The sequence below is a fragment of the Mesoplodon bidens genome, assembly GCF_964165515.1.
Source record: "Mesoplodon bidens genome assembly, chromosome: 3".
Lineage (NCBI taxonomy): Eukaryota > Metazoa > Chordata > Mammalia > Artiodactyla > Ziphiidae > Mesoplodon > Mesoplodon bidens.
Window position 1 is genome coordinate 152,778,034 of NC_138178.1, and position 71,233 is coordinate 152,849,266.

A 71,233-nucleotide genomic window follows, 5' to 3' on the forward strand; every position below is an offset into this window, starting at 1 on the left:
AGATACTTAGTTCTTGCCCATAACAGACCAGTCACTGCGCTAGATGCTGTGACCTGAGTTTCAGCTGGAAGCCAGATGGGCTCCGCAGATGCACTCATGGGCCGGAAGGCCCCACCACATGCTTTCTGTGTCACTTCAGGCAAGTCCCTTTCTTTTTCTGAGCTTGTCTGCAAAATAGGGTCCATTGTGCAAAACGGGGTTGTGCGGATGAGACGATATATTTGAAGCATTTACCAGCACATAGTAGGACTAAATATGCAGTTATGACATAAAGGCCAGCAGGCCATTCCCCTTTCCCTCCAGCCTCAGGAGGAGCCAGGTGGTGATAAGATTCACCAGTGAGGAGCCCCAGGCTCTGGACCCTGAGGGTCACCATGAGGCAAAATCTCCACACTGACCCAGTTAGAAAGCCAGGTTCTTCCCTCACTGGGCGTGTGACCTTGGCTTCAGCTTGCCCATGTGTGATGCAGAAAGGATCCTCCAACACTTCCAGGAGGGAATATACCTGAGCTGATGGGCAGCATCACAGTGGGCGCCTGACCATTCCGTTCTACCATCTGAGCCATACCCAGGTCAGAGGAGCCCAAGGCTGCTACCCCCAGGCAGGATAAGACCCCACTCCTATAAGCGATATCATGAGATATTTATCTTTCTCTGTCTGACTTACTTCACTCAGTATGACAATCTCTAGGTCCATCCATGTTGCTGCAAATGCATTATTTCATTCTTTTTTAGTGGCTGAGTAATATTCCATTGTATGTACATACCACATCTTCTTTATCCATTCCTCTGTTGATGGACATTTAGGTTGCTTCCATGTCCTGGCTATTGTAAATAGTGCTGCAGTGAACACTGGGGTGTATGATATGTGGATTCTAAAAAAAAAAGCTACATACAAATGAACTTATCTACAAAACAGAAATAGAGTTATAAATGTAGGAAATAAACTTATGGTTACCAGGGGGTAAGGGGGGGAGGAATAAATTGGAAGATTGGGATTGACATATACACCCTACTATATATAAAATAGATAACTAATAAGGACCTGCTGTATAGCACAGGGAACTCTCCTCAATACTCTGTAATGGCCTATGTAGGAAAGGAATCTTAAAAAGAGTGGATATATGTGTATGTATAACAGATTCACTTTGCTGTACACCTGAAACTAACACAACATGGTAAATCACTATACCCCAATAAAAAAAAAAAAAAAAAGACCCTACTCCTGGTCTCACACTCCAGCCTGGATCTTTGCCTACAATGGACCTCAGCAGCTATCTGTTGATTTGATTCAAGCTTGATTTTCTAAGCCGAACTACCCTAGCCAAGGAGAAACACCCCTCCCAATGCCAGTCCAAGACTCTTCCCTCCCTGTTCCCTACTTAATTTGTTCCCCGTCAGCCCTGAGGTTGACTACATGACCTCCCCACCCCACCCCAGGCCTGTTTTCATGGAAGGACCCCTGAAGTCCTCAGATCAACCCTGGAGCCACCCTCCACAGCCTCAGCAAGAGCAGGCCTGGTGGGGGACAGGAAGCTCAGCTGGGCTGATTACAGATAAGCCCAAAACCAAACCCATACTTAGGGAATCAGCAAAGAAGAAAAACATTTAAGAATTTTGCATTTTATATTTCAAAAAATACAAAACTTCAAAATAGTCATCATGGGAGAATTGAAAACGTTAAAAGATTTCCTCACACTTATTTTGTGGCTTAGTATTGATTTATTCTGTACTGCTCAGGGAGGTGGAGATGGCCTAATCTTCTCGGAGCTTGGTGCCTCTGGAAGCTTTAACCACGGCCTGGGAAATGGAAATGCAGCACACAGTCTGTGGACTCCCCTCAAGTCCATCCCTGGAGACAGAGAGGGAAGACATCTTTCTGTTGCTTCACTCTGACACCAAAGGAGGTGAGACTAAGCTTGGTAGGAGGTGCTGCTAATGAGACATCCAGGATTTTCTTCTCTCTCCACTCTTGAATTTTCTTCTCTTTGGTTGGGTGTCAGGGGACATATTTACAACAGGACAGGGCTTACAGAGTGGATCATAGCTGTCATTTGTTGGTGAATTCTTTCTAGAAGTTCGATGGGTTGGGAGGAAGCTGGAATGGGGGCCTGCAAGGTTGGCAGGGGAACTGCAGAGATGAAAAATCTCCAGGTCAGCCTGGCCCCTGAGCGGGAAAATCTTTAACAAAGGCTCAAGCCAAAACGTAAAAGAGAAGGGCAGACAGACAGACATGCCTAGCAAACATGTCCTCCTGTGAGGAAGTCAGAAAACACTTGCACCGCAGAAGGAAAGGATGAGGGTGGGGAGAGAGGAGAAGGGAGCCCAGGGGAAAAGTCTGAGGATTTTTTTTTTCTTTCCTTCTTCCTTTCTTTTATAACAGACTTTTTTTAAAGAGCATTTTTAGGTTCACAGCAAAATTGAGCAGAAAGTACACAGGGTTCTTATATGCTCCTGTGCCCACTCACACACAGCCTCCTCCCAACCACCAACATCCCACCAGAATGGTACACTTGTTACAATCAATGAACCTACACTGACACATCATTATCACCCAAAGTCCATAGTTCACACTAGGGTTCACTCTTATGTTGTACATTCTATGTATTTGGACAAATATGCACCACTGTAGTATCACACAGAAGAGATTCACTGCTCTGAAAATCCTCTGTGCTCCATAGTCCTCTCTCCCTCCCAACTAACCCTTGGCAACCATTGATCTTTTTACCATCTCCATAGTTTTGCCTTTTCCAGAATGTCATAGAGCTAAAATCATACAGTAGCCTTTTCAGATTGGCTTCTTTCACTTAGTAATATGCATTTAAGATTCCTCCAGGGCTTCCCTGGTGGCGCAGTGGTTGAGAATCCGCCTGCCAATGCAGGAGACACGGGTTCGAGCCCTGGTCCAGGAAGATCCCACATGCCACGGAGCCACTAAGCCTGTGTGCCACAACTACTGAGTCTGCACTCTACAGCCCACGAGCCACAACTACTGAGCCCACCTGCCACAATTAACGAAGCCCATGAGCTTAGAGCCCGTGCTCTGCAGCAAGAAGCCACTGCAATAAGAAGCCCGCACACTGCAACGAAGAGTAGCCCCCACTCGCCACAACTAGAGAAAAGCCTGCGCGCAGCAACAACGACCCAACGCAGCCAAAAGTTAAATAAATAAATCTATTTTTTTTTTAAAAAGATGAATTCAAGAAATCTTACCTTTAAAAAAAAAATAGATTCCTCTGGGTCTTTTCAGGGCTTGAAAGCTCATTTCTTTTTTTAGTGCTGAATGATATTCCATTGTCTGGATGTACGACAGTTTATTTATCCACTCACCTATTGAAAGACATCTTGGTTGCTTCCAAGTTTTGGCAGTTATGAATAAAGCTGCTATAAGCATCTGTGTGCAGGTTTTTGGGTAGACATAAGTTTCAACTCCTTTGGGTAAATACTAAGGAGTGTGATGGCTGAATCGTGTGGGAAGAGTATGTTTAGTTTTATTAAAAAAAACACCAAAGTGGCTGTACCATTTTGATTCCCAACAGCAATGAATGAGAGTTCCTGTTGCTCCACATTCTCACCAGCATTTGGTGGTGTCAGCGTTCTGGATTTGGGCCATTCCATTGTTGTTTGAACTTGCAGTACCCTAATGACATATGATGTGAAGCATCTCTTCATATGCTTATTTGCCAACTGTATGTTTTCTTTAGCGAGGTGTCTGTTTAGGTCTTTGACCCATTTTTTATAAATCAACTTATTATTGAGTTTTAAGAGTTCTTTGTATATTTTGGATGCCAGTCCTTCCTGAGATCTGTCTTTTGCAAGTGTTTTCTCATCTGTGGTTTGTCTTCTCATTCTCTTGAACCTTGGCTTTTGAGTTGATGGTTCAGGCCCTTGACTGAGCCAGCTATGGTGTAAGGTTAGCCATTTCCACCTAAGTCAGGACTCCTCTAGCGGGCAGTCTTTGCTCCGCGCACCTAGGAGGCTGGCGGAGGCCTTATCAGATCTGTACTGTGGTCTGCTGGCCTCTCCCTGAGCTGCCCCATCTGGAGTTCTCTCTACTCCTTCCCAGGGGCTGCTCCACACGAACTCCTGTGCACAACTAACTCTGTCTCCGCACCTGCTTCAGACCTAACTGACCTAGCCCTGGGGAGGAAAGAAGTCGGAGTGATGGGACAGATGAGGACTGAGGGGAGTCAGGGAAGGCCCCACTGACAATGTCAGGCTGAAATCTGGAGCCAAGACAGTGCCCGGCAGCCAACGGGTCCAGAGAAGGGAGCAGCAGGTATAAAGGCTCTTGCCTAAGCGACTGAGGCAGGGGTGCCTGCCTGAGGAGTGGGAGGAGATGAGGACAAAGGTTCAAATATTGGGACGGGGGCACATCCTCCAGGCCACAGTCAAGGTTGGATTTATTCCAGATGCAGTGAGTACATCAGAGGGTTTTCAGCCTAGAAGTGACACGATCTGATGTGCATTTTTAAAATCTCACACTGGCTGTTGGGTGGAGAATGGATTACAAGAGGAGAAGCAGGGAGACCAGTTGGGCATTTTATTGCTTTGGTTCATGTAAGTATCCCAGCGCAACAACTTCTCCCCTGCAAAGACCATCATGCCGGTCATTTGCACAGAATCCCATGCACACTCACTGCAAACACTCACACACCTCACAGTCACTCACACTCATAAAGACCCACTGACTCTCCTGGACACATGTGAACATGCATGCATCCGTGTTCCCCCATGTGCACAGAGGCATACAAGTCTCATGCACACAGGCTCTCGCATACGTGGCACTAGCAGATATTTTCATGCAGATGCAAGCACATGCACTCCCATTTATACACACACTTCCTCACACATATATGAGATACTTTCATGCACACACACACACATAGAGCTACACAGATACACAGACACACCATTCCTCATTATCCAAAGAGAAGCAGGTCTGAGCAGGGGAGGTAGCTGGGGAAAGGTGTTAGGGTTTTTACAAGAGAAGGTGATAACCGCGAATAGTCACTGGAGAAACAAAATGCCCAAACGAATGCTTGCTTCACCCTAAATTGCACCTGATGGTTGGGTCAGCCAGTTACTAGCCAGACTGCATTAAAGCCTTCATTCATCAGGCTGCCTCAGTCCCCAGTTCTGTAGTTCCTCCTCATTCAGGCACTGCCACCTCCCCGCCCCCCCCCAGCATCCATCAGCCCTCACTACACTCTTAAGAACTCACAGTGAGACAGGCCTGGGACCTGAGACCCTTTGCTGCACTGCTGCAAAGCTTGTACCTGGACACACCTCCCCTCAGAGCTACAAAATACAAAGAACCTATATGGGACTAAAAATAACTGCGTGCCTGCAAAGCTTGCACCTGGACACACCTCCCCTCAGAGCTACAAAATACAAAGAACCTATATGGGACTAAAAATAACTGCGGGCCTGCGCAGTTGGGGCAAATTCTGGGCCCAAAAGATACAAAAAGACAAAAAAAACCCAACTGCCATTTCTGAAGAGCCAGGAGCAAAAACAGGGTGTCAGGAGCAAAAGCAGGGTACTGAGCATGCCCCCTGCACTCAACACCACCTAAGGGGTGAGAAAAACACCTAAGCCACCCCTCCGGCCTGACCCCTGGATACACCCCTACCCCTACCGCATATAAGGAAAAAGCTTGCCCCCCTCAGCGAGCGAGCAAGCAAGGGAACCTGTTGTTTGTTCTCATTCCTGCCTGCTGCAGCAGGAGTCCCAGGAAAGCCTTGCCTGAATTTCTAGTCTGGCCTCTAGTCAATCTCTATTGGCTGGGGAAGGCCAAGACCCCTGGTCGGTATCAACAGGGCATGGGGGGAGGGCGTCTGCCCCTAAATCCCTGGGAAGTGCTACAGCTAGTGGGAGGAGGAGGAATGGGAGATTTCCTTTAGAGCCTCGCCTGCTAAGGCGGGTGGAGGGCAGAGGACAGGCTAGGAGGTGGGAAGGTAGCAGGGGTAGGGACTACTTTGGGAAAACCTGGACTCCTCAGAAAGGCCTTTTCAAGGCCCTGGAGGACCTGCCCCACCCCTCCCTTGCTGGCTCTTCGCATCACTTCTTCCCTTCTGGCTTGGGGCCCCAGCTCCAGTGACCTGCCAGCAACCAGGAGCTCCTCAAACACACACCTTCAGATCTTTGCACATGCCGCCCCTGCTGCCGCCTGGACCAGCTTCCTTATCCCTCCAGACTTGACTTAGGAGCCACTCTCTCAGGAAAGTCATCTCTGATTGTCCCACCGTGTCGCTCCGATCAGAGGTTCCCCCCTGCCCCCGTGCCTAGCTCCATCTCAGGGCTCCCTGTGCTGCCCAGCACCCACTGGGTTCTACTTGTCCATCTCCCCTTCAGGGCAGAGAGCATATATGTGCCCAGGACATAAGAGGTGCTCAATAAATTTTTTTTTTTTTTTTTTTTTTTGCGGTACGCGGGCCTCTCGCTGTTGTGGCCTCTCCCGTTGCGGAGCACAGGCTCCGGATGCGCAGGCTCAGCGGCCATGGCTCACGGGCCCAGCCACTCCGCGGCATGTGGGATCTTCCCAGACCGGGGCACGAACCTGTGTCCCCTGCATCGGCAGGCGGACTCTCAACCACTGAGCCACCAGGGAAGCCCTCAAAAAATATTTCTTAGCTAAATGAGTACATGAAGGTTACTCCCAGGTGCCAGTGAAACTAGAAAGAAAATGATTTCTGAAAAGGATTCCTTGTTCCCTTTTCTTTCTTTGTTACTCCAGGGGCCACTTGGCAATCACTAAGTCTCCAGCTTGCCCCATAGGGTGCCTGCGGCCGTGATTTCTCTTCTACTTATTCTGTCTTCAACCAACTCTGGTATGTGTTGCTGGAATAATGTCAGGTCCCCTGAGTTGGGGCAGGAGATAATGGGGGAGAATTGGAAAGGGCGGTGACACGGGGTGGAGAAATTCAAGTTAATAATTCCCTATAACTTACTATGGGGAGGAGGTGGTGCACATGTGTGTGTGAGAGAGAGAGAGAGAGAGTGTGTGTGTGTGTGTGTGTGTGGCATCTGTTGGCAGGAGGATAAGGTTGGCATTTGAGGATTGAAAAGAGCAAGAGAAGGTCCCAGGAGGAAGAAGACCTTAAACAATCTAGATAGGGCTGAAGCAGTCTGCTGATAAAGGAAAGGGCTGGCTGGGCCATCTTCGCTGCCTTGAAGTCTGTGCTGAGCCAGGACAGCTGGCTCAGTGACTCAGGACCTTGGCAGTGCTGGCGGGAATGGACACTGGTCAAGCAGGATCCTGGTCTTTCTGACCCCAGCAGAATCCTACTTCTCTTCCCAAAGAGCAGAGGAATAGCAAAACTGATAGCTCTCATTTAGTGAGCGTCTACTACAGAGAAGGCAAGCCCATTCTACTGCTACTTCCTGGTCCACAACGTGACAGCCATCATGAATCAGTCATGAGTGCACCCATCTCCTCCGGGCCAGGACGGGGAGTCAGAATTCTTCTCCACACAGTGCTCCAAGGAGCCATTTCTGACCAGTTGGAGCTGGCACGTAAGGTGGACCCTTTTGCCATCACCGGTCTCCTAAGTGCCAAGTGCTTAATAAATCTCTCATGCAGTTCTCCCGACAGATCCAGGAGATGAAAATTAACTTTTATTTCCCAGACGAAGAACAAAGAAGGGTCAGCCTGGTTAAGGAACTTGACCAAGTTCACACAGTAAAAGTTGGGCTGAAAATTCAGACCCTAGTAGGTCTGTCTCCCAAGTTCACGCCCTTGCCACTTTACCAGGCTGCCTGCCTCCCCTGGGCATCTGTGCCACCATGTTGTGGGCATTGGTGGGGGCTCTGTTGCCTCCCAATCTCCAAAGTTCCTGTATCATTTGAGATTCCAACAGGAAAGAGGTGTTAGCCTCAAACAGGGCAGTCGAGGAGTCTTTCACCCTTTTACCAAGGGTGGGCAGTGCCAAGGGAAACCACAAAGAACAGTGAAGACCTTGATGGGACAGGGAGGGAGATGACTGGAAGCTGGAGAGAGCCATGGCTGCAAAGGAAAGTAGAAAGGGGAACAAATACCCCAGCCTCTGTCCTCTCACCCTCCAAACAGTCCCATTGGACAATCCAACCAGAAGCAGAAGGCATGAGACTTCAGCTGATGTGGCCCATACGGGTCAGCCTCCTGGACTTCAGAATTGGAGCGGGGGTCCGGGAGGAGGATAGAAGGATGGAGCTCTAGATGAGCAAACTGAGAAAATCACCCATGTTCTTTCGCCGTTTGGGGGCCAAGGGTGGGAATTTCCCTTCCTGGGAAGTGTTTATGGGCTAATAGTGTTAAGTCCCAGTCCAAGGGCAGGAGAAGACAGATGTCTCCACTCAGGTGGTCAGGCAGAGAGAGAAAATTCTCCCTTCCTCCACCTTTTTGTTCTATTTGGGCCCTCAACTGATTGGATGAAGCCCACCCACATTGGGAAGGACAGTCTGCTTTATTCAGTCTACAGATTCGAATGCTAAGCTTATCCAGAAACAGCCTCACAGAAATACCCAGAAATACAAATATCGGGGCATCGTGTGGCTCAGTCAGGTTGACACATAAAATTAACTATCATCGGGCTTCCCTGGTGGTGCAGTGGTTGAGAGTCTGCCTGCCGATGCAGGGGACACGGGTTCGTGCCCCGGTCCAGGAAGATCCCACATGCCGCAGAGCGGCTGGGCCCGTGAGCCATAGCCGCCGAGCCTGCGCGTCCGGAGCCTGTGCTCCGCAATGGGAGAGGCCACAACAGGGAGAGGCCCGCGTACCGCAAAAATAAATAAATAAATAAATAAATAACCATCATCACACCATGGATGGCAGAGGGGTGGTGCCAGCAAAGGCATCCTAAGCAGGCTGCCCTGTGGTGTGACCCTGGCAATGATGCTGGCTACGTAGCATCCCTTAGATCTGCCTGAGCTGGATCTCCAGCCTTCCTGCTGATGCTGTGAGCATCCCCAAATCCTTCCAACAAATCTTTCCTCTGCTTAAAAGTGTCAGAGTCCATTTCAGTTGTTCCCAATAAGAACCCTGATTGGCACAACGGCCAGGGCAGAGTGATGATGCATATAGTGGTGAGTGGTCCCCTGACAGGTGCACCAGGAGTGCATCTGAGGAAGATGCATCTAAGCCACACGTCAGGGAGGCCCTCAGAGGCTCCCAGGTCCCCTTGTGAACCTGGTGGCTCTGCCATTCATAAAATTAGGCAAGCTTGCTCTGAGGTCATTCCTGTTTTCAGCTGAGCTGCCTGCGGGACACCCCAGGGGAGTGAATACTACTGTGTGTGTCTCATTCCCAGACATGGTTTGCTTCTGGAGGCTGAAGACGGACAGACTGCCCCGGTCCCAAGACAAGACCCTGCCACAACCCACGTGTGGCTGCCCTGAAGTTGGCGGTCCTGCGACAGACACCTCTCCCCGGAGAAATCCTCGAAGGGAAGGGCCCCACCTGCCCGCTGGGCAGGCACCCCAGTCCCTCAGCAGCCACCCTCTGCCAGAGGCCTGCAGGTGAGGTGTGTTTATCTTGACTGAACTGCCCTGGGAAGTAGTCAGCTGCATGACTGCCTCCATCCCCACCCAGGATCCGAGTGTCTCTCCGGATGTTCCATATTTGCTCAGGGAATTAGAAGAAAAGCAAAGTGGAAACCACACCTGAGGTAACTGGGCCACAGAGTGGGCAGGAGGGCCAGGGGCAGGGCAGCCTGAGGACTGGCCAGAGGGACCAAGTGGGGTCCGGAGACCCAGGGGGCTCTGGCCTTTCCCACTGCACCCGGGGCTCCGGCCCGCGGGGCTTGCGCACACGTCAGCACCAGGGTCTGACCGGTCAGCCGGACTGATGCCCTGCGCTCAGGGCCCAGGGTCCGTGCGGGCATATTCCCTGCCCTCAGGAGGCCTCGCCTCGGGCTTGTGGGGGACACATCGGGCTAAGTGCTCTGGTGGGAAACTGCAGGGAGGCACCAGCATGTCGCAGGGGCGCCTTGAACCACATCCTCCCCGAGACCCCAACCCTCCTCCTCTTCCTCCAGCCCCGTGGGTCCTGAGGACAAGCTGGGCCCCCCAAGGTCTCCCCTCACCTTCTCCATCTGCCCTCACCACTGGAGGCAGATCCCAGGAGGTGGTCTGGGGAGACCGGGATGCCTCCTCCCTGCCCTCTCACTGCCCCAGACACACTGTTTGCCTCTGCCCGGCGGTGTCACCGTCCGACCCAGCAGCCCCCAAGTTCGTGGGGAATGGCCCCTTCCCAGGTCAGCAGGGAAGCCCCCTCTCCCGGGACAGAGAGAAGCCCAGCCCCCATGGAGTCCTGCACCAAGCACAGTCTTTGCTGAAGAAGCAGAGAACAAGGGCCCCGCCCACAGAGGAGAACAAGGATTGGGGGCCATCGCCCCAGGGACCTCATCAGGCCTGAGCCCATCTGTGTCTGGGCCACCTGTCGGCACCACCAGCCTGTGCCTTGTCTGAGGCAGCTGACAAAGTGGAAGCCTAGGGCAGGGCACGCACCTCTGCCCACCCTGCTCCCCTCACTCTCTCCCCAACCTCTGCAAGCTGCCCACTCGGAACTCGGCTCCTGCCATGTCCCAGGCTGCCCAGGACAAGGGGGGTCTAAGCATTTATGAGCTTCTCTCTCCCCTGGCTCCATAGGTCAGGAGGGAGGGATTGAGTGGGTGGGGGCAGGATCGGGTTGGGGGGGACCGAGTGCTGGAAAATCAGCCTTTCATCTTGGCTTCGTAAAGCAAACCCCCCTCAGCCCAAAGCTGGCTGGCATTGGCATGCGCCATAAATCTCCTGGATGCTGCAGCTGTGACTGGATTATTTATAGCTCCAGTGTTACATTTCTAACACGAAAATATCACACAAAGGGAAAGGTAATGAAATCTCACCTCTCCTGCACGTCCCTCTCTCCAAACTGCAGGGCTTTCCAGAAGCCCCTGTGGCTGAAGGAGGGGTGAGAGAGGCCCGCTGTCCCCCACCCTGCCTGCCTCCCTCCCTCCTCCTGTCAGTCACACACACATCTCTTCTCACCCCTGCGCTCCCTCTCACACACACTCTCTCCCGTTTCTTTCCCTCTCACGCATGCATTTCCTCACAGATGCACGGACAATCCTGTTCTCTCTCCCTCTCAGCTTCCCCTGCGCGAACCCTTCCTACCCCCCAGACACACACACACACATCCTTGCCCTTTTCCTTCCACCACTGCCGTCTCCCCGCGTGACTCACTCCTTCGCTCGCGTGTTTGCTGTTTTGCTTTGTCAATGAAGACACCGGCGCATTAATTACCAGGCCTGTCCTCTGCAAGGCACCTCAGCTCCTTGTCAGCTTACATTCATCTCGCTCTGCCTTTAAAACTCCTGTGGGCCTTGCCTCCCCAGGGGGATCCGTGCTGTGGCACATGGCAGTGAGGACACGCACCCCTGGGCTTGACACACACAAACACATTGAAAACAGGGGCCACAGAACATTCCTCTCACCCTGCGGGAGGGAATATCAAAGGATGTGCTCTGGGAATCGGAGGCCGGCCCAGGTGCAGAGGACGAGGAGATCCTCCTGCTGCTTCCTGTGTGACTGTCTTGGTGGTGTTATGCAGCATCAGCCTTACACGACCCCACAGGCACAAATTGGAAACTCTGAGCCCTGTGCAAGCTCCCGTGCAGAGCCAAGGCCCAGCCTCCTCCCCGCCTGGCCCCCTCAGCCTCAGTGGCCCGGGCCCACAGAAGAATAATCAGAAAGAGGCACCGCGGCCCAGCCTGACATGGCCCATGATCCCTCCCATCCAGACAGCCACAGTGGCTGGGGATTCTGTGTGCGTGTGTGTGTGTGTGTGTGTGTGTGTGGTGTGTACTCGCATACTTCTTGTGCTGGGATGAGGGGAAATCACAGACAAGGACAGTTCATCCTGGGCTAGGGGCCAAGGGAAGGGTCTGGGGACAGAAACCCTGCGACTCACCATCAGGGTGGCATTTCCTGGAAAGCTCTGTCCTTTTTTATATTAAAAATACTCCTGGCTTTTGCTATTATATCTGTCATCATCACAGTATAAAAATGTATTAAATTAATTATAATTAAATGCTTAATTCTTTTCTGAAATCTTTGCTTAAATATTACCTTCTTGGAAGTTGAGTCTCAAAAACCCTCTGACTCATCCCAGAGACTCTGAGGGCACAAACAGCCCAGTTAAAGATCTAGGGAACCAGTCTACGGGATAAGGATATGGGGTATGAAACTATAGTGTAAGCATAAGAACGGGGACTCTTGGACTTACTTACATTCTGGCTCTGCCAATTATTAGCTGTGTGACCTCAGCTAAATCACTTAACCCCTCTGTGCTTTAGAACCTTGACCTGTAAAACAGGGATGATAATAGCACTTGTCACACAGGGCTTTTATAAGGATTAAATGCATTAATGTATATAAAGTGCTCAGAACAGTGGCTAGCACAATACAGATGTTTGCAGTTGTTCTTCTGTAGAAGACCAACATGAAGCCACTGGATCAACCGCAGGGACTGAAATTAGAGACCACTCCTGCCTCTCTCCTAGGATGTGCTTCTGGCCCCAGGCCCATGCCTCACCTCCAGCTGCAGGCTTCTAATCGTGCATTCTATCTGCAACGCAGTCAGTCAGAAACATTCTTCTCTATTCCAGGCACTGTTCCTGGACTGGGCATTCAGTATCACACGAGCTCTTCTGGAGGGGGAGGTGGAAACATGCCAGTAGCATCTGAACCTCAGTCAGAACCGAAGACCCAAAGATGAGTAGTTGTCATCCTTTTTTTCAAAGAGTCCCTGCCTCGCTGCAGGGAGCCAGTGGTAGAGAGAGAAAAGATTGAGGGCACTCAGTGTGGTTATGACATTGTCGCATGGCCTGGAACACCCTAGCCTCACGTATATATCAGATCTCTTCTTTGACGTCACCTCCTCTGCAGGGCCTTCCAGAACCAACTGAGTGAAACAACAACACTCTCCCCATCCTGTCAATCACTCTCCCCCTCCCTACTTTATCCATCTGAATAGCATATGACATATGCTGACATATTTTGACGTATTTATTTGTTGTTGGTGTTCCCCACCAGAATGCAAGCTTCCTGGAGACAGGCCCTTCGTTTTGCTTTCTCCTGAACACCCTGTGCTTGCAGAGACAGCGGCAGAGAGTAGGTGCTCCATGCGTGTCTGCTAAATAAAGGAACTGTGGGCAAATCACTCTTTAATGTCTTGACTTTCCCTTCGGTGAAATAGGTGAGGAAGCCCCATTCTCATTTGCCACGTGGGGAAACTCTAACTTGAAGAGAGATAATACAGGGCTTCCCTGGTGGTGCAGTGGTTGAGAGTCCGCCTGCCGATGCAGGGGACACAGGTTCATGTCCCGGTCCAGGAGGATCCCACATGCCACGGAGCGGCTGGGCCCGTGAGCCATGGCTGCTGAGCCTGCGCCTCTGGAGCCTGTGCTCTGCAACGGGAGAGGCCACAACAGTGAGAGGCCCGCGTACAGCAAAAAAAGAAAAAAAAAAAGAAAGAAAGAAAATGGCAGGTCAAGGACTCAGCCAGGCTATTTCAGGGCCAAGCAAGAACAGGTTAAGAGAGGTGAGGGTGCCTGGTGGTTGTGGCCAGGGCAGGCAGGGAAGAGGGCAGGGGGCAGGGAGATGGGGAAGGGCTCCCATCCGTGTATTTTGAGTCTCGGCAGCACCAATAAAATGTCCTCCCTTGCCCTCTGTGCTCCCAGTTATCGAGGCACTGGATGGCACACTCAGAGAGAGAAATTTGCTTTGGGCCAAGGTTTCTTCCAACAGAGCCCAGAGAAGGGCTGGAGGCCTGACCAGTGGGGCAGAGGCCAAAACCACAGTATCAGGGAACTCTACCGTCAGACCCAGAATGGTCTCATTCCTGAGTCATGCTTTCCTGCCACCTTAGAGCACCTCCTAGCACACATGTATTCTGCACAGGGTTGTTTTTTCATCTTAAACCAGTGGACAAATAAGACCTGGGATTTTCCCTTCCCTGATCAGTGAACTCCTATTCACTCATCAAAACCCAAGCCAAATTGTCCAAGCTAAAGCAGTTGCCCCTCTATTACCAAGTTTTGTGTTTCTGGAACCCTTCCCCGATAGCTTGTAAGCACACCAACAAGGACTTTGGCTTATTTATGACCACATTCTGAGCGCTGAATAAGTGATAATTGACCAGATGACCCAACAAAGCAAGGACAATCCATGCTTCCTGGCTCTGAGAGCCTGATTACATCTCTCATTCCTCCCCCCATAAGCCAGGCATCTGCTCAGCTGAGGGGACAGGACGTTCCTGTTTGGCAGGGACCGTTCCAGGTTTTGATGACCTGCCTCAACCAGACTGGTGTCTATTCCAAGTTATTGTTTGTGCATACTCGGTGGGGGGGGGGGTGCTGAGGGAAATGGTTACATAAGCCAGAGAGACCGCATCCGCCTGCAGCAGCCCTTCCTCCTGGTGCCACGGACCCCTGGCTCGCTTTAGGCGAAGGTTCCTCATGTTTTCCCCCAGCCTCCAATCTCCCCGCAGCCACCTGGACACATTGGAAATGCGAACTCCTGGAAATGGCCAGGAGCTCCTCCCCTTTGGGGGACCCTGGGGTGGAATCAACTGGGAGAATGTCACTGCTCTTGTCTGACGGTGTGAGCCCAGGGGCCCTGCACTCTGGAAGGGCAATGGGTGTGTTCCACCCTGGGCGATGCAAGCTTCTGATGCTCCCTCAGCAGCCCAGGCAAAGCCAGTTTCTTGATCACTGCCCCCCCGCAAGGCACCAGTAAAGCAAATCTTGACCCATCTGCAGCCTCTCCCCTGTAGCTTAGAGGTCTCAGGGCTCTGGGACAAAATTCACTTTACCAACATCCTAACTGCCCAGCTGGTCACTCCCACAGCCACCTTCACTACTCCTCAAGCTGACTTCTTCCTTTAGGAAGGTAATAGCATCAGTGCGTCAGAATTGACAACTATAGCCGACTTCACAGTTTACAATAATCAATCGTCTCATTTGACCCCCTTTATAACTCTTCAAAGGAGGCACTATTCTTACTTAACAGAAAGAAATTCAAGGCTCAGAGTGACTTTTCCAAGATCACTAGTACAGAAGAAACATGAAACCCTTCTGTCTAATCCCAAAGCCTGAATGAACTCTTTCCAAATACCCCCCCATCAGTGTATTTCATGGGCTTTTCTGCGGGAAGCCCCTGCTGAGGAAAGAAACATACTACCTTAATCCCCTAGAGCCACAGGGACAAAGCTAAAACTCTAAAAAAGGGCAAGACACAAATCTCAAACTCCACTCTCAGCCGGTATCTTTCCTTCCTCCTTCCCTGAGCCTTTAACCAGAGTGGCTGCAGAATGAGAACCCACAGCCCCTGACCTCCCAAGGAGACTCCTGGAGGCTGGCCTGAAACCCACATCCCCAAGGCCAAGGTGACAAGGGGCTGGAAGTATGGGGGAGGACTCAGATTGTGCCTGATTAAGAGCACGGGCCTGCAGCAGAGTCCCTGCATTCAAGTTTCACCTCCACTTCTGTCTAGTGGGGGGGGTCATAGTCCCTTAACCTCCCGGTGCCTCAATTTCCTCCACTGTAAAAAGAGGGGACAATAGTAGCTCTTTCGTGGGTGCTGTGAGGATAAAGTGAGATCATGCCCAGAGGGCACTCGCTGCAGGCCAGCCGTGTCCCTAGCGCTGCAGATGCGGGGCCCAGAGATGCAAGGAGTGGATGGGAGACGGGTTTCCGCTGAGCACTGCTGCTCCGCGACCTTAAGCCAGCGCCTTAAAGCTCTCTGGCTCAAAGGCTCATCTCTGGGATGGAAGATGCTTTGCAGCACTGCCTTAAGGCTTGGAAGTCAAGTAAGGAAAATGCCTCGCCCATGTAAAGTGCTCAGAATCCACCAATCCTTTCTCTCTCTCTCCTGGAATGTGAAATTTCCTCCAGAAAACATCTAACCTCAGGCTTTGGTTTATCATCGAGAGGGATATATAGCTTCGTATGTGCCACACCAGACACAGAAATAAATGTCCCTTTCCTTGAGGAGGTGAAAGGGGGATATACTGGATGGGTGCTGGGTAGTGTGGGGAGAAAAAGAGCTGAGCAGGAAAGTGGGCAGTGGCGGGCAGGCAGGGGATGCAGAGGTGCCTTCCGGCTTGATCAGGGGGTGCTCAGAGGAGGCACACCCAGGAGGTTGGGGGCCAGTCCTCATGCCTCACTCAGGGAAAAGGGAGGAGCCAGAGCAAGGCCCACAGGGCTCTCATCCACTGGCCTCTTGTTTGCTGCTGACATTAGGGAAATGACCTGCCCGCTTTCTGGGCCTGTTATCTCTCAGCAAAATGAAGTGCTCCGAGAGGTCCTCCCACCTGATTTTCTGGGATGCTCGGTATCAGCCCTTTTCTTTGGGACATTCACTGGGGGTGCTAAGGAGGCATGGTCTTCCTGCTTGTCCGCGGCCTCCTGCCTGCCTCCTCTGTCTCCCACCATCTCACCCTCCTACCCTCTCCTGCTCAGACACACAGGATTTCTTTTTGACCAGGGATTATAAGCAAGGATCTGGAAGAGCCAGTCTGCAGAAGTTCCAGCACTTGCTCGCCCCTCCCCCTCAGCGGGAAGGGGAGGAGCTTGGGGCAGGGAGCCCAGCCCGCAGGTGTGGAGTGACGGGCAGCAGGCCTGGGCACTAACGCAGCCCAGCCGTCCTTGGCCAGCTGGAGGACTGGACGAGGGCCCGCGCTGGCCCTGGCTGCTCTGGTCGGGAGGACAGGGTGAGCCTGTGGCAGGGGTGGGGTGGAACCTTCTGGGCTTTCCTGACATCACCTCTTCAGGAGGGGCTGATTGGCCCAGGGCTTCCCTCTCCCCTGGGGAAGGCTCTGGGCAGAGTGGCCCAATGCCCTGTATTGCAGGTCAGGCCTCTGTCCCGCTCTGGCACAGGGGAGGGGGCAGGCGAGGCCAGGTTACCGAACAGGCAGAGTAAGCATGTGCTCAGGGCACTGGCAGGAAAAGGGCATCGACAAAGGGTTTTGGTATCGTTTGTTTTTTTTAAGAGCTAATTCTTAGTATTTCAAAAATAGCAAGGAAGTAGTCGTCCTGGGAAAAATCAGAACTTCGTTGGACTTTGTCACCCCGATTTAAGGTTTAGGGTGGTCTTTATTTTGAATTTGTATGTGAGTGGGTGGGGGGAGGTGCATCTTAACCTCTCAGCTCTGAGGGAGGCTAAAGGTCTTAATCCAGCTCGGGGTAAATCAAGGATCAGAAAGGGGGTGGGGACAGGACAACGGGGTGTTGAGGAGGAGGGAACACGTGACCTCAGCCCACAGCTATATCCCCTAGACGGGGAGACCTTCCGGAGAGAAGGGGCACTGCCCTATTACACAGGGAAAGCTGCTCTCCCTGGAGAGGATCTGGGGATCTAAGGTGTGAGACAGTTGTGGAGCGAGGGGTAGGATTGCTCAGGCCCCAGAACAAGGCCCGACAGCCTGGAATTCCCACCTCTGGGCCAGGGCTCGGATTTGTTCTCCCTTTGCTCATTCTGGAAATGAAGTGGCCAAAGATGGTGGCCGCTTTGGAGGGGGAGCTGGCAGCCCATTTCCTGGAAGACAGTTCCAAGGATGGCACTCAGCCCTCTACATCCCCTACAGGGTAGTGCACGGACATTGTGCTTTTTCTCCCATCGTCTCCTAGAGTAGGAGCATGTTATTCCCAACCCAGCTGCCTTCTGGGCCCAAGCAGGCACCCACCAGCAAACATCTGCTAAGCACCTACTACGTACCAGGCACTCTCTGCCCATTACCTCATTTAACCTTTCTGTCATGTGGTCACTCTATCCACAGTCTGCAGATGGGGAAACAGGCTCAGAGATGTCCAGAGCCTGCTGGAGAGCACACAGCTGGCTAGTAGCAGGGTGACGACACAAACCCAGTGGTCTGACTCTGTAGAGCATGCTCCACTTAATACCACAGGTCTCACCCCAGCTCCAGGCCTCTGGAGGGACAGAGCCCCATGCAGCCTCCCTCATCCCTCTCTGGGCCCATCACATCCAGGGCCCCCAATGTGGGCCCTGCCACGTTCATTATGGGCTAGGAGACAGACAAGCACCTCAGGCCCTAGAACCTGAACAGGCTATATAACTTGCAGGGCTCAAGCCAAAATGAAAACGTAGGGCTCCTTGTTCAAAATTGTGAAGAATTTCAAGATGACAAAAGCAAAGCATTAAACTATCCTTTTCGAACATGGTGCTCAGTGTTACTGCACAGGTCCACACCCAGAAGCCCGTCCTGCCCAGAACCCACACGATCCGACAAACAAACTTCTTCCTTTACCGGGAAATCCCATCTCCAAGTCAGTCAGGTGGGTTGGATTTCACAGTCCCCAAGAGGACAGACCTTGGGAAGTAAATTGCCCACCAGGGGCTTCCCCGGTGGTGCAGTGGTTAAGAATCCGCCTGCCAATGCAGGGGACACGGGTTCAAGCCCTGGTCCGGGAAAATCCCACGTGCTGCAGAGCAACTAAGCCTGTGCGCCACAGCTACTGAGCCTGCGCTCTACAGCCCACGAGCCACAACTAGTGAGCCCACCTGCCACAACTAATGAAGCCCATGAGCCTAGAGCCAGCGCTCCACAACAAGAGAAGCCACTGCAATGAGAAGCCCACGCACCGCAAGGAAGAGTAGCCCCTGCTTGCTGCAACTAGAGAAAGTCCGCGCGCAGCAACGAAGACCCAATGCAGCCAAAAATAATAAATGAATAAATAAATAAATAAATAAATGAATAACAAAATTTCCCACCAGCCTGGATGCCCTGCCACCAGTCCTCAGGTGCTCAGGATCCTACGCTCTCATCTTCCAAGTCACATCTGCACGTCACTTGGGATCTGCCAAACTCGGCCCATAGGTGGGGTGCAGCAGGTGGGCCCGCGGATATCTAACAGTGCGGGTTACGAGCAAACTCTCCACTTTCCTTTTCTGACTAATTTATCCTCGCACCTCCTCCTTCACTCTGTCCTTAATCCTTGCTGGAGACGCCCTCTTTCCTCATCTGCCCAACAGTTAGTAACCATCTAGGTACCCTGCTGAGGCTCCAGGGATGATATTAATAATTTCATTCTAGAACAGTACCTAGCCCCTGCTCCATCAATGTCTGTAGAAGTGGCGGAGGTAGCTTCTGTATAACAAGTGTCACCCAGGTGCCTGGCATTGCTATGGGCATGCCCACTCACGCACATGATCTCATTTCATCCTCCCCACAGCCCGCCCCTTTGACCTGGGAAGAGACGAAGGCTCTGAGAGGAACATGCAGAAGGTCCCATGGCGATGGAGTGCAGTGAAGAGACTGGGATCTGGTCCCAAGGGCTGCTTCAACTCCAGCACAAGCTGCTCTTACACCTGCCTGCAAGGTGCCGTCTGACCCAGGAGAGGGCCCATAAATAGATAAACACTGTACAAAAGGGCCAAGGACTCCACAGATCCCTCCAGCAGCCTGTGCTCGCTTCCTCCCTCCGCTCCCAGCGTAAGAAGCACCCAAATCTGTCCCAGGCAAGTCCCTCCACCTGTGCTTTCTGTTCACCAAGCCCTGCTCCAAGTGTTTTATGGGCATTTACACATTTGATCCACCCAGTAGCACTAAGAAATGGGTACAATTCTCATGCCCTTTTCTTTGTTGTTGTTGTTTTTGCGGTACGCGAGCCTCTCACTGTTGTGGCCTCTCCTGTTGCGGAGCACAGGCTCCGGACGCGCAGGCTCAGCAGCCATGGCTCACGGGCCCAGCCACTCTGTGGCATGTGGGATCTTCCCGGACCGGGGCACGAACCCACGTCCCCTGCATCGGCAGGCGGACTCTCAACCACTGCGCCACCAGGGAAGCCCCTCATGCCCTTTTTTTGGCGGGGAAACTAAGGGACAGGAGGACAAAGCAAATGAGTGGAGGCGCTGGGATTTAAATCCAGGAGGTCTGGTCTTAGGTCTGGTCTTGACGACTACACACCCCTGGAGGCACCCTGCCTGGACTCAAGTCCTGGCACACGGGCAGCACCCCATGTTAGCTGTGCAACGTTGGGCAAGCTACTTACCGTTTCTGTGTCAGGGCCGTTCATCTGTAAAATGAGGATCATAAGAGCACCTACTGCATAGGCTGTTGTGTGGACCAGGTGGGCTAGCAAATGCAAAGCGCTGAGAACGGTGCCCCGCACACAGCAAGCACTTAAATGGCAGCTATTATTAATCCGACTTCCCAGTACCCTATACTGCCTCTCCTGTCTCCTCCCCTCTTGGAGCCTGTCATTCATTCATCCCGACCCCCCTCCCGGTATATTCAACCTCTCCTTCTAGTTCTTTCCCTATAAACATGCTTATGTCTCCCTCAACTTGGATCAGAGAGACTCCCGCCCCCTCGCCCCCTGGCTGCCAGGTTCACTCCTTCCTTTCAAAGCCAAGACCCTGAGACAAACTGGGCCTTCTGCTGTCCCCTTAGTACACTGCGTCCTAGCCTCTGTCCCCTCCACTCTCTGGCCAGGGTCTCCAGGCACCTCCCTGCTGCTAAATTCAACGGACACCTTTTGGGCCTTATCTTCCTCCATCTCAGCCCAGCGCCTGACGCTACTGATGACCCCATCCGGCGGCATCTGCTTTGGCAGGCAGGACGCCACTTCCCGTGACTGTCCTCCCTTCTCTCCTGCTGCCTTTCTCCTCCCGGGCTCCTCCTCTCCAGCCCTGGAAGGTGAGAACTCCCAGCATTCCATCCTCTTCTCAGTTTCTGCCCACTTTCCCTCAGGGACCTCACCTAAACTCACACCTCTGACTACCACCCACAAGGCAGACAGCACCTCTCAGTTCCTGCCCAGACCTGTCTGCACAGCCCGGGCCTGCAGGTCCACCCTGAGCTGGCCCATGGCACCTCAGGCCAGCGTCTCATACTGACCAGACCTCTTCCCCTACCCCTGCACCCCGTGCCACATTCCCTGGGCACCTGAGCTGAGGATGAGCCTGCCTCCTTCCTTCCTCTGCCTCACCCTCAGGCACCTGCCAGCTCTCCTCCTGACAGCCCTCAGATCCGCGTCCCCAGTCCCCGCCAGCCATCACAGTCCCTCCTGAACTGGCTTCATCACCTCTTGCCTGGATCACTGCAGTAGCCTCCTAGCTGGCTTCCCATGCTTGCTTCTCCTGCCGGATAATCTAGTCCTCACACTGCTGCCAGAAAGACATTTCCAAATGGCACATCAGACGGTGTCCCTCTGCTCACACATCCTTCAGTGGCCCTGCGTGATTAATTCCAAGTCCCTCAGCTTAGCTCACGAGGTCTCGCTTGCTGGTCCTACCTCACCTCTCCCCAACATTGCAGACCAACCAAGCTAACTCTTCATTCTTCTCCGGCAGAAACTTACTCTCCTGCCCCCTAGCCCCTTTCTCCCCTCTCTCTCCTTCCTTCACAGGCCCCACTTTCTGGAAGGGGTCTTCCCCCGTGATCCAGATCTGTGCTCCTGGGGCCCCGTGGTCACAGCACGTAGCCATCCCCTCCCCCTCCCAGCTCTGAGAGTGTGTATGTGTGTGTGTGTTGTGGGGTGGGTGTCAGTGATGGGCGGGGCCTGAGCCAAGCACCAACAAGGGTAACAACAGTAACCAACGTGCACTGGAAGCCACCAGACTGGGTTGTGCTGACACTGACATGCACTATCTGTTTTAATTCTTCCAACAACCTGGTGAGGGGTGTTCCCATCGACAGGGAGGACACCGAGACCCTGAGAGCTCAAGCAACTTGACCAAAGTTAACAGCAGAGCCAGGAGTGGAACCCAAATGTCAACGGATCAATGGTTGTGGGGTGGACCCAAGTCTTCCGTGAAGCGTGGACCTTTGATAAGTGTCGAAGGAGAAGCAGGGGGCGAGCGGACGACGAAGGCGAGGGGAGCAAGACTGCAGAGCGGAAGCGGCAGCCTGGCTGTGTGCCCTCACGTGGCCTGGGCTCCAGGCTCCTCTGGCAACCTCTGCCGTCCCGAGGGAACGGGAACCCTGCTGCAGTCACTTCGCCTCCCTGGGGAGGGGAGCGAGCCCTGGGAAGAAACCACTGGCAGGTGGGACAGGAGATGAAGGGATAAGGAGACCGCAGGCTCTGACTCAGCTGGTTCCCGGGAAAGGGGCTTGACCTGGCCCATGCGGGATTAAGAAAAGGAGGCACAGGCTCTCAGAGGCCCTCCCCACCCTGGCCCCTGCCCCCGCCACCTGCTGACCCCTCCTGGCCCTGTTGGGGGAGGGTGGGTTGAGGACGGTAGGAGTGGGTTAAGGCATCCTACCTCCCCCTGCCCCAGCTGTGGTACTCAGTCACCGAGGAGACATGAAGGCCCTTCTGGGGCAGGAAGCAGCCTGGAGCCTGAGAAGCCACCTCTGGGCAGATGGCTTGGTCAGTATTTTAACCCCAGGTGAGATGGAGGACCTCACAGCAGCTCCTCCTCTGGCCCCCCTGCTCCCTGGGAAGCTCAGCCACCGTTCTCTCCCCCTCCCCGAAAATGATCCTAATTCCAGAAGGCTCCCTCTCCAAGTCCCTGGGTCCCCTTGCCCCACCGGAGTGGGCCTGTTGGCAAGTTCCCGAGTCAAGAATCAGTTGCCTACAGCTCCAGGCAAACGGAGGTCGGGGTGGGGATTTGTAGGAGGTGGTCACGTGACTGTCTGGGCGGAGACCCAGGGGCTCAGAGTTAATTCCTCCGGGTTCACATGGCCCAGCATTCCAGAGCTGCCTGTCCCCGGGTGCTGGCCGCCAGCGTTGCCCCCGGCACCCTCAGCGACCCAAACCTGTTCTCAGAGGCAGCTGGACCTCCTGGAACTGTGGTTTCTGAACCACTGCCCATGGCTCTGGATTTCACATGCTGGCTCCTCCTTGCAACAAAAACCCAGGCCTCGCTGGAAGGGTTTGCACTGGTGGAGAGTGAAGTGTTGGGGCGTGGGCCTGGGGAGCGTGTGAACGACCTTCCCCTGTGAGAGAGGGGGTGAGGCCAAGCGGGGGGGGACGTTACTCACTGCTCTGTGACTTGGTTGCCTTGTCTGTAAAATGGGAGCAATGATAGTACCTACTGTGGGTATTTTCCTGTCAAAGGAGAATAATGGCAACGAGCAGCCTCCAAACCTTGCCATAAAAAAGGAAAAATAGTATATGACCATGCCTAGCCCAGAGGGTCCAGAGGTTACATTCAGTAACATTTCTCCCTCGCTCTTTTCTTTCTTTTTTTTTTTCTTTAGGAAGTCACCTTTTATTTTTTATTTATTTTTTTTACATCTTTATTGGAGTATAATTGCTTTACAATGGTGTGTTAGTTTCTGCTTTATAACAAAGTGAGTCATTTATACATATACATATGTTCCCATATCTCTTCCCTCTTGCGTCTCCCTCCCTCCCACCCTCCCTATCCCACCCCTCTAGGTGGTTACAAAGCACTGAGCTGATCTCCCTGTGCTATGCGGCTGCTTCCCACTAGCTATCCATTTTACATTTGGTGGTGTATATACATCCATGCCACTCTCTCGCTTTGTCACAGCTTACCCTTCCCCCTCCCCATATCCTCAAGTCCATTCTCTAGTAGGTCTGTGTCTTTATTCCCGTCTTACCCTTAGGTTCTTCATGACATTTTTTTTCTTAAATTCCATATATATGTGTTAGCATACGGAATTTGTCTTTCTCTTTCTGACTTACTTCACTCTGCATGACAGACTGTAGGTCCATCCACCTCATTACAAATAACTCAATTTCGTTTCTTTTTATGGCTGAGTAATATTGCATTGCATATATGTGCCACATCTTCTTTATCCATTCATCCGATGATGGACACTTAGGTCTCCCTCGCTCTTTTCTTTTAGCCACATTTTCCCAGTCTGTCACCTAAGAGACCTGAGGAAGCAGTTCTGCCAGCTTCACCAAGCTGCTGTGGGGTATGGGAAAGGGAGAAGAATGTGGCAGTAGGGGAAAGCGCTAGACACTGCAAGGAATACCTGGTGTCCATGGCCACTGCCCCACCCCTCCCCCTCCCCATCCCTTCCAGAGAACACCCCCCAAGCCACAGTGGGGCTGGCTTAGGAAGCCCAACGCTAGCACCACAGCGATGTAGGTAGGTATAAGTGCACCGGCGTGGGCCAAGGGCACACACACACACCTTGTCCAGGAGCCAAAGAAAAATAATAGCTAGTCCCTGGCTGTGGAGGTAGAGGACACCCCAGACCCAGACAGGGGCTCTGACCAAGTCTAGTTCCTTGTCCTGGACCTTCCTTCCTGTCTGGCTTATTCTAAGATCTACCCCCAGGAGATATATATTATAAATCTAAGCTTCTTTGTGCATCTAATACTGCTGAAAATATACACAAAATAACTGCCAACAGTGCTGCCCTCAGCGGAGGGGAACTGAAGACCTGGAAGGGAAGGAGACTGACTGACTTTCACTGAGTATCTTTTCATGCTGTTTGATTTTCTTTTTTGCCAGGTATATGTAATACCTTTTTAAAGATTAAGATACTCTACCCCTGGGATGGAGAAATAGTGGAAGGCTTTGCTTGCCATGCTAAGGAATTTGGACTTTATCCTGTAGGCAACAGAGAGCCAAGGGAGGTTTCTAAGCAAGGAGATGACATGTTCAGATGTGTAAAAGAATTGCCTGCTACAGAGCCCTGGCCTGGAATGGGTGGAGACTGGAGCCCACGGGAGACCAGTTGGGAGGCTGGGACACTGCTCTTGAGTCTAGCCTGAAGTGCAGACCCACCAATCATGGATCCACAATGTGGTACCCACAAGGAGGTAAGCTTTCATGGATCATTCTTTTTTTTTTTTTTTGCGGTACGCGGGCCTCTCACTGTTGTGGCCTCTCCCGTTGTGGAGCACAGGCTCCGGACGCGCAGGCTCAGCGGCCATGGCTCACGGGCCCAGCCACTCCGCGGCATGCGGGATCCTCCCGGACCGGGACACGAACCCGTGTCTGCTGCATCGGCAGGCGGACTCTCAACCACTGCGCCACCAGGGAAGCCCCGTCATGGATCATTCTTTACTTAAGTTTAGGGGTAGGAGGCAGCTTGAGGGAGACTTCAGAACAGTCTTGCTCCAGAATCCCTGATTGGAAGTATGGCTTGGACAGCACCATGGTGTGTTCCAAGCACACCAAGCCTAGAAAATGCCCTCTCCCAGGGGCTTCCCAACAGCGCCCCCCCGGGGACAGCCTCACTCACTGGCACTGGCCAGGCTCATATGGAGACTCTGGGAGATGGGGAGAGGGCTGAGGGACAGGCTCACGCTCTGAGCTTGGGTTTCCTGGGCCCTGTGGGTCAGAAATTAGAGGCCCCCTGCACGGAGCAATATAGGAGTCCTGGCTCTAGGCTGCCCTGGGCTTGAATGGAATACCAACGATGGCTTTGGGCATTTAACCTCTCTGAGCTCAGCTGGCACATCTTTAATACGAGGGTCATCACACCTTCCTCGTAGGCTGGCCTGAAGTGTGCATCTACCCGGCACCTCACACAGCACCGGGCATGCCACTTGTCTCCTAGATGGCCAGGCAGAGGTGGGTGACAGGGAGAGAAGAGAGAAGCCCCAAGTTCAAGGGAAGGTGGCAGGAGTCCTGGTCTCCCTACCTCTGACCTCTATGTCCAAATGGTTACTTATCTGACAGTCTTTAAACCTTCAGAAGTTTCCAATCAGAAAAGGGGGAGGTGGTGTGAGGGCCCACAGCTCAAAGGTTAAGAAAGGACTCCACTAATTAAGGCCCACCTGATATTTACAGTCAGAAACCTAGACACTGCTCTCCACATCCCCTTCCCCCAAAGGTATGGCTGCAAAAGAGACCAACCGACAAATGCTTGTTCGCTGTCCTCCAAGAGCTACTAAAAACACTGAGCCCCGCCCCACCAGGTACTCACTCTCCTTTTGCCCACTTCGTCAGCACCTGCTCTCATATAAAGCTCTAGGTAAGTTAAATGTCCTTAATTTTTTAAAATGTGCATTAGAGTTGTTCTTAACAGGAATGTAGCCTGGGCTCTGCCACTGTGTGACTTTAGGCAAGTTCCTTCATCTCTCTGTGCCATGGGGCCCTCATTTTTACTAGGTGGATGAACTAGACCTAGGTTCTAACCTCAAGTTCCATGGATAGATTTTAGATGTGCATGAACCCCTTTAAAAATTGGGTAACGCTGGTTGCATCCCAGAAGGGAACTAGGTGGCCGAGGGGCCGCTTGTAGAAAGGAAACCTTACGGTTGTACTGTATTCCCCTTTGCATCTTTTGAACTTTGAACCAAAGGAATATATTACCTATTCAAATATAAGTACATAAAATTAAAGAGGAAAGAAAATGTATGCAAGTCCATGTGTGTGGGGGGCACCTGTACTTTCTGAGGAAGTATCCATCATTTTCACCAAATTTTTCTAAGGTCAGAGGACCCCAGAAAGGTTTAAAAAGCATTTCACCAGATGCCCTTAAGGGTCATTCCCTGTCCCAGTTTCCTGGATTTGACAAAGTGTAAGAGAAAACAAAAGCGAATTTCAGGCCTCATTACATCAATAGCCTGGGCTGGATGAATGTGAAAATGAACCCTCAAAGCACATTTAAAAACATATGTGTTCACGCCCACATGAGCGGAGCGGGTTTAGATGTAAATGCTGGACTTGACATGGTGAGTTGTCCTCACTGGTGGATCTCCCATTTTGCAACCTTCAGAGATCAAGGTCAAAAAATAACGCCCATCATCAGCCTCTTCTCTCAAAGCTGTTGAATTAAGTCCTCTTTGCCCCACCCCTGTGCCCACTCAAAGAAACATCCGGCTTAGGTTAGCTGCCCAAACGATGCCTATAAATAAAAGCAATATGGATTTTTAAATGTTGGCCACTTTGGCTCGGAGTGGGAAGAGAAAGAGAAGGAGGAAATAGAGGTGGGGAGATCCAGGGTGAACTGGAGATGAAGGGAGACTAGCTCATCAGAGACCTCCATCTGAATCTCTGAAACCCACAAGAATCCTCCTGTACTGGAGAGGAAACTGCTTCCTGGGTGTGCAGTGTGGAAAGTGTCAGGGTAGGGGAAATCAAGCTGAGGGATCAAAGCAAGACTGGTTAAGGCAACCACACTAGCAGCTGAATGGGTCAGCGCAAAGAGAAAGGTCACACAGTTCCAAAAAAAAAAAAAAGAAGGGGGAGCTGCCATTTAACAAACGGCTCCGGGTACTGGTAAACTTTAATTAACTGCACCATTATAATTCACTTCCACGCCACCCGTGCTCTCCCTCTTACCCCCTCCCTCCTTCCTTTCCCCCAGGTCTCATCAAGGCAGGTTTCCTTAGTGAAACCTAACTGGCCGCCTGTGCTGGATGCTTCATTATTATAGCTCTGCCTCTCCTGCTGCTAATGCACCCAGCAACAAGAGGGAACAAACTACAGTTCTCAGCTCTTCATGACAGGCCCCTTTCCTACCGATGTGCACTAAATCAAGGATCCCATAATCCTAAAAGTTCCTGAAAGTAATACAAGAGCAATGAAGAGGCAGTGGAAGGCCAGCAGGAGCGGATGCGCATGCAGAGGCAGGTTACAGGGCCAACTCCCACTTGGATCCACTGGACAGTACTCATAGGTTCACACCTGGACCGGTCATCCACACGTCCAAGTTGACATGCACAGCTCAACGCGGTGGCTGCACCCGCCGTGCCTTCATTCACTGGTGGTTAAATTACACCCGTGATGCTCGATCTCTGTATTCTCAGGCTGCTGAGCTTTACCCATTTTATGGGTGTGTGCAGTGGGCGTGGGGGTTGGGGGTACCTCAGAGGATCTTCCAGGTGAAACATGCTTGGTTTTTATTAATGAGCTGATGAGAAAAGCCAACCCAGACCTTTAAGTGAAATGTGTGATTGGTAGCCAAGCGAGAATAGGTATTAGAATTAACTCTTCCTACAGTCTGCTATGCATTATCACCCCCAAGTTAATTACCCCTGAGGATGAAAATAGGTTTCATGACTCATAAGCACCAATACAACACTTGGCAGCAGATGAAGATGCAAGGACACATTTGCAGGAAGCTGACACGCACATCTATTTATATGTGGGGAGATTCTTGATGAGGTGAGACAGGTACCTCCCGGGTACCAGGATTAAGAGGCTGCAGCAGATCCACCAACTGCCATTTATCCACACCTCCAAACACACATACACACACACACACAAACACAGAGTCATGGTTTCCACTACTTCAATGATGGTGGTGGCAAAGCAGGAACAGAAACTGAAAGCTTGTTGTTAACAGCCAAGTCTGAACACCAACCCAACCTCCACCTCGGTGTTCTGGGCTAACCAGTGACTTGTTTTTCCCCAAACTCACCTGCTCCCTTATTCGCTATTCCTCTGGCCTTGTGCGGACAGTCCTGGCCCAGCTTGCCTCCACCAGGAATGGGGTGTGGCCAGGAATGGATTTCTGATAGGATCTGGGGTTGTGTTTTGCTTCCTCCCTCCCCATTTCCTACTCCCCTTCCATTTGCCTCCCAGGAAAGTACAAGGTTCAAACCAAGTTTGTTTGCCTTCCCTCAGAGCTCTGGGACGGCTCCAGAGCCCTAAAGGACATTCCAGTCCCATCTCCATCCCTCTGTACCTCACAAATGCCACCAAAAAGTCAACTAGATGAATTATCCCATTTCTTCACCAGTGGGGACGGGTTCTATTTGGTGTCATGAGCAATGGTTCCCCAGGAACACGGTTTGGGACTCTCTCTTCCCCGCTCTCCACAACCAGCTAAGTGTCCTGCCTTTTCGAAATTATCAAAAAGGAAGGGAAAGAAAAAAACGTCATGAATGAGGTGAAACTGCTCTTCCGATGCATGAACTGGAAGCTGCTGGGAACTCAGTCCTGAGTACATGGATTTGTTTCCCACTTCCCACACCCCTCCTGCCTCCACTGCCGGCTCCCAGCTCTGTGACATGTTTGCTTTAAATGTGCAATAACAGTGATTTTTGCCACATCTAGGAAGCAAAGCACCGCGGGTTTGTCCTGTTTCCCCCACCCCACTTGCATTAAGTCACAGCTGCACTGGGTATCAGCATATACTCAGGGCCACAAGGAAAGGCACCAAAAAAGCATTCCTGACAATGCTATTTGCAGCTGGGGTGCGCATCAGGGGAAAACAGATGCTGAAGAGTAAACAGAAATCGCTTAGTCAGCAACTGTCCTGCCCCGGAGAGGTGAGTGTAAATAGTCTGGTACTGAAGGGGAGGGGCAGTCAGCCAGCAAAGGGCCTTCTACAGATGCCACCTCGGAGGGCTTTCAAAGGCACCAGCATTTGTGCTCTATGTTGGAAGTAGGGAGGGTGTCCCCCATGTTGTGGAGCTGTATGGTCTTAGCCCTAGAAAAACACACTTGCTGACTCGGGGCAGAATTAATATCAATTGAATTTATTACAAGTTACTAAGCTCCAAGGCACATTACAGTGTTCTGTTAACTACAGAAATGTATAAAGGACAAACAGAGCAGATTCTCCATGTCTAGCATTTCGCTCTACTGTTCAAAAGCATCCGTGCATCAATAAAGCAAAAACAAAACAACACGTGAAGATCCAACACATTCAGGTCAGTAGAAACAAACCAAAACATTTTCCCTCACAAACTTGCAACAGAAAACACCCCCCCCAACACCCCCCTTACCATTTTGCAAAGGAAACAGAAAAACAAAACAAAACAGAACAAAATAAAGTGAAGACTTCAACACTTGGGGCTGTTCAGAAACGAAGCTCTCACCATTTTATAGCATCATTTTTTTTTTAGGCAGCAACACTGGCCTTGGCAAAAAAAGTCATTTTCTTTTGTGTGTGTTTTTCTTCCTTTCAGTGAGTGCATAACATTTACAAAAATACACACCAGCAGCAGTCGTTGCTAAAGGATATTAATTCTGTACCTAGGCAAACACTCTGCCACCAATAAATGCTAACGAATATGATGCAAATGACCGAACCAATATTATACTGCTTAACACAAACCAGCTTATCCTTCAAATGAAGAAGTTACATACCTTTGTTTCAAAATATAGAAACATACGACGAAAATAATGTCTATACATAAGACTAACTTTTTGCAGTTTGTTATATTCACAATTCTACATCTTGGGAGTGAGGGAAGAGAGGGTCGATGTGGGTGGGGGAGGGGCCCTCTGGACGGGAGAGGAGCTGGTCTGGGGCTAAGGAAGTGGCTGTCTTGTGGTTCAAGGGTCTCTCTCCTTTTTCACTTTAACATCCCCAGCTAAGATCGTCGCGATTTCGCCCTGCATGAAGGCCCAAGGTACATTCGACCCAACCAGCGGGCATTTCTCTCCGCTGGGGCAGTACACCTCGCCGGTCGCCCCCTGGGCCTTGATACTCTCTCTAGAGCAAGGGAAGCAGAATTTGTGGCTGGGAACGGAGGGGCACTGAACGAAATGCGTGTCCTCCAAACGTTCGTGGCAAATGGTACAGCAAAGGGGCCCGCTGTTGGCCATAGGGGAATCCGGAATGTTTTGGGGATGCACTTGGTCCATGCCCGGGTGGGTGCTAGGCGGCGGGGGCGCCACCTGTAAATTCAGGTCCCCGTTCCGTGATGCCAAGCGGCGCTGCCCGGGTACGGAGGCCGGCGACACTGGGCTGCTGCTGTTGCGCCGTGCGGACGCAGTGGTGGAGTGCACAGAACTGCCATCCTTAGGCGAGTGCGCCGTGCCCAGTGTGTCTGCCACCGACATGAGGGCGGCCATGGGCGACGGACCGTTCTGAGGGGCTGACTCGGGCGGGGTGGTCCGGTTGGAATGGGGTCCCAGGGGTGGGGGCGGCGGAGGTGGACCCCCTGCCGCATGCCCCGGCGCCGCAAAGCCCCCAGCCGACATGGTGAGCTTTAGTGCCTCGCTCTGGTTCGCCATCCACTGCTGCCTCTGCTGCTCCTCGCCCAGCTTCAGCGCGCCCTCGGCGGAGTCCGGGGGCTCGGGGGACGCCTTCCTCTTGCGCAGGCTGGCAGCTGCGCCCCGGCCCGAGGGGGCGGCGGGCGGCAGGGCCCCGGTCCCCGGGGGCGCGCTGGGGGCGCGGCTTAGACTCACCAGAGCCGTGGGCAGCATGGGGCAGCTGGCGTCCAGGTAGGGCTGGGGCAGCATGTCGGCGCCGGGCACGCCCTCCTTGAAGAAGCGCACGGCCTCGGGCAGCAGGTCTCCAAGAAGGCGCCAGTCCCCGGAGCCGTGTTTCTTCTCATACTCCAGATACTTGAAGCCGGAGGAGAGACCCCGACCAAAGTCCTTCATACAGTCCTGGTACATCTGCTTAGCCACACCAGATGCGCTGGAATACACGTTACCCGAGCCCGTGGGATACTCAATGAACAGCTTCAACTCGTAGTCCATACCAGGTTTGGAGACGGCGTCGAAGGCGAAGACGCGGCCCAGCAGCGAGTGGTCCTTCTTAAAACGCACCTCGTAGGGCGTGCAGCCGGCCAGCGTGAGCAGCGTGTCGCGGACCATCTTGGGCTTGTTGGCCCACTCCTCCGCGCGGTTGCGCAGGCTCTCGCTCAGCTCAGCCAGGGCCTCGGCGTTACGCTGCTTCTCCTTCAGCTCGCGCTCCTGGTCAGTGCTCGACACGGAGCCGGGCCTTTTGCCACCAGCACCCCCGCCCACCTCGGCCACCGACGACGAGGTCGAAGATGACGCGGAAGACGACGCGGCCGATACGCCTGGGCCGCCCCCGAGACAAGCTGGGCCCCCGGGGGCCCCGGGGGGCGCGGGCGTCGGGGGCCCACGGCTGCCCAGACCATGAGGCGGCGGTGGGGGCAGCACGGGGGCGCTGGCCGGGCCGTTAAGCAGCGTCTGCGGCAGCAGGTTAGGGGGCACGGTAAGCTGGGGGCCTCCGCCACCCCCCGGGTTGGGCAGCCCTGTCACTAGTCCACCATGCGTCCCGCGCCGAGACGCCACCGACGCCGCCGCTGAAGACGAGTTGGGGCTCTGGCGGTTCAGCTCCGGGGGTCCCTCCTCCGGTGTGGGCTTCGGGAAGCCGTTGGGGCCCCCCAGGCCGTTGGGCAGCCGCGCGGAGTGGCTGCTGCTTCCCAGGCTCACCGGTGGTGGAGGGTATTCGAAACGGCTGCGCTGTTCCACCGCGGCGGCGGCGGCGGCGGCGGCAGCAGCGGCTGCGCTCAGGCCATAGCGCTCCAGGCCGGACGGGGCCGCCAGCACCGCAGGCTTGCTGGAACCATCGACGTGGTTGAGCTGTTGTTGCTGCTGTTGCTGCTGTTGTGCGGCGGCCGCTGCCGCCGCCGCCTCCTTAGCCGACAGGGCCACCGTCTTGACCCCGACGGGCGGCGGCGGCCCGGGGGAGCGGCCGTCCTGGAAGCAGCCGTGCGCCCGCTTCAGCTGACGCGCGGTCTCGATCACAAACTCGATGCGATCCGCGCCCTCGTAGTTGACGCAACCGCGGCATACGGGTTCCGAGAAGTCCCAGATCATGGCCCAGGGCATGCGGGGCAGGTCGCACAGGTAGCAAGATTGTCTCCGGGACGAGGACACCTGCGCCGCCGACATGATGCCGGCCCTCGGGAAGGTAGGCCCCCGCCCCGGCTGTCTCCGCGGCGCTTTCTCCTCCCGGAGGGCTGGCCGGCTGGGGAGGGAGTACGGCTGCGGGGGAAGGAGGGGGGGCGAGAAAGTTCTGCCCCAGGGGCTGGAGGGAGCGCGAGTCTCCACCGCCCGCGCAGCGCCTCGCTGCGGGGGCTCCACCGCCCGGGCAGCGGACGAGTTCAGCCCTCTCCTCGCCCCCACCTCCTACTGCGGCTGTTTCGTCGGGAGGGGAGCTCAGGCGCCTTCTTCCTGGTGTCGCAGACCCGGGCTGGAAGCTCCGGGCCCGGGGGGAGGGGGCGAGGGTGCCGGGTGCTGGCCGCCGTTGGTTCTTGGCCCCCTCCCCGGAGTGGCTGGTGCCTGGAAGCTCGAAAGGGGTTGTCTCTTCCCCTCTCCTGGGAGGGACCCCCTACGACCTGCGTCCTCTCCCCACCAGGCTCTCTGGGACGAAGGCTAGAGGGTTCAGTGCCACCCGGTGCCCGAGTCCAATCTTGCTGAAGTCGCTGCTTCCCCGGAGGACCGGGGGAGGGGTTGGCAGCCGAGAGAGGAGCTTCTCCCCTCGCAGCGTCGGCCGTTCCGCTGGCGGCAGCTGGGTTTGCACGGCCGGAGGGAGCCGCCGCGGCCACTGCTTCCAGGACGCACGAGAGCAGAGGAGAGGAGCGCACGCACGCAGGCTCCCGCCGCCCCCAGGCCTGGCGGGCGCCCGGGCCCCCGCGGCTGGCGGCGCTCACGTTGGCTGAAGGGCGCTCGCGCGGCGCCTCGACCCGGGTCGCATCCCTTCCCGCTCGCACTCGCCCGGAATGTGGGGTTGTGATTGTTACTCTACGTTCCGGAGGCGCGGCTCGGCGCTCCCGCTCGCGCTGCGGCTCGCGCTGTCCCGGGCTCGGCCGCGCGGGATGCCGCCCAGGCGGAGCGCTGACGTCACCGCCATGCTCTGCACCAGTTCTCCCCCCTCCCCTTTACACTTCCTCTGTGGAGCCCACTTGTTGCTCGGGAAAGGCGCATGCGCGGCAGGGCGCCCAGATTCCTCCCAGTCGGCCCCTCCTCCGCGCCTCCGCCCTCCCCTCCCCCCTCGCTGTGTGTGTACAACAGCTGAGGGCCCAGCGAGCTAATGCTGGAAGACCAGGGTTGGGGGTGGAAATTAAACAGACTATGACCTTTCCTTTCTCCGCCCGGCTTTCCCAAGTTAAAACGCGTCTGAAAACCACAAGCGTCGTTTCCGATCCCGCTCCCCGCCCCACTCCGAGCAGTGAATTTAAATGTCCTGTTTCAAGATTTTCGCTGTGAATTTCATAAGGGTATTACCCATTCCATCTGCAATCAAACCTCCCCCCCCCCGGTATGAACGTCACATTCATTGCTACCACTGATGCCGAAGCACCTGCAAAATTAGCTGTTTTCCAGTCTTTCAGAAACTGCCTTTTCGCTTTGTTTTTGTGCCCTGGTCTAGGAACCTGAGCTTCAGCGACGGAGCTAAATGAATTCAGGGTGAGATACCCCTCCCCCAAGCCGTACTCTAAAAATTTTGGCTGAATGTCTAAAGAAGCTACGAGCACCCGGAGGCCTTTAAGGAAAACAGTCTACTGGCTGCGCACAGCTGCATTTGGGGGCAGGGAGGGGGAGGTGCTGGAGAGACCAAACAGGTGAGTGGTTTCTTCGGGATTGATAAAAGAAGGTAGGGGCAGCATTTAATAATGTTGATATATCTTTGTAAAGCACAGCCACAGTTTTCAAAGTTCTTTCTTGTGTGCTGTGATTTCATTCCATAGTGCCCCAGAAGGCTGAGCAAGGCCCTGCTTTCTTTTCCGTTACAAGATCACCTCTCGTCATTAGTGTTTATTGCAGAACAGATATGTTGGTCAAAGGGCTAGTTGGGGCATTTCAACTGATTCTTCCAAGTATTGGGCCTGCTTTTTTTTTTTTTCCATGAAGATTGAGATAATCCTGGGCGAGGCTGGAGAGGGGTGGCAGTATAATGGAATTTCAGGTTCTGGAGTCTGGCACACTAGGTTGGAATTTCCTCTCCGTCACTTACTGGCTTTGTGACCTTGAGCTAGTTACTTACCCTAACATAACATCTGTTTTCCACCTGTAAAATGGGATCAGAGCTCCCAACTTATTAGGACTGTTTGAGATTTCATTTTGTTTCTTGTTGTAACAGGAGGCAACTCACTGAGACTTGCTGTGGGCCAGGCACTGCTAGGTGGTTTACTTGCATCATCATTAAACTCAGTATTATCTACAAGGTAGATTCTATTATTAACTCTAATTTACAAGCTCAGAAAACAAGGAGGTTAAATAACTTGCCCAGGGTCACACAGCCATTAGAGACAGAACTGGGATCTGAATCCAGTAAGTCTGCTTTGAATGGTGCCTTGACAAGCTTAAGTTCTCAGAGGTGGTTTGGGGTGCTCAAATTTTCCATCAGCGCCCCCCCATGTGTTACAATACATACAATCTCACGTAAAGTGCTATGTAATTACATCTTCATAACCAACCCCCATGCTCCCCTTCCAAATAGATTGTGCCAGTGAATTTTTCCATATACAGAAGTTGTGGATCTGCCACTGCCACAGACTGTAGCATAAATACGCCATACAGTGTGTAGAACACAGTGTCAGGTTCACAGGAAGCCATCGGTAAGGGTTGGTTATTATTAGTGTTGATATAATGTTGATATTATTGCTGGTTAACATGTGGAAGTACTTTGCAAATTGCATAGACTGTAAGGATCCCTACTCATCACTCCTATTACTACTAATTATAATAAAGTTCAGTTGAGGCAACAAGAAGTATTTGTTTGATTTATTTATTTAGTTGCACCGGTTCTATATTTGCAGCAGGCGGGCACCATAGTTGTGGCATGCAAGCTCCCAGTTGCAGCATGCATGTGGGATCTAGTTCCCAGACCGGGGATCGAACCCAGGCCCCCTGCATTAGGAGTGTGGAGTCTTCGCCACTGCACCACCAGGGAAGTAAGTCCCAAGAAGTATTTATTTTTATTTTGACACTTGACCTTCAGAACCTGTTTCCCGCATCCAGCCCTCCCCAGCACCCCTATTTCCCACTCATTCTGGGGCCCTAGGTGCAAAAGAAGGTGAGTTTTTAAGGATAGGGAGAAAGGGGGAAGGAAGAGCCCTAGGGAGCCCCTCTTTCATCTCAAAGCAGCCAGATTTCAGTTTTTGCAAAACAGTGAGCTCACTGTGCACTCCCCAACAATAATAAACTTTATCTGGCCGGCTGGCTCCCGGCAGTGATTCCTCTGTAAAGAGCTGCTGGGAGCATTGCCTCACCCTCCCAGACTTCAACCCTCCCCACACCACAGCTACCCTGGAGTGAGTCAAAACATAGGGCTAGGAAATAGAGTGACATTCCCACCAGCCTGGGGCTTGAGGCTGCTTAGCTTTGGCTTGGCTGGTTAATGTTTCTTTATATTAATATTCATTCAGTCTGTCCCTTTATTAAACCAGAAATACTGAAGAAAGCAACTTAGCCCCAGCCCTCTAGCCAGGCTGCTAGAGAAAGCAAGTCGGATTCTGTGTCATAGTGTTATATTTGGTATGCACACACATATGTCTCCATCTCCTTGTCTGTCTCTTGTCTTTGCTGTTACTAAAGGAGATATATATACACACACACACACACACACATACATGCTGGGTGTCTTCAGACACACAGAGTTAGAAATAAACATGCATTTAAACAAACTTCCATTACAGTCTCATAATCCTTTAATTTAAAAGGCATAGCTCTCTGGATATCCTTCCCCCTCAAAGAATCACCATCACTTGTGATAAATTTCTTCTTAACTGCTTGTCTGAGGTGGCCCCGTTTGGGGATGTGTCAGGGATTGTGAGAGGCAAGAACACCAATATTTGGGAGATAAATTTCCCTTGGAGAATTCCATGTGACAATACTGCGTCCACAGTGGGAAGTAACTGAGCAAGGTGGGGGGGGAGGGGGGCTTCAACCTAAGACACCAGGTGGAGAGACCCACAGATGGGACTGAACGCTGGCTGTGGGGTCTGGAGACTGGCAGAGTCAGGAATCAATCTGGCGCAGGGGGAATGCCTTCAATCTTCCCGAAGTTCCTTCCAACAGTTGCTCTCTCCACCCCCCACTCAGCTTGCCATCTGAGCTGGCATTCTCGGAGGACCCAGCTTTAAACTGGAGCAAAAGGTCAGCTCTCCACTTGGCCTTTCCGGAGGCCACAGCCCAGCGTTAGGGGTGAGTAGGTTGCAGCGGGCCCACGCACCTCGAAGTTCCCTGCAGTCTCCCTCCTGTCCTCCCCACCCCCGCCTGCCCCCGCCGGTTTGTGGCAGAGATGGGGGGGGGGATCTGCCCTGGCATCCTGCAGCCAGCTGGCTCGGCCTTCGAGGAGGCCAGGCTTGAACCTAGCGTCACCCCACTGCAACGTGTGAGCCAAGCTCTCAGGCAGGAGAAAGGCCTTTTTTGGTAACGCTCAAGGCCGCAGTAAGCAGGACCCGGTTCTTCGGCCCGCTAGAGACGCCTCGAAGTAGATGAAAACAAACGTGTGGGCTGGGCCCTCCTCTGGCCTCTCCCAGGGCCCCCATCCCCACGCCAGGAACCCCCCGGGCGCTGTGGGCGCGGAGGAATCAAGTCAGCACTGTGATTTACACATTTACTCCCAGGCCGCTTCCGTGGCGGAAGTATTTGCCTTTTCCTAAAGGATTAATTCTGGTATTAAAAAAAAAAAGGATTAATTTAGGCCAGGGCATACGGTTACGCAAGAGCCACTAGATCGTGAAATCCCAGGAACAACGTGATTCGCTAAGAACCCCCGGGGAGGGGAGGCTGCGCCTCCCGCCAGGACCTGCCCAGCCTGGGGCGCGCGGGCAGCCGGGTGCTCCGTGCAAAACTGGGTGGAAGGGAAAGGAGGACGTAGCGGTTGGTGCTGGCACAGCGGCCGCTGCGAGCGATCAGATCTCCGACTGCTTTCTTCCTGAAGGGGCGGGGAGCAGGGAAGAGAAGAAAGGCGGGGGGAGTCGCGTCTGGTTCCTGCTTTCCCCGCTTCCTCTCCTAGCCAGCGTGCCAGGGCACGGGGGAGCCCAGCGCTGTCCTCAGCAAAAGCCGGTGTGTTTTTTCAAGTTCAAAAATAAAGGAAGCCTGGAATGAGTCTCCCAGGGACCAGGCCTAGCGGGGAAAAAAGGGGAAGCGCTAGACAGGGGTGCTATTCACCGACCCGTTGGGGTTGAAACAAACACCCACACCCCAAGAAGTGGGGTAGTCGGGAAGGACTTGGAGGGCGACAGTAGGCGGAGAGGCTGGCGGGTGGCCGTCAAGGCCACAGGTGCTCACACTCTCAGACCCTCCCGCCCCACCCCGCGTGCGCCTGGGCCTCAGCAGAGAGCCAGAGTGCCAGCGGGTTCCTACCGGCCCCGCACCAGAGCTGGGGATTTCCATCACCCGGCTTCGGAGACCCGTCGCCGCCGGCGCTTTCCTGCTGGGGCCGCCAGAAGGCGGGGCCTCGGAGCCGGACGCCCTCCCCGCTGCCTCACTGTCCCTCGGTCAAGTCAGGTACAGACGGGCAGCCATCACTGCTGTCCCTGGTTGGGGCGGATGGGCCAGAATCGCCAAGTATTTTGACTTGCCTTTCTTAGCTGGGCGGTTCAACTCGAAACTCAGGAGAGAGGGAGGAAATGAGGGCGCTCAGCATTGAGTACATATTTACATTATGTTGTTCAACTTGGACTTGGCCGACCCTAAATAGCTGTGTGACCTTGAGCAAATCACTTGGACTTCTATTTCTTACTCTGTAAAATGGGAATAATTGCACTGCCTCATTGGTCTGTGTGGAAGATAAATATTATAATGTACTTAATAAAATGGAAGAGATTATGAACAATATAATGACCAACATTTGTCTAGAGCTCCGAAGGGCATTCCCAGACATTATCTCACCAATCTGCACACCAGCCCTGTGAGGTAGGTGTTACTTTCATCACCCTCCTGTGTAGGTAAGGAAAGCAGGTCCAGAGCTAGTCTGGAATTGTTGGAAACCAAGTTCTCTGGCTCTAAACCCAGCGTTCCTTCTTCTGTTCCACGGTGCTAGCCTTTTGGGGGGTGGGAGTGGAGGTGGGGGGTATCCTAGCTGTCTGTAAGGAGCTACAAGAAAGTAAAACTCCCACAGGAGTTTGCAAGTGAAGAATGCCACTACTGTCCTAGTAGATGTGAGATTATGCATAAATTAGCACCAGTTTTGGGGGAGTTAAAATCAGTCACCATTCACCTTTGAGCAAAATTGTGTAGCCATGATTCCCTGGCATCCCCGGAGACCTTCCTGGGTTTTCTATACCCTGGCCTTAGGCAGAGGTGATGGAGGAAAATCTGAAGCTCTAGAACATAGCAAAGCATTTAGGAACTTACTGAGTTACCCTTACTGAGGATAGCTACGTTTTGGAGGACCCCAGGCTGCATGATGAAAGGGAAGGAAGGAAGTGGAGAAGGTGCACTTTATGGTGGAAGTAGCCTCTTTCCAAAACCACAGATCACATCACACAAGTAACAAACTTTAGTTCTCAGCGAATTCAGGTCATACTGACTATGCACTCACACAATAGGTATCGTCCTGTACTTGGGCTGGGGGCCACTTGACTATGGCAGACTACCCCTCAAAGCACTTCTAGCCTAGGAGAGGCGTATACCCTGACAGTCAAGCCTGGCCTAGGTATCACTGGAGACAGAAATCAAGGGAATAAGATAGACCTCAACCCTGACCCACCTAGAGGACCACCATCTAGATAACCTGAACTTCCCTCTCTGGCCAGACCCAGAGGATCCACGCCTGATGTGTCCCTATGAGTGTGAAGCTATTCTCATCACTTACGTTTTGTTTCAAAGCTGAAACTTGGGTGCCAGATGGCCTGGTGGGTTTCCATTTCCCAGCTCCTAATCTTGTGCCCTTATGTTTGCCATTCATTAGGTTATTCAACTATTTAATTAGAGAGCACTTTCTCTCTCAGTCCTAGGGATCTAATGATGAACCAAGCCAGATTGGCTCCAGCCCAGAATCTAGAAGCTTCCATTTCCTCCTAGGTGTCCTCGTTTCCTGAAGCAATAGCCCCAAAGCCATCAGAAACGGTGTTCGTACAACACTCCTACCAGCCACATGACTGACTTAGAGCAATCTGCTTATTCTCTCTGGGCCTCAGTTTCCTCGCCTGTCAAGTGTTGATATTAAAACCTGTTTTCATTACTTCAGGGGCTTACAGTGAAAATCTGTATGTTAATACCTAGGGTTGTAGAAAGGCAAGCGATTGTCAGGAGTCTCCTTTCCAGCGTTAAGCCTTTCTAGGTAAAATAGCTGGAAAAATAGAGGGCTGATCCACACTCTTCATCGTGCCCTTAGCGGGTTTCCTCCCGGCCAGCCCAGCATCTCTGTTCTTCTGGGCTGACGGACAAACAAAGAGTGACTGCCTCTGGACCTAAGAGCCAGAGGGAGACAATAGCAAGGTAGGCTGTCTACTCATCTCTCCTAGATGGACAAGGACTTCCCATCCCCGTCCCCAAATCCCTGGTGGCGCTGAAGCTCGCAGCAGTTGGATTTATTTGGGGCTTTTACTCTTCTGTTTGGGTCAATTTGGAATGAAAAGAGGCAATGACCTCTTCTTTAAAAAAACAGAACTAGGCAGGAAGTGTGCTGGGCCTGAGTGGCAGGGACTAAGGGTGTAATTACAGGTTTTTTTGTTCCGCATTTTCATGTAATTAAATCCAAAGGAAAGCGAGCCTGGCCGAGGCTGCTTGGATGCGGGGTAGACAAGAGAGGTGTGTGTGTGGGACGGGGAGAAGAGGCAGGTGAGAAAAGGGTTTGCTTTTCAGGCTGAGAAGAAGCGGGTTTCTCGCCTTATTAATATTTTTACACTCCTTTTTCAAAAGGTAGCTGATTATTCATCTTTTATTCGGTGCCACTGCTCTCTCCTCGGTGATATTTCCCAGCCGCGCGCAGCTTTCTCGGCACTGATTTCCCTTCAACCGTAGACTCTCCTCCTCCCCACTTTTTCATATCGCCGCTTTCTGCCTGGTTGCCCACACAATAAACCCACGGCAAAATCCACAGCTAGTGTTCTTGGCTACGGAGTTTCCATACCAGCGACCTCTGACGCCGCGAAATAGTCTCTCCTTTTGTTTTGAACATCTTCTGGCTTTCCCTGTACCGCCTTACGGTACTTCGACCACCACCGCCCCACCCAACCTTCCCCGCGGCGGCCTCGGTTTCTCCGGTGAGCCGCTCTCAGCACAGGAGCCCCAGGTGTGCCACGCCGGAGCATCCGAAATGGGTCTGAAGCCTTGGGGCACGCGGGCTCCCCTCCCCTCTCCAGCCCCTGCCCGAGCCCTCTGACGTTTCCTGGACGCTGTGAACCGGCAGCAAGAATGGATCCACTCTCTACTCACATTTTTAAGGCCAGGAAACCTGACCCACCCCAAAACCACGCGCTCCAAAGGAAGGGCAATTGCATTTTCCGGGAGGGCGGGCCTGGAGAGCCCCCTCCTCTCCTCCTCCTCCCCCAGCCCCACCAACAAGGCCCGGAGATTACCGCCCCCCACCCGTTAACGCCACCTTCACCTACTCTTCCCAAGAACAGATTGTTTATCAGAACGGGCAGCCAAGAACCCTACTCCTGTTTCTGGCCTCTGCCAGACATTAATCACACTTAGGAAAGTCAAGAACTTGACTGTGTGGGGCGGGGCAGAGGGGGGGGCGAGTGGGGAGGGTAGTTAAAAGGAAGGACCAATAATTTTGACATTTGACAAGCTGACCAAATTGGTGCTACCTTTCCCCTCCTTTATTTTAGAATGTCAGCGCAGAGGACTGAATTATATTCCATTCCCACTGCCTCTACCCCCCATATTTCCCCTCCTTCATGTTTGATGCTTTAATAGTACTGACTGGCTTTTAATTCTGATTAACATTCTCAGCTCTCTGTGTGTGTGTGTGTGTGTGTGTGTTGGGGGCTGGAAAGACACGTTCACAAACCTGACCACCTGACAGATCCCCCCTTTTCATCCTTCCCTTTGAAATGACATCTAGATGGACTTGGGGGGGGATGAAGAGAGGAGGCATGGAAAAAAGGGGAGGGGGAAGCAATTTATGTGCTTTTCTAAGGCAGCTAGTAAAATTCCTAGGGGAGAACAAATGCCAAAATTGACTGTCTTGGTGTGTTTTAGACCAGGTCGTCAGGGCGAATCACGTCAGGACTTTGCACTGGACCTGCAGCCTGCAAGCCAGGGACGGGCACACAAAACATCCCTGCGACTGGGAGGTATCCTTCTGAAGGAGGCAAGAGATAGATATTTACTCTCGCCAGGTTCTTCTCCAACAGGATTTTTTCTCAAATTCATTGCAAGATGGATTTAAAAAAACAGTCTGATAAAATAAAAACAGGGGGGCTTCCCTGGTGGCGCAGTGGTTGGGAGTCCACCTGCCAATGCAGGGGACACGGGTTCGAGCCCTGGTCCGGGAGGATCCCACATGCCGCGGAGCAACTGAGCCCGTGCACCACAACTGCTGAGCCCGCATGCCTAGAGCCCGTGCTCTGTAACGGGAGAGGCCACCGCAATGAGAGGCCTGTGCACTGAAACGAAGAGTAGCCCTCGCTCCCCACAGCTACAGAAAGCCCTTTGGCAGCAACGAAGATCCAACGCAGCCCCCGCAAAAAAACAGGGATAGAAAATGCCCCATAAGACATGGCCCCCAAAGGGAAGGTGCAAAACCCATTTGATCCAAGATATAGATATCTCCACCCTGGATTTTTTTTTTTTCCCTTTGCTTTACAACTCTGCAGACATCAGGTTAGCAAAAGGTAATAAATAGTCCTTGCACAGCAGGGTCTGGACTAGTGAAAACAGTTTACTGAAATTAATGGGCCTCGTTTGAACCAAAACCTCCACTTTGGAATTAATGCCAGACACAGTTTTCCTGAACTCTATCCAACCGCCTAAGCAGCAGACAATTTTCATTCTATTTGTGCTGGAAAATAAAGCCCGGGCCCTTGATCTCAGTGTAGATTATGATTTTTTAAAAAAATTTAGCACAGTGAATGCTATGCCAATTTCCAGTTTCTGCTGGTAGAAGCCCTTGTGCTCTGGGCTGTGCCTGACAGAAGTTATCTGGTAAACTTTCCATTGAAAACCATCTCCGAGCTCTCTCCCCATCGGTGGCCTCAGAGCTCTCACCACGACACCCGAGAGAGTCAAGGAAAGCTCCAGAAACAGACTCGGTTCTCAATAACAACCCTTTTCCCCAGGGCTCTTAGAAAGGCTGGATCTGAACAACACTGCCTACATGACCTCAATTCCCCACCCTAAAGGAAGCTCCAAAGCACCCAATCGAACCCCCCCCCGCCTGCGCCCCGGTACTCAGGGTGTCTACAGTTCTGAAGCTGCTTTTATTTTTATTAATGTATTTTTAAGGCTGAAAGGCACACACGCACACACCCCAGATAGGTTCACACCCAGTGGTTCTGGCAGGTACAGCGGAGACCCGGTGCCCCGGCTGTCAGTGTCTGATCCCAGCCGGCCCTCCCTCCCCCAATTATTAATAAAAGCCCTGTCATGGGTAGCCGGCGTTCTGGTTTTCATTGTACAGTCTGCACTGGTGACACAGGACATGTGGAAAATTTTGAGAGCACTGCGGTGAATGGCGTGGAGGGGGAGCGTGAGCAGGGGGAGGGGAGGGAGGGGAGCGAGTTACTTTTTAGCTTCCGCTAAGTACTTGGCAGCTCGCCAGGCCCGGAGGATTCTGGGAAACGAAAGCCTCCCCAGTATAAACTGCCAGCTTTAAGCAGCCCTGACAGTTATGCTCCTTCCAAACTTGGCAGCCGTTCAAAGTGTTCTTTCATTTGAAATGCTGGAAGCCTGCCATGTGCAATGCAGATTTGCTGTGCCTGTGCGCAGAAGGAACTGATAAATGCCGTTGCGGTTGCCATGGGGACAGGAGGCTATCAGAATGGCCTTGTGATCCGCAGCCTCTCAGCTCGGCAGGCTCTCGCTCTGCCTCCCGCCCCTCCTCCCTCTAGTCAGTGAGATGGTGAAATAAATGTTCTGGAAAAAGGTTAACCCTCCCCGCTCTGGTGCCGAAGCTGAAGCGGAGATTAACCCCTAGGCACTTCCCTGGCCTTAAGTGCCAACCGGGACCACAGGCCTCGGCACCGTCCTTGGGCGGGTCACCATACTCCCCACCAGCCACCCAAGCAATCCCCTCCCCAAGCCCTGCTTCCCGCTCCCTGAGGGCTCTCACAAAGCTGTGTTTTTAATAGAGCTTTTCAGTAAGCCCAAGTCTAAGTCTTTGAGTCATCACAACCCGGATGTAAACACAGCAGCCCTACATTCTGCACGGTTTGCGTGTATTTTATCTTTTTAATAATATTTAGCTGGCAACTTAAAACGGCAAGGATGCCAGATATTTTAGCCAGCAACTTACATCATACAGCATCCATCTTGGGGAGAGCGGCTGCCTGTCCTTTCCTTGTTCTCTCTCCCTACCCTGAGACCTCAGGAAATCTAGGTCTTTCTGAAGGCACGGTATTGCAGCAACCGAGTCCCTTAGAACCATGGGCTTTAGAATGAGCATGACATCACCCTGGGCAACAACAACAGAGGATACGTTCCTGTCTGAGACAAGACATCGGGTGATTGGAGGTGAAACAGGTCTTTCATTTACGCTGAGTGTTAGGGTGTGCCTGTCTGGATGGCTGGCCGCTCCCCCCTCCCCCCCGCCCATTTTGCACAAGCTGCTATTTGAAGTACAGTCTGATTCAATGTACAGAAAGAAAATAGCACACTCAGATTTGGTACATGTTCAGGTCTGTAATGCCAACTCTCCGGGTGGCCTGTTTAATGGGGGGAAAAAATGAAATACTCCATTCCAGCCAAGGCCTGTGGAGGCCAAGGAGGTTTAGCGATTTATTTACATTGAGCAGTATTCCTTCTCAACCCAACTCGCTATTTCCTGAAGGTTTCCTGAACCTAAACCTTCCTTAACATCCCAGGAAGAGAACATATTTTTCCTGTGGCTTTCAATATTTTCTGCTAAATATATTTCAGCACACTGTTTATCTAGGGTTTCAGCTTTCTGACCTTTATGTACTTTTGACACCTTGAGGCTGTTCCACTGAAAAACGGTATATGTTTATTAAAGAGGACTTTATGTGCTGGGCGTGAAGGCAGTAGGAATTTCTGTTGGGTCTGTCTATATAATGAAGGCTTCGGGATAAGATCCAAGTCAGAGGCCTGTTTGGTTTGTGAAGCCCTTTTGACAAAGTGGGCTCCACATAGCTCACTCAAACCCTTGAATACCACAGAAGGTCGAACCAAATGAGGTATTTCTTCATAAGTGCACGGCTGACACGGAGGCCGGCCGGGAGAAAGACAGAAAATGCCCCAGCTTCCTGGGGCTAAGCTGCAGTGTCTTTTAACCCGCCTCTCTCTGGGTGTCTGCTTATGATTGTCATGGCATTTCTGGCCAGGGCGTTCTATTTCGCTGGAATTTCCTTACTTCGAGGAGCCCCGTCCAAACAAATATATTAATCAATAAAAGCCATCTGCTTCACCTTGCCAGCAGGCGCAGAGCTGGATGGGATAGTGCCCGAACGTGATTTTTAGGAGCAGTTGGCTCTTGAGATGTTTCCAGGTGGTTTTTGGCTTGGAATTAAACAGGAGTTGGAGGCAATAATCAGGTGATTGAGAAAGCCCCTCTCTCTCCCCCATCGTCACCCCCATACCACCCCCTACTCGGCCCCCACCTTCCCCAGAAAATCCAGGCAGCTGAGTTTTTGGCTCTCACAGCTGCTGAGCTTTGGCAAGCCGAAAGCATATTTTGTGGTGGTGATTTCTTTCTCAGGTTGACCGGCATGTTTCTTCACTGAGTGCAAGGGATGTTTCCTGACTATGTGCGTGAATCAGAGGCTGTATTTTTCATCTAGGGCTTCTGATAACAGTTTTAAGCTGGAAGGAACAAAGCAGATCATGATGAGCCCCTATCATCAGGGTCCAGAGATAAAGAATCTATCCAAAGAGCTGGCTACATAGAGCTCAGATGTGCGATTTTGCGTTTTAGCCATGCCCAGGGCAGCCCATGCCCCCAGAAGGTGGTGCCCGCACTCACATTTCAGACACTGTCCCCCACCTCTCTCTCTCTCAATGTCCTTGTGGTGTCTGCTTCTTTGTTGCCTTCAAAAGTTCTTCCTTTTTTCAACCTTCCTCTCCCAAATGGGAGGATCCGAAAAAGCCATTTTGGGGCCCTTGAATGTCTTTCCAAATGGAGGCATGCCCTGAGATTCAAAACAGCCTAGACACTACCCAGTTCTGCCCATTACAGCGAGATGACGACAGAGGGGAGTCGGTGGTGTGGCCCCTCAGTCCCAGGGCCTGAGGAGCCAGCTTCCCAGAAGTCCGTGGATTAGGAAGGTCTGCTTCAGGGGCTGCCAGGGAACAACTCCCTTTTGTTTTGCTGTCTAGCATGTGACCAGAATGCTGCCAGCTAATTTTAACCCCACCAAAGTACTGCTGGAAAAAAATAAAACAACAACAACAACCAAAAAAATGGTCTTGCATCTGGAGAGAGAAATGCTGTGTGCTGGATAAAAGCTTTTTCAGCCTGTGTTCCTTCCTGTTTCAGTTTCCAAACTTGCATTATCGGTAACCTGAAAAATGATGAGTTTCACCAAATTCCTGGATATTGCACAAGAGGACAATGAGTCTATTTCGGGTGCTGTGAGTGTGTCTGGCACAGACCCTGGAAGCCATTGTTTTCGGGAGGGAGCCGATTTCTGGTTTCCTGGTGCTTTCCTTCTAGGGTCTCAAAGCCCCCAAGGGTACTGGGGGTGGGGGGTGCTCTCCATGGCAACCACGCAGACTGCACTCTGAAAGGACCTGGATGGGAAGTGGGTGGTTAGGCCGGGGGGGGGGGGGCGGGGGCGGGGGAGGGGCAGGGGTGGCAGTGGCAGTGGTGGCCTTGGAGGTGTTAAAAGGTAGATGGCAGGGAGTGTTTGAAGTGGGACAGCAGGAGAAGGAAGAAGTGGAGAGAAGGAAGCTTTCACAATAGCTGGGTGGCCCCCCTGGAACATAGGCCACCAGCTCTCCTACTAAATTTCCATATCCGTTTTCAGTACCAGGAATTAATGGAGGACTTCACGGAGGCTCTCACCGTGGATACTGGGCTCTCAAAGCATTTCCATGGTGGTTAACTGTTGCTGTCTGGCTGGGTGGCCGATGAAGCTAGGGAAAAGGTACAGAATCTCAAGAGCCAAGAAAGGAAGAGGTTAGGATAAGATAGAGTGTAGCTCGGCAGCTACTGCCGGCTATTCTAAAACCAGGTAGTGACATGGGCTATCATTAATCTGAGGGTCTACAGCGCAGTCCCAGAAGATAATATGATGGCAAAGAGACTGAGGGGAAAGACCCCAGTTAAGGCTGCAGCACTCCTGGCAACCAGGTCGGCTTGGTGGCATTTGTCCTAACAGCTGCTGAGGGCTTCAGCTGCCTAAAAAGCCATTTGCTCAGGCTTGCCGTGTCTGGCAACTTCTATGCATTTAAAGGATCCTTGCTGGTTTCTGAGGCACCCCCTCTACACCCGGATCCTCCGGCAGACACTGTCTTCCGAAGACTAGGGAAGCTCCTGGGAGACATTCACCCCATCGTCTGCCTCTAAGCTACTGCTATAACCTTCCCACAGCAGTCAAGATCAGCTGGCAAATCCCTAAATTAAGGTTCTGATTACTCTGTTGTTCCAGAGGCTTGTTTTGAGCAAGATGCTATGCTTTAATTAAAAAGATGAGCGCTCATGAGTAAGTGAAAATATTTTTGACGCTTCACAAATATGTTTGACTTTCATTTTCTTGCATGTCACAGTAGGGGTGGGGGGTCAGGCTGGTCAGCACTTTTATCCATGAGACCAATAAAAACCTTTCCTGTTAGCTGACAGCTGGCTCTTTGCACAGCAGAATTGTGAAGGGGACTCAAAGTCCAGAATCTGTTCCTTGGGCGTCTCTGTTTGCAGATTTCCGCCAGCATTCAGGTGTCATTAGGACACATTTCTCATTTACCTTTCCAGCCAGAGGATTCCTAAATGTTTCCTAACAGCAGCGCCACAGCTGGAATGCAGCTGCTGCAGGGTGGAGCCAACACAAACTCCTTGTGGGTCAGCTGGGTGAGGGAGGGCAAGGAATCTTGGAAGGTTGGGAAAGTCCTTCTTTCTAAAGCCAGAGCTCAGGAATGAGTGGGGCCTCTGGTGTGAAAGCTTTCCAGATGGGGGAAGGAAGGGTAAGTTTTTGCCCTCTGGGTACATTCCAAAAAATCGCTTTGGGGAGGCCAACTATTTTGAAACTGCCTTTAAAGCAAACAGCACACATGTTTATATTGACCTGGAAAACCCTTCCTTTTTCCTTTCCCTACAATCCAAGTCTGTTCCCTTGAATATTAATCAACAGGAACGTTTGCCCAAGCTTTTCTCCTCCCCCACCTCTTTTATTATTATTATTATTATCTTTGGGTCAAAAAACTTTTGGAAGCTTTTCCAGGCTGGAGCTATAGAATGCTTCCAGGAAAATGCATAAGGAGTGTCTGTATTTTGCGTTTCTCTGGAGGGGGCTCACCATGTTTTTCGGAGAGACTGAGCTGGGGGCAGCCAGGTCTTGTGCAAGAGGCCAGCCAAGCAAAAGGGCAGACGGTACCAGAAAGATCTGTGCACATCCAAAAGCACTGAAACGAAGGTACGGTTTAGCTGGCCCGCCTGTTCTCTTCTTTCAGTCTTTTATTACCGCAGGTGCCTCAATGTCAGTTTGTGCGAGAAGCACCCCATCTCCAGTAGATGACCTGAGAACAGCTGGGTGTCAGGGTTGGAACTTCATTCTCAAGTTAACAGCACTTGTAATTTCTGCCTAAAGGACACTTGGAAATTTAGCTGGAAAGGTGCAGGAGGTCAATACTCACCCAGCAGGCAGGGATCCCACCCAGGCATGGAATGTAACGGGCTTAAGGTGTCCTGGGGCTCTTGCTGCCAAGGTTGGTGTCAAGCTCCAGCCCATGCCAGCACAGCTCCCCTTGGGCCCAGAAACACAAACACAGCTGCATGCATGCACATATCGGAAACATCTGTACACAAAACCAGAAAGCGCATATATGAGGCCCGAGGGCCATGGGGACTCACAGGACCCCTCACTGGTAGTCACAGCTCTTGAAAGCAAAGGTAGCCAGGCTTTCCTGGAAATACACTCCATTTAGGCTGGTTCATGAGAAAAGGAGCAGAAATAGATCCATAGGAGGGCCGCCCCAAATGAGGGCAGAGCTGCCCCAGCCACTCTCCAGTGCAAAGGCTGCTTCCTCCTGGGTTATCCCCTGTGGCTGTGAGGGCCCAGAGACCTCAGGAGAGGAAGGGGCAAGCAGGGGTCTACAGTGCTGGAAACTAGAGGACACGGCTTCTGGCTCTCCTCGGCCCATGAGCTTGAAGATTATTTACCAGTAACACTGTCATGGTTCCTGCAATAGCATCTCTTTCCTTTCCGCCCAAGGGGCACAGTGACTCCAGAGGCATCCCACACTGCAGCGGGTTGGGAAGGTGCTTAACAGCCCAGACTTTGGAATATTAATAACAACGATGATAGGCACAGCTAAAATTCACTGGGAGCCTCTTCTGTGTCTGGCATTGTGCTGAGAGTTTTAATGCATTCTCTATTCTAATCCACACCTAATGAAGGGGTTCCGTTATTTTCCCCACTGTATAGATAAAGAAAAGGAAGCTCAGAGAGGTTAAGCAACCTGTCCCAGGACACACAGCTAGTAAGTGGTGGCTGCAGTTAGGACTCAGGGTTGCCTTACTCTAGAGCAGCGGTCCCCTACCTTTTTGGCACCAGGGACCAGTTTCCTGGAAGACAATTTTTCCATGGCCGGGGGGAGGGGTGGGGTGGTGGTTCCTGATGTAATGCGAGCGATGGGGAGCGGCAGATGAAGCTTCACTTGCTGCCCGCCACTCACCTCCTGCTGTGCGGCCCGGTTCCTAACGGGCCGCGGACCACTACTGGTCTGTGGCCCCAGGGGTTGGGGACCCCTGCTCTAGAGTCCTTATCAGACAGACCTGAGTTTAAATTGTAAGTTGGCTTTGTGTGATTGTGTGACCCGTGCCAACCTCCAGGTTCCTTCCCTGTTCTCATAAACTAAACACATCAAATACTGGCAATTTCATGTCATTTAGCCTAAACCTTCTTTATTAGATTGTTGTAAGAATTAAATAAGATAATGTATATAGAGTACTTAGCAGAGTGCCTAGAATATAGTAAACACTCAATGCTACCTTTTAGTAACAATCTCAGAGTCAGTATGTTTGTTCTGTATGGATACATTAATCAAGTTATTCATAGCCTCTGTGGGTTTTCTCAAGCCCTTGGAAGGTCCTGCACATCCCTGTGTAGCACACTGGGCCCCAAGAACAGCTGGACGCAGTGCTGATGAGGGGAGAACTCCTTCTCGTTCCTCCTCTGTGACTTAACTTGTGTCGGGATCCGCACGTCTGGAGCACGCATCTGGTCTTAGCCGTTGATTCCTCCCTTCCACGTTGCCTACTCACGTTCACTTGGGTTCATTCGGGGTTCCAAGTCTTCAAAATCATTCAAATCTGATTGCTTTACTTTCCTGCTTAAAAATCTTCCAGGCGCCTAACAGAATCAATACAAACTCCTTAGTTTGGAATGCGAGGCCCCTGGAAAACTGCCTCCCACCCGCCTTTCTGTCTCTTCCTGCCCCGTGCCTTTGCAGGGCTCTTTTCTCTGCCTAGAAAGAATGCTTTCCCCTCTTCTTCTCTGAGCAAACTTCTGTGTATCTTTCAAAACCCAACTCAGTTTTTACCTTTCCTGTGAAAGGTAAAAACTTTACCTTTCCTGGTCTCCCACATTTCCCTGCTCTTACTTCAATGACAGTCTGCATGTATCACAAAGAACTGTAGTTATCTGTTCATACAACTCCCCCACTGGGGACTCATGAAGTTCAAGTCTAGGGCTTACCCTTCTATCCCCAAGTCACCTAGAAGGCCCTAAATAAATGCTAATGAATACATACCTTAATGTAAACTCTTACGTCATAATTTTATTGGCAGTAAAATAATATATGAGTGTATCTGTATATTATTTATACCCTCCCTTGTTTCAGCAAGAATTTGGAGTAGATGTGCATATAACAGTCTTTCTTACTCACAAGAAGATGTAGAATAGTGCTTGGTGCATCCTACAGTAGAAAGAGCTAGGACTTTAGAGTCAAACAGTTCTGGGTTCATCCTAACTTGGCCTCTTACTGTGACTTTAAGTCATTGCTTCATCTCTCTTAGCTTCAGTTTTCCCAACTGTAAAATGGAGATAACAGTAATTACCTGTGTGGCAGACATTGCTGATTACCACCCAATAGTCACTCCTGCTTTCTTCTGTAGTGCCCTGTTTTTTTTTTTCAGGAATCCACTCCCTCTTCCTGGTGCCCAGGGTGGGAAAGGGGGAAATCCTGATGAGTCTAAACAAATCTTGGTATAATATTCCCCTTGCCAGTGATTCTTTTGGGGATGGATCTGTGACTCAGTTCTGGTCAATGAGATGTAGGGAGGGATCTTTGAGGGGTTTGTCTAGAGAGTTGTTCTAGGAAATATTCCCCTCCTTTTAAAACATGAGAGAAACAGTTGTCCTTCTGCAGCTGGACGTTATGTCTGGAGTGATGGCTGCGGCCACAGCAGCCATCTTGTTGTGATGAAGGCAACTACTCAGAGAGACAAGCCAACACACTAAAGACGACGGAATGGAACCGTGGAAAGAACTGGGGTCCTGGTGCCACATTCAGCACCTAGAGCCACCCATCTCTGGACTTTTTCCTGCAATCATCAGTTCCTTCACTGTTCAGTGAGGGACCCCTAGCTCAATCCAGTAATGTTACGGTAGCTGTTACTTGCAGCTGAAAGGATTCTAACAGATCAACTTCATGGAGTTGTGGTGATGACTAAATAAAATAAAGTTGGTAAAGTATCTAACACAGTGCCTGGCATATTTGGTTCTTAACAAAGATTAAAGACCTTCCTGCTGAGACATTCTGAGGTGAATGCATGAATGACCCCAAAGACGTGGCAGATGGTAACGCAGTAAGGTTTAAAGCAGTGCAGAGGTGGGTGGGTACTGGAATGACAACGAAGATGACGATGACAGTGAAATTTAAACATTATGTTAGGAAGTGTCCTGATGGAGCTTCTTGGGGCTGTAACTGTGGTTTTCCTTTGTACTTCTCAGGCCTCCTCTTACTCCGGTCAGAGTTAAACACTGCACGACACAGGCTTTTCTAATTGTGGGTAGCCACACTTGTGCAATCGGGGTGGTCCCTGATTACCCTGGGGCATGGAAGCCCTGCTCCGGGATGAAGCCTAGAGTGTAATTTGTAGCTCCAGGAGGAGCCAAGATTCGGAAGCAGAACTAACATACCCACGCCACGTAGAGCATGGTCTACCACTGACAAAAGGCACACAACACCCCTCCCTCCAAGAATGTCCAGGGAGGTCCCGCAGACTCCTGCAGCTCGAAAGACCTGCCTTTGGGGGCCTTGGGGCCGGGCGTCCCACCTAGCTTTTGGCTGGCTGACCAGGCCAGAGTTTTCCTCCACACCAGTGTGTGGAGCGCTCAGCCACACCAGTGTCTGCCAGACTCATGTCCTCCCGTCTGCGTGGGCGGCCCTGGCAGCAGGGTACAGAGCAGGGTTTGTACGAGGACACTGTGGCCCCTGCAGCAGGGTTACGGAGGAGGCAGTGTCACCTCAGGGGCAAGCCAAGAGGGAACCTGGAGGAGGTGGGGAGCAGAAAGCTGCAGACCCAAGGCATCCTCGGCCCCCTTTTCGAAGGCCCTCTTCCCCTTAGAAGCCGGTTCCAGGCCCCCTTTCCCTCCAGCTGCCCTCTGGCTGTTTTCTTCCTGCTGGGCCCCTCCCCTGCCCAGCCAAGTTCGGCGCGGCCCTGCTTCCTGGCACTGACATTCATTCTGTCCACCAAATATTTATTTAGACTATTCTATGCAAGATGTCATATTCCTGCTAGTGACTGGGGGGTGAGAGAGATACAAAGAACGGCAAGATTAGACTAGAAAGGACCTCAAAATGGTTTTCACACTTCTCTTGGCCTCAGAACCTTCCCCCACTCCCCCTCACAAAAAACCAAGTATTTAAGAAAGAAAAAAAGCAAGATTGCTGCAGTTGAATCTGGAGCAGGGCCCCGTCCACTCTGGTCAGAGGCAGACTCCACAGACAGAGTCTGAGAAGTCCTGATCTAGACCAGAGGGGAAACTGAGGCCCAGGGAAGTGACCTCCCTGAGACACATTGTAAGTTAGCGGCTCAGCCAAGTTCAAATCCAGGTGTCTGAGTGCCTGGCCCAGTGCGTTATCCATTGTACTGCCCTACCCCTTGGTACTTGTCTCAAAGATCCTCTGGAGAGAAGAGGCAAGTCAACACAGAATAGAATGCATGTGCTACAGGCCAGTTAAAGAGCGATGGTTCCAACACAGGGAGAGAAGCCCTCATGGCAGAGGGGCAGGAGGCTGGGTCTCGATCAAGATGGGCAGGATTTGACATGGAACATGGCGGGGATGTGGTGGGCAGTTGGGTAGTGGGAAAGAGGCAATTCCAGGCCCCAAATAACATGGTCACCTAAAGCCTGAAGAAAGCCTGGCAGCTCAGAGACCTGGGTTCCAGCCCTGGCTCTGCCATTACAAGCTGGGTGACCTTGGGCCAGTGGCCTCCCTTCTCTGGGTTTGTTTCCTTGCATGTAAAATGGCAGAGGGGGTGAGCTAGCTTGTCCACTGTGACATGCTCTGATGCTTTGTCCCCTCCCATGAGGCTGGCCCTCCCCTCCCCACCATCACTACCAATGTCACCACCCAGGACACTCGCCAGTGTGTGCCAGGTGGCTGGAATTGACACCAGGAGGAAGTGTCCCTGGGTGCTCCATCAGAGCAGCACGGAGCTGGCAGGCCTGCTCAAGGGGCCCGCCCAGAGCTTTGGAGAACAGTGACAAAACACGAGGAGGCTGGAACCCAGGCAGAACTGGGACAGGAACCATTCCTCTTCTGGGAAAGGTTCTTTCTAATCCAGTCCTCTCTGGAGGCCCAGGCCTCAGCCAGTGCCCCCCATCACCACCCCACGCCCACCACCTTGGAGCAGAAAGGGGAGATCTCAAGGGTAGCCACTTAGCCCCAAACCTCAGTATTCTTGCTTTTAAAATGAGGTAAAAATAGAGACTTAGTATTTTTTTAAATAATTTTTTTTAAGTTCTTTTTTAAAATTTTTATTTATTTTATTTATTTATTTTTGGCTGCGTTGGGTCTTAGTTGCTGTGTGTAGGCTTTCTCTAGTCGTGGCGAGCAAGGGCTACTCTTCGCTGCGGTGCACAGGCTTCTCATTGTGGTGGCTTCTCTTCTTGTGGAGCACGGGCTCTAGGTGCACAGGCTTCAGTACTTGTGGCATGTGGGCTCAGTAGTTGTGGTGTGCGGGCTCTAGAGCGCAGGCTCAGTAGTTGTGGTGCACGGGCTTAGGGGCTCCGCGGCATGTGGGATCTTCCCGGACCAGGGCTCGAACCCGTGTCCCCTGAATTGGCAGGCTGATTCTTAACCACTGCGCCACCAGGGAAACCCAAAACTTAGTATTCTTATTTGTAAAATTGATCATGCTTGTCAAGTGCCTAGCACGGTGCCTGGGGTAGGAACCACTCAGTAAATATTAGATCCTATGCATTGCCAGGGGGCTGCCTGCTGGGGACAACCGCACAATTTGAAGGCTCCTGACATTAAATAGGCTGCTTCAAGTAGGGCCCCTGTGTGTGCAACACATGCTCAATCACAGGAGGGTAGAACCGCAAAGGGCACCTGGGGAGGTTGGTGAGAAGCCCACTAGAAACAATGTTCGTGCGCCCCCTGCTGGCTGGGAGCAAAGGTGCAGGCCTTCAGGCTCAGGGTGCTGGGGCCGTGAAGGGGGATCCTTGTTAGCACAGCGTGCTGCTGCCCGCAAGATTGGACCCAGTAGTCACAGAGCACCCATGAGGTGTCACCCACCTGGCAACGCACCAGGTTGTTGGAAGGATGACTGACAGTGAACTACAAACAAAATGAGCGACAGGTAAGCTCGGTTTTTGGAGCCAATTAATTTGAGAGTCAACCAGGCATCAGTTCAAGCTCAGAGACCACCCCAGAAACCACCTTTGTTGGATACAGCAGTGAGCAAAATTCCTTGCATCTTGGGCTTGTAGTGGGTGGAGTGACCTTGGACAGGCCACATAATCCTCATCTGTAACACTTAAGTCTTCTCTACCCCTTACCCCCCATACCAGAAGGTAGGGACCCTAGGTGTGGATCTCAAGGACTGTCATCTGGGGGGAGTTGAAAGCCATCACCAACAGCCATGTCTTCTCAAGGAAAACCATCCCTTTGAGCCTGGGCTGTGGCTCTGGTTCATTCGGAAGGGACCCTGTCACACTCCTGTGGCATGCCAGGCTGCCCAGGTTCTCCCACCCAGCAGGTACCCCGGCAGACCCCTGGCTCTAGACCCTTCTGCTCCAGGATAATGATGGGGCCCTAACCTCTAATGAGAGACCATCGGACTGGATGTGGGAGGATCGTGGGCATGTTACTGGGATGGCAAGTCCCCACACTGCACGATCCAGGCCACAGCGGGTATTTCTCCTTGAGTTAATTGGACTGCTTCGCCTCACAGTGTTGCCTGGTGGGGGCCTTTGCCTTCCTGGATCCCTGTTCTCTCCCAGACCACTGGGAGAATCCGGTCTCACGTGGTATGATTTTTTTTGTGTGTGTGTGGCACGCGGGCCTCTCACTGCTGTGGCCTCTCCCGTCGCGGAGCACTGGCTCCGGACGCGCAGGCCCAGTGGCCATGGCTCATGGGCCCAGCCTTTCTGTGGCATGTGGGATCCTCCCAGACTGGGGCACGAACCCGTGTCCCCTGCATCGGCAGGCGGACTCTCAACCACTGCGCCACCAGGGAAGCCCTCAATGAATTTTTATTAAGATCCATCATTGCTACCACAATCAACAAGTTTCCATTCCCAGTGGCCTTTACTGTAGAAGTGCACGGATGCACACACATGTTTGTGCACACACACACAGAGCAAAGGTGAGGGTTGAAACCAACGGATGCCAGAGGAATGTTTTAACACCCGTATCAAAACTTTCATTGCACAAGTTAGAGGAAAACTCATCTGTTTTGATTTCTATAAATATTTCTCTTGCATATTTTGTTATTAGTCCCTAAGGTATGTAGGAAGAAGGATTAGTGTTCATTAGTGTTCGGTTTATTTTTTAAGGGTGTCTGTAGTATCATCTCACACTCTGTGTGTATGTGTGCTTTTGCATTCATTCATGTAACAAGGTTTTATTGAGCTACTGCCAGGTATTGAAGCAATAGCAGTAAATAAAACAGACACAAATCCCACACAGAGCTTACATTCTACTATGTTTGTGTGTGTGTGTGTGTGTGTGTGTGTGTGTGAGTGTTGAGAGAAAAATAAATAAGCAAGTGGCACAAACATGACATTTGCTGGTAGTATGTGCTATGGAGAAAACTAAAGCAAAAGAGGGGGTTTGGGTGCCCCAGAATAGGGGGATAATTTTAAATGGAGTGGTCAGGGAAGACCTCATTAAAAAAGGTGACATTTAAGTAAAGATCTAAAGGAGGTGAGAGAGTGGACCATGTAGTTATTTAGTAAAAGAGGCTTCCAGGCAGAGGAAATGGCGATGCAAATGCCCTGACGCAAGAACATGCCTGATGACAGAGAAGTCATCCTGGAGAGAACAAGGAAGGGGAATAGGACATGTAGTCAGAGAGGGAATGGGGAGGAGCAGGTGGTGTTGGGCTTTGAGGGCCATTGGGAGGACACTGGTGTTTACTCTGAGTGAGATGGAGCCATTGCAGGGTTTTCAGCAGACGGGTGACATCATCTGTCCTGCATTTGAGCAGAATCATTCTGTCAGGAGAACGGCGGGAGAGCAGGGGGACCAGGCTATTGGAGGGATAAAGGCAAAGGGATGGTGGCTGGAACCAGGCGGGTGGTAGCAAGGTTAGTGAGAAGGGATCCATTTCTGGATGCAGCCTGAATCAGGGCAGGTTGCACAAGTTAGATGAAAAATCATATGTTTTGATTTCTATAAATATTTCTCTTGCATATTTTGTTATTAGTCCCTAAGGTATGTAGGAAGAAGGATTAGTGTTCATACACACAAATACACTTGACACAGCAATGAGCGAGTGTCCACTGCGAGGCCCCACCCAGCTCCTAAGGTAAGGACCTCACACCCCACAGGGGGAATGGTGACAATGGTCCTTCCCTCACAGGTGTGTTGTGAGGACAATACATGCAAAGTACTTAGCAAACTCTTTGGACTTGATGAGGGGGAGTTATTTTTACTAATGAAGCATGCTCAAGGGTCCTCCATGCCCTTTTTCCAACCTGTGTAGGTAATTTCATCCCTCTTCTGAAAGTTCAGAAATTAGCACCTGCCTTGTAAATAGGACACGACAAAACACTACTTAGAGACATATGGTGGGGAGAGGTTAATCAGGGTAGGCTTCCTGGAGGAGGAGCTTGGCTGACTTCCTCCCTTTTCAGGCAAAGAAACTAAGGCTCAGTGACATTAAAGAACTTGCCTGAGGTCACAAAGCTAGAAACTGGCAGAAAAGGACATCCATGCTTTTCTGACTCAGAAGCCACTGCTCTTAGCCAGGGTGCTGCCATGGTGACAGGCCATTCCCATCAGAGGAGAATGATGGCCGTTCATGTGAGGACCTGGGACAAGAGGACCTGAATGGCCATCGCTCAGTCTGGGTGGAGCAGAGGTATGGGAACCTTGGCACGGCTTCAGTAATAATCATAGGTTATGATTATCTGGTGAGCAGAACAGTGTGCCAGGCCCTGGGCACCAGGTTTGAGATGCATGATTTCATTTAACCCTCATTTTGCAGAGGAAGAAACTGAGGTCCGACAAGTGTACTGGTCTCACCTATGGGTGTCAGAACTGAGACAAGAACCCAAGTTTTTCTTTTATCTACTGCTGTGTAACAGTGGACTTGAGATGTTAGTGGCTTTAAACAACAACGCACTTGTTCTTATGATTTTGTGAGTCAGGAATCTGGGCAGGGCTCGACTTGTTGGTTCTTCTCCTCCACGTGGCATTAGCTGGGATCATTCTGCACTGGCAGCTGGAGTGGGAGGGAAGGGCCGGGAAGGCTTATTCACATGCCTGGCAGCTCAGCGCTCCTCTACATGGCCTCCCCCATGTGGCCAGCATGGTGGCTTCAGGGTTGTTGGTTTCTTACATGGCAGCTGGCTTCCAAAGGATGAAAGCAGAAGCTGCCAGGCTCCTAAGGGGCCAGCCATGGACTGGCATAGCGTCACTTGCACTGAATTCTACTGGTCAAAGCAAGTCATGTGGCCAGTCCAAGTTCAGGAGGAAGGGAAACAGATTTCTCCTCTAGATGGACACAGCAGCATGCTCATCCTGGAATGCAAGATGCTTGTGGCCATGGTGAGAGACTAACAAGCATCCCCAGCTTCTCCACTGGCAGCCTTCCTCCCACGTCTAATCCCAGGAAGCTCTCATTTCCAGGGATTTGCTAAAGCCCACAAGGCCCCCACCACGAGGCACATGCCTATGTTTTGTCTTACCTGGCCCTCCAGCCCAGTGACTGCTTCATACTCTGTGCCTGGCTTTACAAGAATTTATCTTATCTTGTTTTCTCCAAGGCAGGCACCATTTTCCCCTGCTTCCCAGGGGCCCCATCACCTGAGTTAGCCTGAGCATGTCTTGTTCTCAGGACCCTAAAAGAACCGAACATGGGACTTGCAGACAGTCAGCCACCTGAACAAGAGTGGGTTGGATTCATCTTTGCAGAGCCAGCTCCAACACTGAGTTTTCCTCAGAAGAAGAGCTCCATAAACAGGACTTTCTGGCACCAAAATTCAATGCTTGGGCCTTGAACCAAGGAAAAGAGAGTCTTACCTCTCCAGGACCAGCATCATCATCATCACCTGGAAATGTGTCTAGGGTCGTGGCCCTCCCATCCCCACCTCCTGAACCAGAACTTGCATTTTAACAAAAGCCCAAGTGATTCATATGCGTGTTCAAGTTTGAGGCAATCGAGGTAGCAGTTCCCACGGTAAAGACCAGGAACAAACTGATTAAATTTGTTATAAAGCAACAAAAAAATAAAAATAAAAAATAAAAAAAAAGAACAGGAACAGCCTGGGAAGACAGACGCCAGTTGAGCCCATCTGGAATGATAAGGCACGGGTCTCACCCTTGGCTGATGGTTAGAATCACCTGTGGTCCTTAACAAAAAAATCCTGATGCCCAGTGTGCACCCCAATCAATTAAGTCTTACATCCCTGGGGGTGGAGCCCAGGCAACAGAATTTTCTAAAATCTCCTTAAGTGATCTCACTGTGCAGTCAGGGTGGGGAGCCACTGGTTTAGGGTATTGCTTCTTAAAGCGTAGTCTGCAGATCATCTATGTCCAAATCACTTGAGACACTGATTAAATATGTAGACTCCTGGGTCCCACACCGGGTTCTTGAGTCTAAATATCCGGGAGCATGGCGCAGGAATCCACATTTTTAACCATCTCCCTAGATGATTTGAATGTGCACTAAGTTAGAGACTATTGGTTTAGGGCCCTGAATAAGCGACAACAATGGCAATGATGTTTCTAAATGCTACAAAGTATAATGTGCACAAATTAGAAGACATAGGTAAGTAAAAGTAGGAAACAAAAAAATGTCTGTACTCCTTCTGACTAGGGAAAATTGGGGGCCCCCTCGGCACCCACTCTAGAGAAGGAAAGGAGCCTCCCTCCCCTAGAGAAGCTGCCACCCATCGCTGGGTCGGCTGTGATTTGGGCTCTGTTTTGCTGGCAGGGTGGAGCCTGTTCTCTGGCCCGGACAGAATTATTGCCTCAAATCACGTGGTTGATTATCAATTACTCGTGTCCGTGTGAGAGCATGTGTGTGTGTGTGTGTGTGTGTGTGTGTGTGTGTATAAGTGTCTTTGCAAATCATTAAGGGTCGTAATTCTGGATTATCGTTGATTAACGAGAGGGAGGCCTGGTACCTCCAGCAGCCGGGATGGCAGCCCCGCAATTATGTCCCAGCTGATCAGTAATTGGCGCATCACAAGACATTTCTCTCTCTCTCTCTCTCTCTCTCTCTCTCTCTCTCTCTCTCTCTCTCTCTCTCTCTCTCTCTCTCGGCTGCTCCTCCCAGCCTCTCCTGCCGACTCCGCAATTAGCGCCATTGCTCATTCCCTTCCAGCCTGGGCTGAGTTCAGAGGCCTGCTTCCTGGCAAGTGGGTGCGGTGGGGCTGGCTTTGAAGACCAGCACCCACATGGGGCTGTGACGGTGATGTGTGGGGTGGTGGCAGAGGCTCCGTGGCGGGGTGGTGGGGGGGTGGGGGGATGGAGCTGGCAGGACCTCGAGCGTGCTACCTGGGCCCGCCTTATCGTTCATTATCCTTCCCAGGAAGCCCAGGGGCCATTCTCTGAGCTCCCTGCCCCTCCCCCACTGCATGGACTGGGAAACTGAGACCCAGAGAACAAAAATAGCAAATTAGGGAAAAAAATCCCAGACCACTAATTCAGAACAGCATATGGTAACATGAATCCAGCCCCACAGAGCCAAGGAAAGAGCAAAGTTAGAGAAGGAACCCCTCCCCACCGTCACTGCCATCCTGGTGAGGTTGTCACCTCCCAAGCCAACACTGCTTGTCTCAGTTTCCCCGAGCAATGCAAGCTTTTGATACCCCAACTCCCGGGGTTTCGGAGGAACTGCCCTGAGGAATGTGTGGTGTTAATTCAAGGCAGCAGCGTCACCCACCTGGATCATGGCAATGGCCTCCTAACTGTTCCCCACACTTCTACATGGGGCCCCCAATATCCATCACGCTGGAGACAGAGGGATCTTATAACGCCTGGTCTTACTGCTGATGAGATACCATCCCTGCACGCGATGTTACTCCCCATTGTCCTCAGGATAAAGTCTGGGTCCCCAGTCCCCTTTCTGGCTCCACCCCACTAGCTCTCTCTGCCCGGCATGGACCCCTCAGTGCTCTAGTTCCCTCCCACCACCTTGTCCTTCACCCCATCTGATCCCTCTACCTGGTACCCTTTCCCCTCCTCCCATCATATTTCACCTGGGCACACACCTGTGGGGGAGGCAATGATGCTTACACTCATACTTGGACTCCATTGCCCAGAATGGGGTTCTGCCCTCACTGGAGACCAGCAGTGACAGAAGCAGAAACTTTAAGGATGGCTTTAGTTAGTTTAGCAGGGGTGCGAGAGGATGGGGAAGGCGGGGCCGTTCCGGAAAAATTCCACATGAAAGCCTCTCCCGTGGCTGCAGAGCCACCAGGCAGTTTGTTTCTGAGCCTTGCAGCTGTCTTGGCCATTTTCATTTTTATCTACTTAGGGTGGTCAGCAGGTCATGGCAAGTGGGAGATGCAATGCTAACGACTCCGGCTCCACGTGGCAACCATTCAGGAAAAAGCTGCAATGTTCTCTCTGCCACATTAATCAGAGAAACACATCAAGAGCTGTTGCGTGGAGACAGCTTTCCTCCCAGTACCTGCCCTGCATACTAATCACCACCCGCTCCTGGCGGTGAGTCAGCTCCATACCAGGCAGGCAGTGAGGGAAGGTCAGAAACGCCCGCTCCAAGCACGTGGGGACAGGCAGAAAGGCGGCAGCCATGTCCCCACCCCCCAGACACACACTGTCCGCAACCATCATTGAGCCCGGCAGGTGGGCACAGCAAATTCTGGCAAAGTCCATCCAAATGCAGACTCTGGGTTAATTCCTTCATCTAGATCTTACCCAAGTCTACCAGAGGAAGCTCTCCAGAAGCTGATCCCTGGGCAGAGTCTGATGAAAGCAAGAAGGGCCTCACTGCCAGGCACTTGGATAACAATAAGACATAATTTTAGATAGCACTTAACATGTGGCAGGCATACATGTAAGCATTCTAGATGGATTACTCAGTTAATCCTCATATAACCCTGTGAACTGGGTACCCTTACTAGTCCCATTGTATAGATGAGCAAGGCAACACACAGAGAGGTTAAGTAACGACCCCAAGGTCACACAGCTAGTAACACCAGCTGGGTTTGAACCCCCGCAGCTGTGTTCCAAACCATTTCCCTCCGCTTCCCCTCATTGTGCTACTAGAGCCCAGAGTTGCCTGAGCCAGTGGTAACCACGACAAGCTTCTGAGTGTCTTTTGCATGTATTCGTTCATTCACTGATTCATTCATACAGCAACTATTTGTTGAGCACCTACGATGTACAAGGCACCGTGCTGGGCACCAGGGAGACAAGGGGAAGCAAAACAGACATACGCTTAAGAGGGAGACTGGCATCAATTTAACATTTTCACAAATTTATAGTAATTGCAAAATGTGATAAGTGCCATGAAGAGAAGTACCAGGTCCCATGAAAGCACATGGTGGGGGACACTCATGTCTCTTGGAAAAGTCCAGGAAGGCTTCCCGAGGGAGTGACAGATGAGGGGATGGCTTACATCTGCAATTCTCAAAGGGTGGTCCCTGGATGGGCAGCATGAGATCACCTGGGAACTTGTTAGAAATGCAGATTCTTGGGGCTCACCCCAGACTTACTGAATCGGGGACTCTGGGGGTGAGGCCGAGAAATCTTGAGTAAGCCCTCGGGGGGATTCTGATGCCCACACAAGTCTGAGATGTACTGGCTTATGCAAAGGCCCTGAGGCAAGCAGGAGCAGGCATGCTGGAGCAACTGCAGGTGGTGTCGGGGCAGGGGATGGAGTGCCTAAGATGAGCTGGACAGGGTTTGGGTCACATTGGCCCTGTAGGCATCCTAAGTGGTGCAGCCCTGCATCAGCTCCCATCACCAAGAAGCCCAGTCAGAGGGTTCCTCAGCCCTGGGGACCCTCAGGAGTAGCAGGTCACCCTGGTGTCCAGTCTGGCTGAGGCAAGAGGACGGGAGTGGCTGTGTCATATGGCTTCTGACTGGTCGCCTGACCTCTTGACAATGTTTTAACTTTCAGGAAGTACTGCTGAGAAGGTGGATCCTGTGGCTGGGGAAGTACCTCCATCCTCAATGCCAGGAAAGGAACTTAGGATAGAAACTTCTCCTTATCCTCAAGAAGCATCCCAGTAAAACACCAGCAGCAGCAGGTGGCTATGACCCACTGAGTCGCGAGCTGGCTGGGTGTCAACACTGCGAGCACCTGAAGCCAGGTTCATCGCAGGAGGGGGACAGGGTGAAGTTCCCTAGCTGAGCCTGGACGGACTGGATGTGGTCGCACCTGCTTGCAGAGGTATCAGCATAGAATAGATCAGAGTTGGTGACGACCAAACAGCCTTGTTGGGCTCCTTCCCACGCACCTCCCCCGCTGCAGGCCGCCCCCCTCAGAGGGCCTTCACCCCCACAGGCTGTCTCTGCAGGGTCTGCTGGACAACCTGGCCACCAGAGCAGGGGATGCAGGTCAGAAGGCCGGGATGGATGTTGGGCTGTTATTGGTCTGCTCCAATGTCACAGGGGCCTTTGATATGGATCCAGGTCATGTCCAGCTCTCCCAGCCAGGGTTCCTCCTTCAAAAGAAAAAACTAAGAGACCTTGGAGGAGCTCACCGTCCCAAAAAGTACAGTAAGGAGTGGGAACTTGCAGAAGGCTCTGGTAGATGAGGGAGTTAGGCAGGGAGCATGGAGGAAAGGAGGGCAATTTTCTTTTTCTTTTGAATAATATATCTATTTGGTTGCACCGGGTCTTAGTTGTGGCTCGTGGGCTCCTTAGTTGTGGCATGCGAACTCTTTAGTTGTGGCATGCATGTGGGATCTAGTTCCCTGACCAGGGATCGAACCCGGGCCCCCTGCATTGGGAGCATGGCATCTTATCCCCTGTGCCACAACGGAAGTCCGGGGTACTTTTCTTTTTTTTTTTTTTTTTGCGGTACGCGGGCCTCTCACTGTTGTGGCCTCTCCCGCTGCGGAGCACAGGCTCCGGACGCGCAGGCTCAGCGGCCATGGCTCACGGGCTTAGCCGCTCCGCGGCATGTGGGATCTTCCCAGACCAGGGCACGAACCCGCGTCCCCTGCATCGGCAGGCAGACTCTCAACCACTGCGCCATCAGGGAAGCCCCCAGGTACTTTTCTTTACATTAGCTTTTCTCTCTCCATAAAAAAATGTGAACACAGATGTAAAGAGAGAAAAAGTGAAAAGTTCCTTTTTTTCCCGTCTCTCACCAATATCCCTGCTTCCTTAGCAGTAACCTATATTAGCAGTTGGCTGTATATCATCCCAGACCTTTTCTGGGCATTTACACACACACACACACACACACACACCCACCCACCCATGTGTGTATGATGCCAGGGTGTTTGTTTTTCTTTGCTTTTACATAAATGGGATCAAGCCGACCATATTGTCCTGCAACTTCTCCCCCGTAACAATATATCTCGGACATTTTTTTCATGACCACATATATGGAGCATCCTCGTCTGCTGTTGCTTTTTCTTTTTTTTCTAATTTCTGCATAGTATTGCATGTGCAAATGTAACACAGTTGATTCAACCACCCCCTTTCCACTCACTCCCTCACTCAGGGTCCCTGTTGCGGCCCGACTCTGGGGGCGTTTGTGGTAAGTGGTACTGCTGCACAGCCCAGGGGACCCCATCCGCACTCAGGCTGTAGCCGCCCCTCCCACCTCCCATGAACAGATTTTTTTCCCATGCAAACAATTCTACAACCAGCACCCTTGCCCATGCCTCTTGGTGCACACATACAAGTATTTCTGTGGGTGTTGATACCTCGAGTGGGTAGAAGTGTGTGCCCTGCCAAGGTGTGGGAGGGTGCTGACAGCCTCCTCTGCCCCCGTCCCCCCAGCACATATCCATCACTGGCTGCTGGCTGGGCCGACGCTTCCAGGAAATCAATTGCAAAGACTGAGGATTGTCAGCGGCTCACACACTGGGGGCCATCCAGGGAGTAGATGAAATTGTAGGAGAAAATCCTAGCCGGCTCCAGACTGCTCGTAATGGAGACCCCTTGGTGACCTTTCTGGAGAAGTTAAAAGAACACAGGCAGACACACTCACCCTCCATCATCCACCACCAGTCCACCTGCCGGGAGCACAGCCCTCTGTCCTTGGAGAAGCTGCTCCTCATTAGCAGGCCTGGTGGGAAGGGGGAGGCTGGTCCAGGGCCCAGGCCGCCGCTGTGCAGGCAAGGAGGCCAGCGGGGGCACCTGCTTCCCTGGAGGGTGAACCCAGTGGACCATAGGGCCCTTAGCTGCTCAAGGTCAAGGTACCTGCCCCCTTCCGCCGCCCCCTAGAGAGACCATCTGGCAGCCAGGCGGCGATCCTCCACTGATTCCCCTCCACCCAGTCCCCAGGCCAACGGATCCTGCAGCTGCATTCAGCCCTCCTTCCTCCCTCTGTTCAAACAGAGGTGCCGGCACCGTGGCCTCAGTTCTTATTATCCAGCTTGACAGCCTTGCCCTGCACCTCCGGGAGCAGGAGGGGGCCTCTGAGCGCAGTGCCGGTGAAGGAGGTGCCGGTGGGCGAATCCAACATTTTCCTTACCTGGGAGGGTGACCTGAGCCTTTACCTGGTTTTACAGCAGCTAGGTTCATAATTCCTCACCCTCCACCCCTCACCCCCCTTCCTCCCCTTCTTGATTCCACCCACCCACACCCACACCTGGCCCCGCACAGAAAACCCAGCCATAGCTGTGAACGTGGGGAAATACGCAGTCGTTTTCTGTACGCAGCTGTCTCCCAGCTCTCCAGGCCTATTTACCTGATAATGACTTAAAAAATAACTCTAGCTACATCTATTGGGCAGTGTGCCAAGTGCTTTATGTATATATCTGACTTAATTTTCGCAAACTCTACATGGTAGATACTGCTAATGATGTACAGGTGGGGAAATGGAGGCTCAGAGAGGTTAAGCAACTTGATTCAGGTCATACAGCCGGTGAATGCTAGAGCCAGGACTGGAAACCAGGTCCCCATCATTCTCCAAGGCTATGAGCTTAACGGTTGTGCTACACTGGCTCCCACTTACTTCATCTCATTCCTTCTTCTGGGTTGTCCCAAGGACCGGGTTGAGCTGGCCAATTCTCCAGGCTGCCCCCCAGACTGGGTGGGGCTGCGGCTTCCGGTCCCTGGAGCTGTGTGGGTTCCTGGCAGAGGAAAGACCCTCACATCTCCTCCGTGTCCAGATTCTCCGACTCTCTCATGAGCACACCCAGGCCCCCTCCAGGCCAGTAAAAACTGACAGCCCACCCTGCCTGCCAGGAAACGCTTTGGCTGGCCTGGCCAGCTCAGCCTGAGGACGGTGGAACTTCCTCCTGGGAGCACCTCACCACCTGGACCCGGGCAGGGGCTGGTTTCAGGGCTGCCCATCCGCAAGCAGGCTGGGAGGCGGGAGAGGGAGGCAGCCCCCATTCCAGAGGGGCTCTTGCTGCCCTCGTGTGGCCTGGGCCCACAGCCCTGCACCTCCCTCCTCCCTCCTTCCTCCTTGCTGTTCTCCAGCCTTCCCAGCTGCCAAGAACCCACACCCAGTCCCAGCCCCGGTGCAAGTGCCCAGGTTATTTTGCGACTGAGGAGAGGGAGGCACAAAGGCCAGGGAAATTCGCAACCACCAGTTCGTACCCCAGAGCCAATAACATCGATGGAGGTGAAGTTTACGTATCTGTTGACCTGAAAAGATGTCCTAGTATATTGCGCTGTTAAAAAAAAGGCGGGGGCGGGAAGAAAGCAGGTTTTAAAGCTGTGTACAGTAAGAGAACATTTTATTAATTAAACAAAAGTATTCTCTATGTAACTAATGATAGAAAGAGGATATTTGCCAAGATGTTAACAGATGATTTTTGTTTTCTTCTCTTGGCTTATCTGCATTTTCTATTTTTTTCAATGAACAGCAATTACCCAGATAATTTTAAAAAGCAATAAAAATAAACCAATCCCAGACTGATTGTACATCTTCCTGTCCTCCCTACCCCCAACAGCTCTCCAAAAAATAATCACAGATCCATATTCCTGGACCTTCCTTTCTCTCTCCTGTCACTTCCACATCTCAGTCGGGCGTGTGTTGGTTGGAGCCGGGGGGAGGATTCCTACCTGCTCCAGGGAGCCTTCCCCTGACTAATGGGAGGTGTGAAGGCTCCTTTGCCCAGGGGACTTTTTCTCTGACCCAGCTCTGCCCAAATGCACAGTGCCCGGAGGTCCTCTTCCCTCCCTCTGGGGCCTTTTCACGGAAGAGGAAATGCTCTGCTTTCTACTGCATTGTTTGCTCCTGCAGGCTGAGCCGACTTCCCTGAGGCTGAGATGCTCAGAGGCAGCCCAACCCTCCATCACATGGACTGGAGCCCCAGGGCAAATGGTTCCACTGTCGAGAGGTGATCATGGCAAAATGAAGATTGAGGGAAGAGAAGCGACAGAAACTCCTGATCATCAGAAAAGAAAGAGCAGGAGAGGCCTACGCTGCCCCTTCCAGAAGGACCTGAGGAAACCAGGAGGGAGGTGGGAACGGAGCTTCCTGGGCATGTACTATGTCCACACGGTGGACCCTCCAAAGACCTGCCCTTGCCCCTCACTTTGTGCGGATGAGGCCACCGAGGCAGAAAAGCGCCTGGGCCTTAGCTTCCTGCATCTCTGGTGATTCACGCCACTGTGTCTCACGACAGAGTAGGCTCCTGAAAAGGTCTCTGGATGGAGAAATTAGTGTTGGTGGGCAGTGTCTTCTCCCACCCACCCCCGCCATGTTAGCCACTGCCCAGGCTCCCCAAGAGCCATAGACACCCCTCTGCTCAGGAGCAGCAGCTGAGACCAAGCACTGGCCCCCAGGGGCCGGCCCCCTGAGCGCCTGCTAGTTTAATGATGAAGGTTGCTAATGTCATGGTTCTGGCCATTAGAATAGCAGCCATCAGAAAGGCAGCCTAGAGGGCCCAGAGAGCTAGCCGGCAACCCAACAGAACCTGGGGTTCAAGGGAAAGGAGCAGCGGACCTTTAGTGTCACCCGGAACCCCCAACCTTCAAATCACATCCCCTGAGGTGGCCCTCGCCAGAGACTCAGGACCAGGCTCGCATCCCTGCCGAGCCTCCACACACAGGACAAATGGGGCAGTTTGCACACCTAACTGGGAGGCAGGAGACCCTCCCTGGTACTCTTTGAGCTCTGCACCTAGCCACCTGGGTCATCTAGGCCAAGTCACTCCTCACCACCACACCTCCCCTTCTACCTACACGGTGTTGTGGCGTTAAGAAGGGCTTCTAAGGGTGCTGCTGAAGAACGCTCAGCCCCTGGCGGCGTCTCCTCCCTTACTGGGGGTCTGGTAATGAGTTCCATGCTCTGAGCATCTCGGTTTGTGGACAGGTAGTCGAAGCGTGATTGATAGCGACACCCCGTGGACACAATGGGTAACTGCAGCCACCTGGACGGAAGCCACAGGACGACATTCAACTTTCCTCGTTATGTGGAGAGGAGCTGATTGCAATTAATCACACTCATCGCCTTTCACAGGGAGCTGTCTTAGAGCTGAAAAAGAATCCTTCCCCAAACCAGAAAACAACCCTCCAGCCACACATTTCCATCAGCCTCCAGCTACACACCTGTTTCGTTTCAACGTGTCCCTTAGTGGCCATGGAGGGAGAGTAATGTCAACAATAATATTAATAGAGGAAATATGTAAAGGGCTGTTTACTTTTGCCATGAATTTCATGCATTATCTCATTTAATCTTTCCAGCAAACCGTGCAGGTATGTGCTCTTACCCCCAACATTCAGAAGAGGAATCAGACACTTGGAGCGTAAGGGGAAGCTAAGTTTCAAACCTGGGCAATCTGACATCAGACTCCATTCTTTTTTTTTTTTTTTTTTTTTTTTTGCGGTACGTGGGCCTCTCACTGTTGTGGCCTCTCCTGTTGTGGAGCACAGGCTCCGGACGCGCAGGCCCAGTGGCCATGGCTCACGGGCCCAGCCGCTCTGCGGCATGTGGGATCTTCCCGGACTGGGACATGAACTCGTGTCCCCTGCATCAGCAGGTGGACTCTCAACCACTGCGCCACCAGGGAAGCCCAGACCCCATTCTCTTTAAACACCAGTCTGTGCAACCTTACTTCCCCCAGTGTCTACCCACCATGGTAATCCCTCGAGGCTGGAGAAAAATCCCAATTCCTAGGGCACTGGCTTGAATCCTCAGACTGGATGCCCCTGAGTCACCCGCTGGGGCAGTGAGAGGCAGGTGGACATGAGGGGCTTTAGGGCTCAATAGGCCTGGGTTGGGGTCCCAGCTCTGTCCCTCATTAGCTATGTGACCTTGGGCTTAGTCCTGAATTTCACTCTCCTGAACTGCCAAATGTGCGTAATAATCCCTTGCCTTGGAGGGTGCTGTGAAGGTTAGAGAAATCATTTGGTGCTGAGTGGATGCTCCAGAAATGGTGGCTACTCTTATCTGCAGGGTGGGTGTGCCCGTTGACCTTGGGAGGAGCCAGCCTGGAAGATTTCCGTAGGTGGCAAATTCTAGTTCAGCCTCTTTAGAAAATACCACCACAAAGAAGGGCTAGGATGAAGGTGAGGGCCAGCTTTCTCACCCTTAGGCTTGTCCCATTTCGGAGGGAGCAGCTCATGGTCATGGTTCAAAGGATCCCCGAAGGGACTGACTTAACCAAGTTGGCAGAGCAGACACAAGATCCTGTGACTTTGGGCCCAATCTTTCCTCAGAGACCTCATTATGCAAAGAACAGTGTCCCGGCAGGATTCAGGTCCATGCCTCTTAGGTATCTGCAGAGGCTCTGGTGCCATGAACCAGCCAATGCCCCATTTGTGGTACTTTGTTACGGCAGCCCTAAGAAACTAACATGGTCATGAGAGATACTGTGACTTCCCCATTGCTCTCCCTCGAACCACTCATCCTGGGGGAAGCCAGCTGCTATGTCATGAGGCTACTCAAGCAGACCTATGAGAGGTCCGCGTGGCAAGGATCTGAGGCCTTCCGTTGAAGCCAGCACCAGCTTGGCACCCTGTGGGTGAGCCTCCTTGGAAGCGGATCAGACAGCCCCAGTCAAATCTTCAGATGACTGCAGCCCTCCTAAGAAGCCTGGAGCCTGGGATTTCCCTGGAGGTCCAGTGGTTAAGACTCTGCACTTACACTGCAGGGGGCATGGGTTTGATCCCTCATCAGGGAACTAAGATCCTGCATCCTGTGAGGTGCAGCCAAACAAAACAAAACAAACAAACAAAAAAACCACAAAAGAAGCCTGGAGCCAGAACAGTCAGTTAAACCTTTCCCCAGTTCCTGGCCTACAGAAACTGTGAGATCATAGATGTTTATTATTGTTTGAAGCTACTAAGTATTGGAGTAATCTGTTATACAGCAATAGCTACCTAATACTCATATTTATCATATTGGGGCCCCAGTATAACCTGAAACAGAGAGAGCTGCATTTTTTTTTTTTTTTTTTGCGGTACGCAGGCCTCTCACTGTTGCGGCCTCTCCCGTTGCGGAGCACAGGCTCTGGACGTGCAGGCTCAGCGGCCATGGCTCATGGGCCCAGCCGCTCCGCAGCATGTGGGGTCCTCCCGGACCCGGGCACGAACCCACGTCCCCTGCATCGGCAGGCGGACCCCCAACCACTACGCCAGCAGGGAAGCCCGAGAACTGCATTTTTTAATCCTCATACATCACTTGAAATGGATCAGGGGCCCCAGCGCCATTCTCTCTGGGGATGTTTCCAACACTGGGCTCCACAGGTGTCTCTGTTATTCATTTCCCCATGAGCACCTTCCATGTGCCAGACACTGTGTTACCGGCTGCGGCTATAGATGTGAACAGTCATGTTCATGGCCAGTAGCCATTATGACCATAGGTCTGCTAGTAGACAGATATGTGAAAAAGGACCGCACTCATCTGCAGAGGCAGGAGGAGGAGGGGGCGTTGAGACACTGAAAGAAGCCTTCAGTGGCGTGACCCTGCAGAGCCAGGAAGAGAGCCAGGCTCAAGGGTCCACAAGAGCAGTGGTAGGTAGAGGGAACTAGAATCCAGACTCCCCACTTCACGGCCTTCTCCCCTGTGTCTGTCTGTTCTGTGTCTCTCTTATAAAGATACCAGTCATTGGATTTAGGGCCTGAGCTAACCCATTACAACCCGTAATTACATCTGCGAAGACCCTACTCCCAAATAAGGTCACCTTCACAGGTATGAGGGAGGGTTAGGACTTCAATGTGTACCTTCTGGGGTACACAGTTGGCCCACAACAATGACCTAGCCTTGGAAGTCACACACCATCGTTTCTTCAGTAGCAAGTGGTTACAAGGGTCAGCCCTGTTTAGGGCAGGAGGAGACCACACAGAGGGTGAACATCAGTAGGTGAGGATAACGGGGGGCCATTTGGAGGCTGGCTCCCAGGAGATCAGATGGCAATCTGAGCATGAGACCCACCCTCAGGCACAGTATTCACAAAGGAAACAATGGAGAACCAGTTGCACAGCACTTAGGCCCCCCCATACAGTCAAGAATATAAAAGGGGAAGAGTGTGGGGAACAGAAGGGTCTGGAAATAGAAATCGTCCAAGAGAGTAAAGCTATGTGGAGAGCTCCACCTCCATCTCAAGTCTTGTGATGGGGGCTTCCACAAAGCCATTCACAGCCATTGGCCCCCAAGGCCTGGGCCAAGAGGACAGGCTGC

The 71,233-nt window shown here is 52.1% G+C and overlaps 1 protein-coding gene across 1 annotated transcript; it reads right to left on the reverse strand.

The window, feature by feature from the left end:
• Positions 1–29,327: 29,327 nt before the first annotated feature.
• On the reverse strand, positions 29,328–32,473 carry IRF2BPL (interferon regulatory factor 2 binding protein like). Its single transcript, XM_081227559.1, has one exon. The coding sequence runs from the start codon at positions 32,470–32,472 to the stop codon at positions 30,151–30,153; it is 2,322 nt and encodes a 773-aa protein (XP_081083685.1). The 5' UTR covers position 32,473; the 3' UTR covers positions 29,328–30,150.
• Between the last annotated feature and the right edge of the window lie 38,760 nt (positions 32,474–71,233).

What these genes read in the sequence shown, in the direction of transcription:
- IRF2BPL (XM_081227559.1), bottom strand. Translation starts at nt 32,472, where the DNA reads ATGTCGGCGGCGCAGGTGTCCTCGTCCCGGAGACAATCTTGCTACCTG.